The 54,303-nt window shown below is 56.4% G+C and overlaps 1 protein-coding gene across 3 annotated transcripts; it reads left to right on the top strand.

Annotated features, from left to right (window-relative positions):
• Positions 1-12,486: 12,486 nt before the first annotated feature.
• On the top strand, positions 12,487-46,097 carry TNFRSF1B (TNF receptor superfamily member 1B). 3 transcript variants are annotated; one of them, XM_046662701.1, is made up of 11 exons: positions 12,487-12,650; positions 29,454-29,553; positions 31,274-31,402; positions 31,896-32,045; positions 32,518-32,611; positions 33,032-33,270; positions 33,779-33,856; positions 34,449-34,483; positions 39,957-40,164; positions 41,731-41,901; positions 44,156-46,097. In XM_046662701.1, the coding sequence occupies exons 1-11, from the start codon at positions 12,573-12,575 to the stop codon at positions 44,488-44,490; spliced, it is 1,617 nt and encodes a 538-aa protein (XP_046518657.1). In that variant the 5' UTR covers positions 12,487-12,572; the 3' UTR covers positions 44,491-46,097. The 3 variants fall into 3 exon arrangements, with proteins under 3 accessions (XP_046518657.1, XP_046518660.1, XP_046518659.1); XM_046662704.1 differs by lacking the exon at positions 41,731-41,901; XM_046662703.1 differs by lacking the exon at positions 41,731-41,901 and having other exon boundaries at positions 44,153-46,097.
• The last annotated feature ends 8,206 nt before the right edge of the window (positions 46,098-54,303 follow it).

Below are 54,303 nucleotides of genomic sequence, written 5' to 3'. Positions count from 1 at the left end.
GAAGTTGCAACAGCGTCAGGAGCATTGGGGAACTGCAGGGGCATCGGGGCCCCCGGGGGGTTTCCTTTGAGTGTGAAGGGGAACAGGGAGGCCGAGCACTTCAGGGACTTCACGGGGAAACCTCCCCCTGGACTCCAGGCTCCATTCTGGGGAGGCAGAACGTTATGGCCACCATCAAGTTCTGAGTCTACATTTATTGAGCACTGACTGTGTGCCAGGTGCCAGGGACTCCCAAACTCTGATGCTTACAGCTTCCCTGCGAAGGGTTTCTCCCCATTCCACAGAGGAGGAAATAGAAGCTCAAGCCGATGAAGTGATTTGTCCAAGATCCAGGCCACATGCCCGTAAGTGACCTGAGCTGGGACTTGAATCCAGGTGTAGGTGGTGGCAAAGCTGATGCCTTCTTGGTGCTTGAGTTCCACCGTTCATTCTTAGGAGCTGAAGGTTCTGGGTCCTCGTTTGTGCACATGGCTGGAGAAGGGTCTTGACAGAGTGCGGGCAAAGAGGCAAAAGAACTCTGCCTGGCACACAATAGGTGCTCAATAAATATGTGTGGTGTCTGCAGGACAGACAGGACAGGCCTGAGGGGGTGAAGGGGTCTGTTCCCTGGGAGGGAGGACCTGTAGACAGGCTTCATCTGGGGGACAAACTAGAGGTGGCCCAGTCACTGCCACCTACTTGAAGAAGTCCCCAGGATTGCTCTGTCCACCCTCCAACTTCTCTGCCTGCACCTCCTGAGCTCCCGCAGGGGCTGTCCCACGCTGAGTCACCCCTGTCCAGCCTTGCCCAGCTCTGGCCGGTAGACATGTATTGGTAAACATCTGAATGAGTGAAGATCGGGAAATTGTACCAGGGGAAAAATTACTAACTTTTTCCTCTTTTTGAATCAGGGAAGGGAAAACTTGCTGGGGAAATGAAATGAGTGACTTCGGCATTGTGCGATCCTTGCCGATGAGCAGGGAGCCGGGTTTCCTGTGCAGCATTTCCCAAAGGGAGGGCCGGGTATCATGTCAGGGAAATGGGCCCCAAGACACCACCTGTCCATCCTGGCAGGGGGCTGCCCCCCAGACCCTGTCGCTCCCTCCTCACTCCCAGGCTGCTCCGCTCTGAGCCGAGGTCTCATTAATGAGAAAACAATGTGCTGGTTCGTGTTGCTGTAGGTCAGCTGGGCTGGTGGGCTCCAGGGGCGAGGCAGCATGCTGACATGGCCTGGAGAAAGCAGGCTGCACAGGAAGGGCTGATGGACACGAGGCATTGGTGACTCCCAGATCTCAGAGCCCCACACAGTCCCTCGCTCTCGGAGTACAGATGGGGAAACTGAGGCCCAGAGAGGAGAGCGATGTGCCTGAGGTCACACGGGGAATCAGGACTAGAACTCAGATTTCTGGTGCTTTAAAAATTAAAACAAAAAAGTTTATAAATAGGTAACTGTAATTTTTGAAGGAAAAAACAACTAATAAAATCAGGAAAAAAGTATAAGGAAAATAATAAAAATCGTGCATAATCCCATTATAACCCATTATAACCACTTCAAACATTTTGGTTTCTTTCCTTTCTTCTAAATGATTTTTTAAAATTATCTTCCATGATTTACTAACAAAATAAAATCTCCCAACTTACGGTTACAACTGTTACGGGCATTTGTTCATAACCCTCCTCACACTGTGAAAATCATTTCCATCCTGCAAATACGAGAGCTGGCAGAAATGGGTGACTGGGACGGTCAGCAGGACCCTCCCCTCCATGGAGCCCCCAGTGAGGGGGCTGCTTCTGGCGATTCCGAGCGACCTTCCAGGCGACTCCAGCTTTTCGTTCCTGGTCTGTTATTGTACATACAGGACCTGCTCCTTCTCAGCGTCTGTGCTGTATGAGGGCAGCGCCTTTTCCTAGTTCAGACTTTTCATTATGCGCATTCTTCTACAGAGTCTGGACCACTGATCCAGACCATGGGATTTTAGAGTTCTGAGGATGTAACTCAGGGGTGAGCCAAGTTAGTGGGGTGCAGGCCTTCCCTGGCCTCCTTTAGATAGAGTGGCACCCCTTGGATCTGTCTTACAAACTGGGTTTCCATCCTAATAGTCATCATGATTGAGTACTTACTATGTGCCAGGTGCTTCTCATGTATCATCGCAGTTACTCCTCACAACAACCTTGGGAGGCTGGTACAGTTCTTACTGCCATTCTACAGATCAAGAAACTGAGGCTCAGAGAGGTGTAGCGACTTGTCCAAGATCAAACAGCCAATGAGTGGCGGTGTTAGGATCCAGACCCAGGCAATCTGAGACAACTACGTTCTCTCTCCATCTAAGATTCCATTTGAAAAGAGTCTTACAGCCAAAAATATCTTTAAGAAGCTGGTTTAGCTCAACCCAGTGCTTATTCTCCAATGCCAGACCGCCTGTAGAGAGAGTGAGAGACTTTATGGGCTGGAGAGATCCTGGAGGGCTTCGAGAAGGTGGTGGGGTTGGAGCAGAGCCACGAAGGATGCCTGAGCATCAGGAGCAGGAAGGCATCACATTTCAGTGTGCGACTGTTTATGCCCAAACTGCGTGGGGGTCTATATGAGGCCCCTCTGGGGGGGTCCTCTGGAGGAGGCCTTGGGGGAAGGTGAGGTGAGGGCAGGTTCAGGAAGGGTGTTTTCCCTAGGAGAGGCCACAAAGAAGATGGGACAGGTATGGCCTTTGCCTCCTAACTGGGCTTGTCTGAAGAGCTGAGGCCACTGACTCCGAGTAGGTATTGGCTACTGGCGATGGACGAGATGGAGCTGATGGTTCCACCTCTCCCTGAGGGCCAGCCCTGGAGGAAGCTTCCTGTTCAGGGCACACAAAGAGCCCCACGTTCTCCATCTGTGAAATGGAACCTCTGGATGATGAGTGGTGCAACTTAACACAAGAGGCCACTGCCTTGGGGTCTGGCAGATCCTTTAGGAAACAGACTTTCCAGATTTTAATGAGATTTCCTGTAGAGAGATTGGCTCTGTGTTATGTGTCCACACTCTGCTGGCTGTGTGGACTTGAATGAGCTCCTTAAAATCACCTATAAAATAGGACTATTAGTTCCTGCCATTCAGCTCACCTGGAGTTATTGCAAACATCCAATGGGAGCCCCCATGCAGAAGTGGTGAGTTGGGGGGGGGGAGGGGCTGACACCTTTCACCCCTGTCACACCCAAATTCCCAGAGAAAAATTAAAACTGTTAAAAAGACATAGAAGCAGCTCTGAACAAATGAAGGGTATACCATGTTCGTGGATGAGAAAAGATGCATGCTGCAATCGTGTCTATTCTCCCCCAAATTCACCTGTCAATTCAGCACAATCTCAATTAAAATCACAGCTGGAATTTGGGGCACTTAAGTGTATTCTGAAATGTGTATGGAAAAATAAAGAACCATATGCAATTAAGTCAATTTTGGAAAAGAAGAGCAAGTGGTACTAATAAAAGCCACGTGGAACTAGCCTTAGGAACGAGAAGATCAATGGAACAGACGGGATCGTTCAGCGATAGACCCGTGGGATGCTGATCAATGATGAGAGGGTGGATTGTTGGGCCCATAGTGTAGGAAAGACTGGCTCATTCTGTGGAGAAAAATGAAGCTGCGTTTCTAGACCTCACACACCACCTATAATCTGGTTGTATTAAAGACCTAGATGTGAGATGTAAAATCATAAAGCCAATGAAAGAAAGTATAGGAAAATATCTTTATATCCCACAGGTAGGGGAGGACCTTTTGACTAAGATGCAAAAGGCAAAAAAATTGATGGATTTGATTACATTAAAATTAAGGATTTTTTTTTTTTTAAACAGCAAAGGACACCATAAACAAGGATACCAGGCAGATACAGAATGGGGGAAGTGTTTGCGATGTCTAAAAATGACGAGGGATTAATATCTAGAATATACAAGGAATTATTGCAAAGCTACAAGAAAAAGACAGGAAATAATAGAAATATGGTCAAAGGATATGAATAGGCAGTTCACAGAAGGGGAAACCCAAATGACTAACCAGCAATGAAGAGGTGCCACGAATCTTCAGAGAAATGCAAATGAAACAACAGCGGGTTCCACTGCACACCCAACAAGTTGGCCAAAATCGGAATGTTGGCCAACGGTGAGTTTAGGGGAGCCAGTGAGGAAATGGGAACCCTCTGACCCTGCTGGTGAGAGGGAGCGAGGCTGGTGTGGCCGCCCTGGAGAAACCGGCAGTGTTAGTGAAACAGGTCCACAAACACTCGGAGATGTGGCATCGCGCTCCAGAGAAATTCAAACACCCACAGTCTCCGCCATGCGCTCTATAAGGATGCGTGGATCGAGCTCATGGGGGGAGGGGAATGGGAGCAGAGATTGAGGGGAAAATAAAGCAAGAGAGGAGGCTTGCAGGGCCAGATCTGAGGAGTATGATTCACTGAACCCACTGTACCTGAGGTCCAAAACAAGGAGAGCGAGAGAGAAGTTATGCAAAAAAAGATTCCATTCACAGCAGCTGCGAACTGAGAAAATACCCAGGAACGACTTACAAATAAATTGGAGGAGGGGCTGGTGGAGGGGAATTGTATTCGTGCCCCAGGCCAGAGACCCCATTTGTAATGGGGTGGAGAACTTAGAGGGGACAACGGGAGACGGGGAAAATGAGGCCAGAGTCTGCTGTGTCTCAGGAGAGCCGGGAAGAAGGCAGCCACTGCTTGTCTTTGAGTCTTGAACTGGAAAGTGGGGACCAGCTGCTTCTTGGCTCCTCCAGGTCTGAAGGAGAGACCGTGGGAGGTGGGTTTGGAGAGTGGGGTGGGTGGGAGGCAGTTGGGAGGGTGGAAGGAGGCTGAGGAATGAGGGTAGGGGGTGACGGGGCTGGAGATTGGGGGCTGGGAGTTTGGGAGAGGGGACGCTCACCCTTCAAACGGGAGGAATATTGATGGGGGCCATGGTGAGGCTGAAAGGAGGTGGGAGGACTGAAAGCACTTTGAAAATAATAAAAGGCTAGAAAAGGAAACCCACTAAGATCAAAAGTCGTCGCACATGTGGGCACCCGTAGTCTCACATGCCGCTGGTGGGAGTGTAAATGGGTACAGCCCCTTGGGAGAGGAATTTGGTAGGACCTAGTGAAAATGAAAATGTGCAAACCCCACCAGCCGGCAGTTCTACTTTCTAGGTTTACGGCCCGGAGAAACTCTCAGTCCCGTGCTTCAGGAGCCAGGGGCGAGCACGTGCGTGGGAGCATGGAAGGGGGCAGAAGTGCCAGCACCTGAGTCCACCGAGGACAGCAGGTGCCCGAAGTGTGGAGCAGCCAGGCGGCCCAGTGCCCCACAGCTGCAGCAAGAATAAGCCAGGGCTGAACTCATCAACATGGAAAGTTCCCAGAAACACAGCCGAGGGGCGGGGAAAATATCAAGGGGCAGAACGGCGTGCCTGGTGTTTTACCGTTTCTATAAATGCAGAAGCGTGCATATAAAATAATGCTCTCCGTTGTTCCTTTGTATGTGAAGGCAGAGAACGGACTAGAGAGAAACATGGCTGACTCAGTGATGCTGCCTTTGGAGAGAGAGAGAAAGGGCCAGAACTGGGGGATGCAGGTCAAGAAGGACTTCAATTTTAATTATAAAATAAAAGAATTGGAAGCAAAAAAATAATTCAACAAATATTTACTGAGAACCTACTTTTTAAGAAAAATATCTAATTGATGTCTGTGCTGCTTTCTAGGTGATTGGGACCCAGAAGGGAACAAAACAGACAAGGTCCCTCAAACAAACAAACACATGACAGTAATTGCAGTGAGGAAAAGTAACACGGCTGTGTTAGCTGGAGGGGATCAGGGAAGCCTTGCGGAGGAGGTGGTGTTTGAGCAGAGACTGGACTGGGGTGAGTCATGCAGGTGTCTGGAGAAGGATGATCCAGGCAGGGAACTGGCAGTGCAAAGGTCCGGAGGTGGGACCAGGACATAGGAGGCCGGAGGGGTCAATGGTTATGATATGAGGTCGTTATAACCTCATATGAGGGCAGCCCTGGTTGTTAACTTTGGTCAATTCTGGGTACTGGGAATACATGTTTCTTATATTATGCTTTGAAAATTTTTTTAATTAAAAGAAAAAATCTAAACAAAATGTCAGGTTGAAAGACAGATGCGTGTAAGATGCAGCAGCATGGTCTGCAGTAGGATGAAAGGGAGCAATGCCCGTCAGGTGAGGCCCGGCCTGGGATCAAGGGAGTCAGTCGTGCAGGGCAGGCCCACCCACTGTGAGCTGTTAAAGGCCAGCCCCGCTCCGTCCCCATCTCCCCGCGTCTCAGGAGAGTCAGAATGCTGGAGCGTGAGGACAGGAGGGGCACTTGGTCCTAGTCCAGGGATAGCAGAGGCCAGGTGGTTGTGCTGTGGCTGCCCCTCTCCACACCCAGGGCACACATGGCTATTTGGTCACGCATCCTTTGTCTCAGAGCCCAAGTGCAGGCTCAGAATCCTGCTCAACACACAGCCATAGCAGCCACCAAGCAGAGTTGGCACTTAGGATGAAACTGGTCTGTTCCCCTGATCTAATCCAGCCCCTTGGTGTCATAGATGAGGATACTGACCCAAGGTCACACGGGGAGGGGACTAGAATGGGGTCCCCTGAGTCTTAGCTGGGCCCACTTACTGGGCTTAGAAACTGCGGGTCTTCTCCAGGTTTGGGGCTGAGTTGGGGGTTGGTCCCCGGGAGGAGGCTGTGGGTGGAGCTGGGGAGGAGGAGGCCCTGCAGGCTGTCTTGGCCCCTTTCCCCAAATTGCCCAGGGTCCTCTTTGAGGGCTGACCACTCCCCGGCCTTCCTCTTCTTTGGAAGGCGATGGGGACGGGAGCTGGTGAGTATTTCTCGGTCCAGCGTCCCCAGCGCCCAGCTCAGCCCCAGAGGTGGCCCTGGGGAAGGCGGGAGCAGGTAGGAGGGACAGATGAAGGAGGCAGTTGTAGGGCTGTGGCTAACACCAAGTGTAGCTTCCTGTTCGTGATTTTACGCCATGAGTCATCAAGGGGCTGGCCCCGAGCCTTCAGGGAGCTGAGGTAAGCAGGACCGTGGGATGACAGAGAGGGTGGCTTGCCCTGGCTGTGGGCCAAAACGGGTGGGGAAAGGGAGGGTGTCCTGCTGCCCAAGCAGCCCCTGCAAGGCAGGATGCCACTGGGCCCCCAGAGAGCAGGTCAGGGGAGCTGGCTTTGGGGCTGGTTCTGAGACCGCCCCCACGGTGTACACCGCCGCTCCCTGCAACCACAGCAGCTAACCCCTCTGTACAGGGTTTCCCAAAAGGTGTCTGTCAGTCACTCAGGGGCTCATTAAAAAGCCAGATCGTCAGGCTCTCAAAAGAAATTGAGGGGAGCCCAGGAATCTGCATGTTTAACGAGACTGCCAGATGATTCTGATGCTGGCTGAAGCTGGAGAGCCATTCCTCCCAAGAGTCCACTAGAACGCCTGGCACACAGTAGGTGTTCAATAAATACTGATGGGCAGACTGGCATTTCTGGCGCGTGATGCCTGCTGCGGCTGAGCCTTCGTCTACACCTGTTTGCAAAGCACAGTCATCAGCTTGCCGGGTGGGTGAGATGGTGGGGGGCTCTCTGAGGCCTCCGGGCTGCGCTGGGAGGTAAGGAAAGGCTCCAGGACAAGGGTACAGACACTGTGCATGCAGCCCCTGAGCTGGGGACCAGCGGGCCGCGGTCTTGCCTGCTGGATGCCTGTTTGTTACCCATCACCAAAGAGCAAGTGGGCTTTTTCTTTTCTTTTTTTCTTATGTATTTATTTGAGGTCATATTAGTTGATGACATTGTGTGATTTCAGGTGTGCATTATTCCATTTCAGTTTCTGTATAGACTGCACCGTGTTTATCACCAATAGTCTGGTTTTTATCCGTCACCATACACATGTGCCTCTTTACCTCTTTCATTCTCCCCCCACCCCCTCCCCCTCTGGGAACCACTAATCCGTTCGCCTTCTCCATGTGTTTGTTCATCTTCCCAAGTGGGCTTTTTCTGCCTCATGGGGCTGGAGTCTAAGACTGCACGGCCTGGGAGACCAGATTGAGTGGGTACGGCCTGGAAGTGATGGGGCTGGACTGGATTCGTGGGCCTCGACCTTAGCATCCACTCGTTCACTTGCTCATTCATTGATTGACTCACTCGCTTCTTCACCCCTTTGTTGCCCCCTGCACACACTGGTCCTGTCCACAGTCCTCATTCACTTCAGCTTTACTGAATCGCTCCCTCTGTGTATCACCTGGTCACCAGGGAAATAGAGGGGGCCACGATTGAGTCCTCCTGCCCTGAGGCCCACGCAGTCCAGCAGTGTGAGAGGCAGCGGCTGAGAAGAGTTCTTTGGCTGTGCAGACAGCCAAACTCGGTCTGAATTGCTTCCCCCTTACTAGCCACGTGCGCTTACTACCAAGCTTGACCCCTCTGTTGCAAGACGACGTCGGCAAGTCATCTGGCCCAGAGTACACTTCCCATAACTGTGAGTATCACAATTACTAAGAGAGGAGAGGAACATGTAAGTGACTAACCATATGGAGGTGAGTGTCATGCTAAAGGTCTGTGGAAGTGCCAACCCCTGCCTGGCTCGGTGCGTGTGGTTAAGGGCAAGTCTCACAGAGGAGAGATAGCTGGGCTTTGACTTGAAGGACAAGTAGGTGATCACCAAGCCAACAGGAGGGAAAGACATCCCAGGCAGAGGAACCTGTGTGGACGAAGGCACAGAGGACGGAACTCGGGGTTATTCAAGGAGTCCAGGGTGGCGAGGGTGAAGCTGGGGAGATCCGCGTGGCAGGCAGGCTTGGCCAGGACGTGAAGGCCTCCAGCATCTCGCCCAGGAGGCTGGGCTCAGTTCTGAAGGCTGTGGGGAGCCCTGGGCTAGGGCAGCTTTCTCAGCCTCGGCACCACCCACATTCTGGGCTGGATAATTCTCTGTTGTGGGAGCCGTCCTGTGCATTGTAGGATATTTAGCAGCATCCCTGGTCTCTACCCACGAGATGCCAGTAGCACCTCCCTATACCCCCTGCAATTGTGACAACCCAAAGTGTCTCCAGATATTGACAAATAGTCCTGGGGGGCAGGGGACAAAATTGCCCCGTGGGTGAGAACTACTGGAGTAGAAAGAATGACATGACTGCCTTATGCTGTTGAGAGCTGGCCCTGCCACACCACGGAGAACAGATTGGAAGGACAGAGCCTTCCAGTTGGGAGGCCACTGGAGCATCACAAGTGAGAAATGACCAAGGCCTAAGCCAGGGCTGGGCTGTGGGGCAGGAGGAGAGCGGCCAGGTGATCGAGACTGGGGCAGGGTGTTAAAGGGACTCCTCGTGCTGTCACTTAGTTTTACCAGATTCTCCAATGGCAGGTACAATATGGTGGGTGCCAAGATCAAACGCCACCTTGAGGAGAGAGTTCTGGGCCACCTGCGCAGGTCATGCTAAGAGACCCACTGTTAAATGGTTCACCCCGCATTTGCTGTTGCCCATCCCAGCCTAAACAAGATGCTGGGGCTGGAGAAGCCAAGAGAAAGGATTTTGGGGAGGGAGTCGCCATTGTTCTGAGTGCCCACTGTGGCCTCTGGCGGTGGGGGGCTTCCCTCTATCTCGGTCCAGCTGGAGGGGCCACAAGGGATCACTCAGAGAGCTTGAGATTGTGGGAGTTTAGGCACCACAACACTGATGGGAGGTTCTTGTCTGCTTTGTCCACTGAGTGCACAGCACCCAGGGCTGGCCCACAGCAGGGTGTTTGATAAAGGTCTGTGACGTGAGTTAGCGCCTTTGGCTAGACGGGCCTGAGGCAGCGGAACTGGGGCGGGCTGGTGCATGGGATGTGGGCCGGGCTGCTAAGGGCAGAGGGAAAGGGCAACTGCGGACTCCAGGGAAGAAGCCAGCCTTGGGCCATCTCTAACCCAAAGTGCTTCCAACGCGGGAAGGAGGCCTCAGCAGGAGAAGCCTGGAGGACCACTATTTAGGCAGGAGACAGAGAGGATGTGATAAGTCATGGCCAGCAGGAGGCTCAGGCATCCTTGGTACCAGGGAGCCGTGATCAGAGGAATCAGCGAGAAGGTCTCCAAGATGCCTGCAAAAGCGTCCCCAGAGAGAATGATCCAGAAGCTTCCTCCCAGAGGCCCTGACGTGAGGAGGGTGACAATTATAGCTGCCATGGAACACTGTGCCTCTTTCTCCCAAAGCCGTCTCCCCAACCACATCTGGCAGAGTCAAGAGAGAAGTCACTGGGTCCTCCCCATCCCAGGCAGGTTCCAAGCCTGGGTCCGGTTGGAGAAGGGAGAAGGTCCACACTGGATGAGAGATTGGAGCTCTAATGAGTTCCCAGGACAGGACTGGACTCTGCCATCTGAGACCAAAGGGTTGTTCCTTGCCTGAGAAAAGCGACAGGACCTGCCCAAGATTTCAGGAGGAGCCTGGGAAGGGACAGGTCTTCAAAGCAAGTTGAACAAGGAGCCTGACTTTCTCCTTAGACCCACGCCGGTTGTCTGCCTGTGCTCAGCCCCAGGCCCCGCCATAGCCCTGCTCTGCTCTCTATCCCAGTGGGCTGACCCTGCAAACTACATTTCCCAGGTTCCCTTGCCAAATAGCTCCTGTCTTGGGTTCGGCTTGGTGGGTGATTGCAAAGTGGGAGGAAGGGAGAGGCCAGGATATGTCCCTCCTCTCTGCTTCATGTGGTGTCACCTGCGGTGGCTCTGTACCCTCTATGGTTCTAGATTCCCCCAGATGCTCTGGCTCCTGGCTCTGATAACACCACCTCCAGCCCAGAGATGGTGGTGGCTTCTTATTGTTGCTAATCTCAGGGTCGTCTCCCCTCTCCTAACTGATTTTTTAACTTCTCCAACATCTTTACAACCAATTTATCTGTAGTAAATACCCTTTATAGAATCACTAGACAGAGGGCTTGCTTTCTGCTGACTTGGCTGTCACCCACCTCTCGGAGTCCAGCTGACGGAGTCAGAATGGGAGGCGGAACCTCAGGAAGACCCCCATGTTTCAGTGGTGACGGTGCCATTCACTGGGATGAGGACCCATGGGAGACAATGCGTTAGTGGGACCCATTGGGACTGAGGTGTGTGAGGGACATCCCAGGAGAACCATTTGCCCCTCCTTTCACCGGGTGACACCCCACTCCTGGCCTTTGGCTCTCTCTTATGGAACAGGGAGCCCTCCAAACTGCTTCCAGGTGAGACTCGTAAGGACCAGAGGAAATCTTCCTGCTGGTTTTATCGGCCGGCCCTCTCTGCAGAGTTAAGGTTGTGGACTGTGCTAGCCACACCCTCAGCATGGCCCAACTCTCAGACGTATGGGAACCAGGTGATTTCCAGTCTCCTGATCAAGAGGTGGGATTTTCCATCCCCCAAGAGTCACTTCCTAGTTTCTCAGCACCTAGAAGCACCATCCTTGCTGTCTCCAACACGGGAGTTGGTGGCCCAGAGCAGGGGTCCCTGTATCTTTTGGGGCAGCCTGCAGTGAGGGAACAGGGGAACAGAATAGGCTCCTGCCACCTTGCCCACTCCACCCCTCAGAAATGCCCTGTGTGCTGGGGACAAGGACTCCCGGGGCTGGGGGAATACGTTCTGGCACACAGGGCTGGCCCCTGCGTTAGGGTTGGCACTCAGAGAAGGGGTGCAGATGGCAGTTAGAGTGGGTGCTCAGTCACGATGGAATGTCCAAGAAAGCCATGGCCCCGGGGCCCCCACAGCTTCCCAGACAGCTTTCTGCCCCGGCCTCTGTTTGCTTCTCAGCCACCTGGACAGGGGGCTCAAGAAAGAGGGCAGGGCAGGGTCTGGCTCACTCTGAGAAGGGCCTGAAGAACGTGTAAGGATAAATGAACAAGTGAATAATAGTGACAACAGCTAATTCGCACACAGAGCTTATTAAGTTACATATATACTTTGTAAGTATACATACATATATAACATATATTATTATGTGTATTATCTATCTTTTAATCTTCGGAATAGCTCTGTGAGGTTAACGCAGAGATTCAGCCCCGTGGTCTGGCTCTGGAGTCTACATGAATGATCTAGAACCCCCGTGATCCCCTCAGAGCTAGCGTCAGCTTTGTGGGATATTTTTCCAATTAGTGCTCCACCCCCACGGGAGTGGGGGGCCTGGGGGCGGTGGGAGGGGTAGGTGGACGCAGGGCACGTCTAGAGGCAGCCACAGGCCTGGTGGGAGCCTGTCCCCAATGCGGGGCTCCTGTCCTCCCACTGGGAAGGGTGACTTGAAGGGGACGGGGCGTTAGAAGGAGATTGAGGGGTCACCGAGGGCTGGGCGTGGCGGCGCTGGAGGTACCTACCCAGCCCTGGGTTGGCAGAGCTGGGCCCAGGCTCGGCCCTGCGGGGTGCAAGTCGGGGCCCGGGCGCCCGGCAGCTCGGGGGGCGGGAGCGGGGAAGGAGGCGTGTCCGGGAGGCCGGCCAGACCCCGCCCCCGCCAGGCCCCGCCCCGGCCCGGCCCCGCCCCCGCCTCCCTTGGGCGCCGCGCTCGCCGGCTTTTGCTTTCAGTCGGAGGCGCCCGGCGCAGAGGACCCGGGAGGAGGTGGAGGCGCGAGAGCCAGGACTGCTGGCCCGCCGGCGCTCGGCAGTGCCCGCACCATGGCGCCCGCCGCTCTCTGGGCCGCGCTGGCCGTCGGACTGCAGCTCTGGGCCGCGGGGCGCGCCGTGCCGGCCCAGGTGGGTGACTCGCGCGGTCCCCGGGAGGCCTCCTCCTGCCCACCCGGCTGGGGCGCGCCATTCCCGGGGGGCCCCAACCGCGCGCTCCCGGGGCTCCGGGACAGGGGTGGGGGTTCGGAGCGCCCGCGGCACCGCGCCCCGCGCCCGGTCAGCCGCGCACTGCTCGCCGCTTGGGACCCTGGGTTTAGCAGACGTGCCCCCGGGGCCCGGAACTGTGGCCCCCGTGGCCCGGGGCGCACCCCGGTCCCTCCTCCAGCGCAGGCCGGGCTCTCGGGGCTGGCGGGCGGGCCCTGGGGGGATCCCAGCTAGACCCTGGACCCCAGCTCCGTTACCCCTCCGTTGCCGCGCCGTTACCCCGCGGCGGGGCAGGCAGGTGTCCGTCCTGGGACGCTGCCCCACTGTCGATGTCGGGCACCCTCTCCAGAAGGCTTCCTCCTCCTCTGGGCTATCGTTTTCCTCTTGCTGAGAAATACTAGGTCTGCGCGTCTGAAAGCACTGGGGCAGGTGTGCTGTGAGCGCCTAATAAGGACACAGTCAGCTTATTTCTGTGGCTGCCTCCGTGCTGTCCTTTGCTGAGATCCCTTCCTCGGGAGCCACCTGGTGTGCCTGTTCTCGGTGGGCTCTGGGCTAGTGGGGAGGAGACAGTGTCTTCAGGTGACCGTGGGCTGACCGCCCCAAAGGCCGGCGCCTGAGCTCTGGCGACAGAGGAGATGAGTGAGACCTCCTGGACTGGTTATTAAGGCAGATGTGTTATCAAGGTCTCTGAGAGGCTCCGGGAAGGTGGAGAGGGCAGAGACCCCAGAGCTGTTACTCGATATTAGGTGCACACGCCACAGTGGCAAGCTGGACTCTACAAAGAGATCGCTCCTCCTTTGCCTTTTTTTGGCTGTCTCCAGGGTCTGGTGAGATGGAGTAACCCCATTTTACAGAGAAGGAAAACTGAGGCTCAGAGAACTCCTTGTGTTTCATGGAAGGGCATGGGGGTGCTCTTCCTTCATAGGGGACATCACCCACCTTGCCCCCGTGGCTGGGGAGGAGCTGTGCCTTCGTCCCTTCCTCGTGATCTTATTCTTCCCCACGCGTGGGGTGCTGACTCGTCTGGACATCTGGACTGGGGAGGAAGGTGGGAGGTGACATTGGCTTGTTGCTAATGTGAGGTGACTCACTTGCCAAGGTTCAGGACATCTTTAGTGTCCAGTTCTTGAGAAGGGAGGATGGAGGCTGTCAGACCAGAATTGATTCACCCACTGTGGGTGCCAAGGCGGGTCCTAGGGCTGCCCCGGAGGTTGTCCTGGAAACAGGAGGCCCCCCGGTGGCCTTCTGGTCAGGAGAGTCCCAGCTCTGAGAGCCGAGTGTGGATCCCGACAGCTGTGGTCCCCAGCCTGACTGCAGGGTCCTGGCACAGACTCAGGCCTCGAGGGGCATCATCTGGCCCCAGGGAACTCTAGGGACACGTGAGCCCCTGGTGGGGAGGCGCAGGGCTTCTCTGCAGGACACCAGACCGGGTCCTGGAGTCGTTTGAGGGGTTTCCCTTGCGTCGCTCCCGTGTCAGCTCAGGTTCCTTCCTCCAGGTTTTGTCTTCACAGCCTATGAGCTGGTCTCCTGGCCCCTGCCCCCTCTCCCACTGACCTTCTTTGGTGGCGTCGCTGGGGAGGCCCTCCACAAGTTGGAGCGCCTCTCTCCCTGCCTGGGAAGCCTCCCATGGCTCCCAGTGGCCCAAGCAGAAACGCCCACACGTGTCTCAGGCCGGAGTGAGTGAGGTATCCGGGTTCTTGCTGCCACTGCTCTGCATCTGTACCCCTCACCCTGTGACACATGGTCATCGTGTATCTGTGTGCCCTGTGCTGTCCCCTCTCCGTGGCACACCCCTGACCCCCGTCCTCAGGGCCTTTGCAAATGCCACTCCCTTCAGGAAAGGCTTTCCTCCTTCTCCCACTTGGACTTGATCTTCTGTTCTTTGAACGCTCAGAGCCCTTCCTCTCGGGCAAGGACAGACTGCATTCTGCTTCTTAGTCTAGCTGCGTGTTATCCACCTTGGTAGATGGAAAGTTCCTTGGGGTCAGGGACCGCGGGGTCTTCCTCCTCATTATTAGCAGCACATTAGCTGCCGTTTTTTGCAAACCTACAAGTGCCAGGCGCTGTGCTGGGACGTCACTCCAGAATCTCACTGAAACCTTCCTTACAGCAAGTCCTGAGAGGCGGGTGGGCTGTTCCCGTTTAGAGATGTGGAAACGGAGGCTCAGGGGGCTTCGACACTTCCCAGGATTACAGAGCTAGTGGGGGGGGGATGTCAATGCAGGTCCCTCTGATTCCAAAGCTCTTTGCCCTATGCCTTCCCCTGCCTGTCTCCCTGCACCCACCCCGCCCCCAGCCAGGTCCCTCACGCCCAGCGGGCGCTCGGTAGTGTTGGCCGTGACTAGATTGACTTGCAGAAATCGCCCAGGGAGTCTGAGCTGGCTGCAGGTGTGGCTGACTCCTTCTCCATCAGGGCTTTTGTCTGCTTTAAAAGCTGTGTTTGCTGGCTGGAGTGGCGAGCATCCTTCATTCGTCTGGTCTTCGACAAGGAAATGCCAGTACAGCTGGCAGATAGGCGAGCACTTGGTGCCCTCCCGTGGGAACGGGCAGGGCACAGCAGTCTGGCTTTGCTGGGGAGGGGACAACGGGATCCCTCCCTGCTGGGTCTGGTCTGTCTGCCCCGGGAAGTCTTGAGGCTGAGGGGCTGCCGTTTGCCTCCTCATTACCCAGGGCCTGCTCGGGTTGGGGAGAGATTGCGGGCTCCCAGGCTGGCCTGGGGACGTTGGCCAGTGGAGTGGAGATAGGTGATCAGGACAGCTGCTGTCCTGAGATGTCCCTTTGCCCTCTGCCTGACAGCCCAGAGGGGAAGCTGTGTGCTCACTGAGGATGTGGCCTGGTGGTCAGGCACTGCAGGGGGCAGTGGGCAGGTGGCCAGGCACCTTGAGGCAGTGTCATTCATCCATTCATTTCCCCAACATTCGCGGACACCACCTCCAAGTCCAGCCCAGTGCTGGCCTCTGGGGACCCCAAAATGACCATGACTCGGCTCCAGACCTCCAGGAGCCACACTGCCAATGGTCACAGACCTGGCCTGTGCCCCTAACTGCACTTGTCACCTGGGCCAAGTGACTGAGCCTTGTGTTCCCCTCTGTGGACGTGGAGAGTGCTTCCCACCTTGCGCTCCTCACCGGGCCCAGTGGGTGTGAAAGACGTGGGAGCAGATAAGGCTGAGAACCTGCCTGGCCCTCTTGTGTCAGAATGGTCCTCCCTGTCATCCTGAGGCTGACCCAGTGGCTCCTGGAGCGCTGGCCCTCCCGGGGCTGGGAAACATTGGGTGGCCCTGACTATCCAAGGCTTCCTAGAGGAGTAGCCAGGAAGGTTGTGTGTGTGTGGGGGGGGGGGGGGGGGGGGAAGAGTTTTGATGCCAACCATGGTGTGTGTGTGCGTATGCGTTTTATATCCAACGCCGCACATCAGCTTAGTTCTCAGTTTTATGCCATGCTGACTGCTTCTCTGTTCTTCAAACATGCCTCCCAATGCGTGCATCAGGGCCTTTGCACTAGCTTTCCCCTTCACCTTGAAGGCTCCTCCCTCTGATATCCCCTGGTCTCATCCCCTCACTTCCTCTGCTCAAACGGACTCTTCTCAGAGAGGCCTTCTCTGACCATCCTGCCTATAAAAGCTCCCCACCAGGGCTCTCACTGCTTTGACCTGTTTTGTTTTCCTGCATAACTCTCATGACCCATTATATTCCTTTCACTTTTGTTGTGTCTTCCCACTAGAAGGTCCGCACGATGAGGGCGTGGGCTTGTCCGCTGCTAGAGGCTCAGAGCCTAGAACACGGTGTCTTCTTCTCAGCACTCTTGACCCCTGGGCCGCAGAGGTGTTGTGGGGGCCGTCCTGGGTGTTGTGGGATGTCCAGCAGCGTCCCTGGCCTCTCCCCACTAGATGCTAGGAGCATCGCCCCTTCCGTCGCGACAATTAGAAATGTCTCCAGATATTGCCAGATGTCCCCTGGGGGGGAAGTTGCCCCTGGTTGAAAACCCAGGTGTAGAACACTGCCTGGTAGGGAGTAGGTGCTGAAAAATATTGACTGTCCAAAAATACCCATCTGACCTTTATAAGCACCCGGTTTCGTGGATGATTCAGAAGGGTTTGAAAAGCCAGGGGTGGCAGGGCTGGGTTGCAGTTCGTCTCTCTCTCTCGAGCTGTCTCTCTGGGCTCGTCTGCCTGCTGCACTGGGTCTGCTGAGGATGGTGTGTTCCCCCCACCACATCCCCACCTGGCTCGTGACGGGGCCACCCACTGGCAGTGACTCAGGGCCCAGGAGGCATGTGACTTGCCCGGAAGAAGGCAGGGAGGGAAGCTTGGGGTGAGGGTGGGGAGGGGGTGCTAGCAGGGAACAGGAACAAAGTGGAGACGCTGTGGCTCCCAGTTCCGGACACTCTGCCGGGCCGCAGGGAAGCAGCACTGATGATTTAGGGGAAAGGCCCGGGGCTCAGCATCGGACAGACCCTGGCTCAAATCCTTACTTTGCTGTTTACAGGCTGTGTGACCTTGGCGAGTCTTTTAATCTCTGGAAGCCTCAGTGTTCCCGTCTATAAAATGGGAATGGTCCCCGCCATGCTGGCTGGTTGTCAGGAGTAAACGTGCTTTATAGGTTGGGCAGCCTGCTGGTGGCTATTCGAGCGTCCGTGGCTTTGTGGGGTCTGACCGGACTCTGGTCATGGGGCAATGCTCAGGCTGAGGCACGGGCCACTGTGGAGTCAGATTCTCCGTCCCCGGGCTGGGGGCCCCCATGGTGAGGGTGGCAGAACTCCAGTTGCCCAGAGCTCCTGCCCGATGTCTGTGAACAACTTCCTTCCTGCCCCTTTTCCCGGCTCTGCTTCCTGCCCCGCTGCCCCCTTGCGGGGCGTCTCACACCACCCACCCAACTACCTGACCTTAGGACCCCAGCATGTGGCGAAGTGGCCGGGTCAGGAAGTCTGCCCCTTGCTTTCAGCGAGTGCCAGGCTGTAGGTCGTTTGAGGGTGGGCGAGGAATACGTTTGGCGTGGCACAGAGGGTCTCGTGGCCTCTTTGGGAGAGGGATGCAAACGCCTCAGCTTTCCCCCTGCGAGATGGGTGTGGGCTGCTGCCAGGCTGTCTCTAAAATCTCTCCCATCTCCCACCTCTGTGATGCTGAAGCTTCTGTTTATCTGTGACCCTGAGGAGGAGAAGCCCTGTGGAGGCTCTTCTGAGGTCGTGCTGTCCGTTCCCCGGCCTCTGACAGCCCGTGAAGTGACTTCCAAGACAGCAAGGCTCCAAGGAAGGAGCAGTGCACTGGGTGTCAGGAAACCAGTGTTCCCATGCAAGCACCGTCACTGGCTCACTGTGTGACCTTGCTCAGGTTACTTAACCTCTCTAGGCCTAAGCACCCCTATCTATAAAACCTAACAGGATTGATCCCAGTGCTCTCCCGGAATGTTGAGAAATGTCAGCTTTCAGTATGCTTGACAAAGACCACAGATTGGGGGATGAGGGGGTCTACAAACTTTCCTGGGAAGGAGAGTCCAGCAGTCCCCACCATGAATATCGTCGCTTCCTAGTCTCTCTCCTTGCTGACCTCAATCCTGCTCGCTTTGGCTGGAATTATTTCTTTGACTCAGGCCCCAGTAGCATCAAAAATTCCTGGCTATCTGTCAGCTTGCATCCAAGACAAGATGCAGACCCCTCAGGCGGAGCAGCGTTCCTGGGTTCCCGCCTCCCTGCCCCTTAGTGCCTACGCAGCACCTTGTAAGATCAGAAGCCAGCCCGTCTGGGGCCCCTGACTGTGGGAGGGTCCGTGCTGTGGGCATCCACGGCAGGGCCTGCTGTCTGGGAGCCCACAGGTTCAAGGAAGCCTTGAGTGGGGAAGGATGTTTCCTTGAAGAACCGTGGCGTGCTGTGAGGTCACGGGTGAAGGAGGTGACATCACTGTGGTTTGGGGCACTCAGGGTGCACACCGGAGAGGAAGTGTCTGCTTACCGACTGGGGTTCGGAGGAGTAGATTTCCTTCTTCCCCAAGTCTGAGCCGTGCTGGGGGGAGTCTGGGGCTGGGTGGCAGCTGGCCAGGGCCCCAGACTCCAGCTCTGGTCTTGTCTCTGCCTTGCTGTCCTGTTCACTGTGACACAGCGCCCTGCCTCTCTGAGCCTCCGGATCTTTGCCAAGGAGGAGGGTGGAGCAGGCTCCATCCCAGTGTCATCTGTGGAGCTTTATGGTCACTAGCTTGTTGATGCTGTCACTAGAACAGGAGGCCCGTTAGCCAGCTCATTCACTCTACGTGTTGCATGTGAAGAGCGAGGCTGCAGACCCCGCTTCCCAGGCCCCAGGTGCCAGCTGCCCTCCCACTCTTGGTAGCAGACACGGAGTGGGCACGTGTGGGGCAGACTGGCAGCGCTGAATGACCTCGAGAGCACAGGGCCCTCGAGAGGCCAGCAAGCCACAGCTTTGTACCCAGCTTCGGAGCCTGGGCCGACCAGCCGCTCTGACCAGAGACGGGGCAGAAATCCCCAGGGGGTTTTGTTTGTTTGTGTTTGCTGTCCAGACAGTGGCCCACCTGTCTGTTTCGGTCTGAGCTTGGCCCTGCAGTAGGTATGGCTGCTGTGGCTGCAGGTTCAGGGAACTGAGTGGGTCCGAGGGGGAGTGGGCAGCGGGAAGGGGTTTGGGGCAGGCGGGCTGCGCGGGGATGTCTTCCAGCCATCAGTGGAAGGCCTTCTCCAGGAGAGATGCCAGAGGCTGTGCAAGGGACCCGAGCATGGGGCTGGGAGTCGGGGGTCTGAGGCCTGGTCCTGGCTTGGACTCCAGCTCGGGAGGGCCTGGCTGCTTCCTTCTCTTCTCTGAACCTCAGCTGCCCCAGGTGGAAGTTGAGATCCTCGAGGACCCCGCCCACACCTGCTTTAGGGTCCTTTGGCCCCAGGTGTTAGCCTGGGGGGTTGGGGAGGGGAGGTGGTGGCTGGGGGGGGGGGGGGGTGCGGAGTGCAGCTCTGGCTGCCACATGGCCCCACTCAGAGGGCCCAGGTCTGGACTTTACAGTGATTCCCCGGGGAAGGGCTCCCAGCACTGCGCTTTCGTTAGAGGGACCCCCACCAGCATCCTGGACACCCCTGCCTGCCCCTCCTCCTGCTGACCCCCGGCCTGGCTCCTGTCCGCCACTCGCAGAGGCTCCAGGTCCGGCTTGCCCCAGGTGAGCCTGCCACTGGCGGCTCCGATCGTCTGGACGGGACCAAAGAGCTCAGGTGGGGACAGAGGCTCTCAGAAGGAAGAGGGATGGGAGACCCCTCTGGCCCCTGCCTAGGCCGGGTGACCTGATTCTGGTCAGCGTCAGCCTCTGTGGTCCTGGAGCTCTCGTGGTCAGCCACAGGCTGACCTCAGCGGCCCCAGGCACTGATGGGGTGGGCCTGAGGCTGGGCAGGGCTGGCCCGCTCATCTTAGGGGGCAGATGTGAAAAGCCCGCACTGGCAGCAAGCTGGGATTCCCGGGGACCTGTCTGACTGCATCCAGAGCAGGTTGTCACTGTGCTCTGGGTTTCCTCAGTGCTGAGGTAGGGATTAAAGTGCCCGTCTCTGTCACTTCCCATGGGGACTGGGAGATGCTGGGAGAGTGCAATGAACCGAGGGCTGGGACTGACCTCCGGGGGTGCTTCGGGGGTGGCAGGCGGGAATCTAATGCGTTACACGCACCAAGTGCCTTCAGTCCTCAGAGCTCCCCTGGTGTGGGGGGCCCATTCTTGTCCCCTTTTTATAGGAGAGGCCATTGAGGACAGAGGTTAAGCTACGGTTCCGCTCTCAGCTCGCAGGAGGCAGAGCCAAGATTGCACCCCAGACGGTGGGGCGCCAAGCTCTGCACTTAAACCACCACCCAGATGTAATCGCGGTGGCCCGGAGGGCCTCTGGCCTAAGCTGCACTCAGTGTCTCCCCACTGGGGACACCTCCCCTCTCTTGATAAGCCCATTTCCTGCCCAGTTTCCTGCTGGCCCCAACTCATTTCAACTAATTGAAAATTAAAACTTGGGGCTTCAGTTAAACAGTTGAGCATCTGTTAGGCACCTGCTGTGGGCCAGGCCCTGGGCTGGGCAGAGAGGGATGAGTAATAACCTGACGAGCAACGCTCGGCTCTCGCTGCCGGCCTGGCGAACGACCCAGTATTCTACGTTCGGTGGCTCTGAATCATAACAAGCCTATGAGGTGGGCACTATTTTTGTCCCCATTTTATAGGTGACAAAACTGAGGCTGGTGAATGGCAGAACTGGGCTGAAAACCCGGGTGTCTGGCTCAGAGCTCACACTAGAGTGTGCAGAGGGAGAATACAGGGAAACAAATAATTAACTGAAAAGTGGTCTGGGCAGTACAGAGATATGTCCGGCTTGTCACTGGAGCCCCCTGGAGGGACCTCTGACCCTGTCTTGGGGTTCAGAGAAGGTTTCCTTGAGATGATAGTAGAGAAGACTCTAGATATTGAGGAGCTAGCCCTGCAAGGGGAGCCTGGGGGGCTCAGGGCATTTGGACAGAGGGAACAGCAGGGGTAAAGGCGTGGAGGAGGGTGAGGGAGCCGTGCTGCTCTGATGAGGCGGTGATGGGTGACCGTCATGTCAGGTGTGAGACGGGCAGCAGGCCCCGAGCTGAGGACATTGAGCTCAGGCCTGAGGGCATTAGAGTCAATGGAAGCTTTTAAGCAAGGCCAGACTTGGATGTAGGAAGTTGGCTTCCAGCCCATTTGGAAAGGAACATGAGGCTGGGGACCGAGAGTGAGGAGGCTGTAGCTGGCGAAAGATGCAGAGGGTGAGGGGAGCGGCTCCATGGCCGGGATTGAGGGGGCGATGTCGACAGGCTGCGGTGGGGGGATGGAAGGCTGGGGGTCTTCTCTGCAGCTAGACTAAGGGCTCCTTTGGGACAGGCACCACACCCAGGCACCTTGGCACCCTGGCACTTAGCACTTGGCCCCGAGAACCAGATAGCAGCCCGGGCTTCCTGTCTGCCCCCAGCTCACTTCTAAAGCGACATCACAGGCAGTAGGCCGGGAGTGGGATGTGTCACCCCTGGGCCACTGCCTGTGATGTGGTTGGTCCTTCCTGACGCAGATGCTGTTCCTCTCCGTGACGCCTGCCCGGTGCCGTCGCTGCATCGGCCGGGCCTGTTGTGGCTGCACCCCACCACACCCCGGGGCCCCGGAGACCTGCCATGCAAATGATGTGGTTTCTCTATTGCTTGAAGACAGTTTCCTCCTGTGAGGGGGTCCCTGGGTTGGTCCTTGGACTGACGCCCCTGCCCCTCCCCACAGCTGCGGCGTCTGCCCCTGGGACCCTGGAGTCCCTTTTGCTTGGGAGAGTCAATGAACCCACTCGCACCTTGCTCACTGTATGTTCTCAGAGGAGTGCCTCTCCCTCTCTGGGCCCCTCCTCTGTAAAGTAAGGGGGCAGGACAAGATCACAGGGTATAAAGCTGTCTGAGGACATAGAGGCAATGCAGCTGTGACTAGTTCCTGTCTGACGCTCACTGGCTGCGTGGCCTTGGATACAGTATTGAATCTTTGCAAGCCTCTGTTTCTGCATCTCGAAAATGAGGTGTTACGGACCTCATTGTAGGAGAGTGCATGTGAGCGAGCGAGTGCCCAGCACTGTGTCTGCACACACTGGGTGCTCCTCCTGGCTCTGGACAGTCTCTGTCAGTCTTTCTGGCTCTGAGAAAAGGCTTCTCCCTGTGGCCTCCTTCAGCAGAACTCCTGCCCTGGGGTGCTGGGCACTGGCATCTAAGGAGGGGGGGGTCTCCAGAAAATGAAAAAGCCTTGAAGACCCCAAAGGTGCTGTGCTCATGGGGGCAGGAAGAGCAGAGGGCTCCCCAGGCTTAGTGCTTTCCCATGTCACCGTCTTGGTGGCGGCGACTTCTTCCTCCTTCCCCCCCTGCCCCTCTTTGCCTTCCTCTCTCTCACTGTCTATTTATAAATAGGAGAAGGACCGAGGCCCCACCTTGGGGGACGTGCAGGGTCTCAGGCTGGGAGTGGAAGGCAGGAGGTCAGCTGGTGCGGGTTGCCCAGTTCCCCGAGAGCTGACCGGCGTTCCAGAAGCTGAGAGACCTGCTTGGCCGCCTGCCTCCACCCCTCGCTGGCTGATGGCCCTGGTGAGGTCCCCGTCTGAGCTCGTCTCCTTCCCCCAGCCCAGCCGCTAGCTGCGGTTTCTGATCCTGGGGGAGGGTGGGGAGAGCGCAGGGAAGGGAGGAGCAGGGGGCGGAAAGGTCATGCGTGACTCACCAGGTCAGTCCTGTCTGGCTGGCAGCCTTGCCCCTGCCAGGCCTCAAGCCTCTTTCTTTCAGGGACTCTCAGCCACGTTGCTGTCCCTTATGCTGGACACTGTGTCTTCTGGCCACTGAAGTGCCCTCTAGCCCCTAGATTTGGGCCACTCACCCAGACTCTTTATTTTGGGGTCCCATCACCCCTCCAGGTATTTCTCCTGAGTAAAGTCCCTTTGAGACCACCCAAGGCCACTCTCCTAGGAAGCTCCCATCTGGCCTGTGGGAATCTCCCCCTCCCTCTGTCCCAACAGGGCCCGCACTCCACTGTCACAGCCGCTGGCCCGCCGTGGTCTCCTGACTTTAGGCTTCTTGAGGATTGGAGCTGGGGCCAGCCTGTGGGTGACCTCGGAACACCAAGAGTCATAGGCCAGCTTCCCCACACTTGCCCCCCAGGTGGGAGGGAAGCCGCTCCTGTGCCAGCTGCACATGGCCATCCAGCGCCTCACCTGAACCCGGCAGCTTGCCACCCAGGGTCTCGTCCTCACCTTGCCTGTTCTCAGCTGAAACCCAGGCAGAAAGAGCCCAGTTCTATGGTTTGGTTCCGTCCAGTGGAGCCCGAGGAGGAGGCGGGGCAAGGCGTATGTTACCATTTACAGAGAGAGTAAGTGACGTCCCCAAGTCCCCCAGAACCAGCGTGTGTACCTGCCCTCTAACCAAAGTCTGGTGCTGCTCCTCTGATGCCAGGTGTCCGGTGGGCCTGGGAGGGCAGACCCCTCTGACCTTTCCTCCCAGAGGCCACCTGCTCAGGCTGCCCTCACCTTGGGAAAGGGGACGAGGGGCAGAGGCTAGGATGTGGAAGCCCTACCCTGTACCACCCCCCTCAGCCCTGCCTCAAGCCCCAGCCCCCATCTCCCATCTCCCAGCTCGTTCACTTTTTCCACCACACATGTGGGTGGGCCAGCCACCTACCCAGTACTTCTGAGGTCTTGGGAGAGGCTGAGCTTTTTGACACCCGTCTTTAAGAAGCCAGAGCTGGAAAGGGCTTAGAACATCAACCAGGCCCATGCTGTCATTTTACAGATGAGGAAACTGAGGCACAGAGAAGTCGTTACGGCCCACAGTAGAGGGGGTGCCTGAGTGGGGGAGGGAAGACATTCGGGTGGGCCCAGGCGTTGAAATCCAGTCTTCCTGGGGTGACGGAGACACAGGCCTCAGCTTGATGCTAGGGAAGAAACAGGGCTGGAGGTGAGACCTCTCTGAGTCTCAGGCTTCTCCTCTGTGACTTGGGGTTAATGACGGTACCACCTCGCCATGCAGGGACGAGGGCTCAGAGAGACAGTGACGCGTGTTGACAGCTCTGCGCGATGCTTGGCTTGGAGAAGCTTTGAGGAGAAGGTGCTGCTGCTGTTTTGGTCTCCAGGACCCTCCCCCTCGCCCACGGTGGCCCAGCTGCCCTGGCCTCCTGGCTGCGCGCAGGCACACTGAGCATGTTCTCCCTGTGGTCCAGGCCCCACCCTGCGTTTCCTTTTTCCTCCTCTCTACTAGCATCTCGCACTTTCTCCTGTGCATGTCTGTGTCTCCTGCCCTAGAGCTCAGCCCCCCGAGGCAGGGACTTGGATGTGTTCCATGCGGTATGCCCGGTACCCACAACAGCAGGTGCTCAGTATGTTTGTTGAATGAATGAATGAACGTTTCCACTTTTGCCCCTGACTTTCCACCACTAAATGGAAGGTCGTCTGAGATGATGTCTGAGGTTCCTGCCCGCCCTGAGCTGCTGTGCCTCAATCCTGCCCCCAGTGCTGGGCCTTGTCACGGTCTTCATTGGCTGCCACACATGCTTCCAGCACTCGGCACAGCTGCCAATCAGCTTCCCTACTCGCAGACTCCTCCTTTGAGCCTGTGCTGCCCCTGCCCCTGCCTGCTGAGGGGCTGCCAGCCAAGGATGGGCCTCTCAGGAGCCCGGTGACTCATGCAGTTCTGGGCAGAGCCAGGGCCCAGGTACTGAGTGTCCCCGGCTGCTGCAGAAGACGGGTTCGTTCTAAGGCTCCTGGGTGGCCACCTGGTGAACCAGGTCAGAGCTGAGGTCAGAGCATCATGGCCTGAGGCCAAGAGGGTTCCCTGCATTGGGGTGTGTGTGTGTGTGTGTGTGTGTGTGTGTGTAAGAGAGAGCATGTGTGCCCATGTGAGTCAGTACTCCGGTCACTGCTCGGTGTGGAGGTGGCTGGAGGGGGCTGGTGGCATGGCAGTGACTCAAGGACGAAGGCAGATGGTGGATCCCTGCATCTGGCTCCTTCAGCTGTCCCGAGTAGGGGACCAAAGATCCCCCAGTGGGATCAGGGCAAGAGTCACATCCAAGGGCCACCTCCTCCTTCCTGGATGACCTCAGACAAGTGCCTTGATCTCCTTGCGCTGTGAAATGGGCACACGCCCACCAGCTTTTTCAGGGGAAGTGGGCTTCTATAAGGTGCCTGGCCTGGCACATAGTAGGTGCTTAACGAATATCCCATTGTTTTCCTTCCTCCCTGAAGGGCCAAAGCTGAGAACCTGGAGCAGGATGGAGACCCCCTGGTGGACAGGGGTGCTGGGTCTGTGTCGAGGGGAAAGGGAAGCTTGGGCCCCAAAGAGAAGGGCGGCAGGACGGGGATGGCAAGGCCTACAGCTGGTCCAGTGTGGCCTTGGGCACGTCGCTTCGCGTCTCTGAGCATCTGTGAAGTGGGGGGAGACCGTCCCAGACGGTGCGTCTAGCACACAGCCGCTCCTGGGAGACAGTAGGTGCTAGCTCCTCCGGACTGCGGGTTCCTCCTGTCCTGGGAGGGGGGAGCCCAGTGCTGAGGAGAGGAAATGGGGCTGTGAGGCAGCTCCAAGGCCTGCGGTGGGTGAGAGCTGGGCCCCCATGGCCTCCTTGAGCACAGTCCTCCGTTAGCCTGCCGCCAGCCAGCCCTGGAATGGCCCAGAGCCTTTGGAGACCCCGGGAGGTGGCTTTGCCTCTTTCCATCTCCACCTCCTCATCTGTGAAATGGGCACAGTCAGACCTGCCTCACACATTGGATGTCAGATGGGTCCTCCCTCCCTCCCTCCTTTCATCTCTCCTCCTCTCCTCCTCTCTTACCTACCTACCTCTCTCTCTCTCTCTCTGACTTGCTGTCTATCTCTCATCTGTCCATCCATCATCTATCTCCTCCTCCCGCCCCCCCCGCCCCGCCTCGCACGGCGTCACAGATTTCCCACCTGTTAGATGGGTGACCGACGCTCATCAGTGATTTCCAGATTTTCACCTGGGGCCCCTGTGTTTTGAAACCTTGAGTCTGCTAAACATGCTGGGTGAATCGAGTACTGTCCGATTTATTTCCTCATTTCAGAATGTCAGAGCTCCCTGTGGGTGGGAGGTGCATAGATAGATCTGAGCCTCCCCAAGGCCAGCCAAAGGGACTGGAAGCTGCCATAGCCCCACGTTTCCCGGAGGCTGCTCGCCACATTCTGGGGGCCTTCAGGGACCCCGGCCCTCGCGGCCCCTGCGCTGGCCTGAGGCCAGCGCCCAGGGCTGGGGTCCGGGCCACCCTTCTCGAGGAGCGCTGCCATGGAGGGAGTGACCTTTTGTCCCGTTCTGCGCAGGGGCTTTCTGTTCCTCATTGTTTAGCCATGACAGGGCCGTGGGTTTTTTTCTTTTTCTGTCCAAGAGGATAAACAGGCCTCGAGATTGCTCAAGGGAGGGCTGACCCCTCGCCAGCTGCCAGCGGCTCAGGGCTGGAGCCTCACAGGGCAGCAGGAGGAAGTGGAGGGGAGGGTATTTGTGGCCAGATCCAGACAGGAAGAGACCCTGGAGGCCGGCTGCTGGGCAGTGGCCTGGGGGCCGTGGGGGTCCAGCTGCCTGCCTTTGTCCAGGAATCCCTGGCCTGTGGGTAGAGCGAGAGCCCCCACTTGGCCATGGCAGGGCCCTTTCCCATCAGGCCCTTTGGGCCTGACAGGAAATCCTCCCCCAGCCAGGGCAGGTCCCGCTGGGCTAAAGGAGGCTGCCCTGGGGCCGGTGGGGGGATTTCTCTCCCCTGCCACAGCTGCCCCGGCTTTGTGGTTCTCAGGCCCCACATGAGTGAGGGGCTCCCCTAGGTACTGGTGGGGGACACAGGGTCCTGTGCCAGCTGCCCTGTGGGGCAGGGGGTAGCAGGGAAGGAGGTGCGCCCCCCCCCCCCCTCCGGGATGCTCTCTGAGGGGAGGGCAGCTGCCTCTTGGGGCGCGTAGGCAGAGCAGGCAAGCCACACGGCAGCAGCCTGCAGGGAAGGCCTGTTTGGGGCCTGTGGGGGGACAGTTAATGCGCAGTTGAATGGTGCATGTGAAGGGAACAGCAGAAGGTATGGTCTCTCTGGTTAGGGGGCCCCCAGCCTTTGATCGCTGGGTCTCCTCCGTGTGCCCCCACCCGGCCGTCTGCCTCCGTCCATGGGTGCCAGATGCTCAGCGAGGTTCAGCAGCGAGGCACCAGAAGCACTTCAGGAGGTTTTCTTTTTCTTTTTCTTTTTTTAACAGCACAGCTTCCTGGCCCACCCCCTGAGCTGCTGCCCCGTTTGTTGGGGTGGGAGTCAGCATTAATAACAGGCCCCTAGGGTGCTTTGGACACGGGCTATGAGTCCCAAGCCATCTGTGAGGACCCCTGCTGCTGTCCAGGCGCCTGGCTCCAGGACCCAACAGGGGTGCAGGAGGACTGGGATCGTGTGTGTGTGTGTGTGTGCATGCACACGTGTGCCCAGCCATGGGCATGCAAGCTTATGGTCCAGATGGGAATGGAACTGACATTTTTAGGCTCTGTGCTATGCAGAATGGTTCCCACTTCCCGAGCCACCTGCATCTCTCCCAACCTCTCTAGAGCTAACTTCCTGGGGTCTGGCTCTGAGCCTGTGCCTGGGCTTGGGGTGGGGGCAGGGCTCCAGGGGCAGGCCGCCACGGTGGGGACACCTGTACTTGGGCTTCATGGCCCTGGTGCTGAGGTCAGGCCCCTCGAGGAAATGACATTGTAGAGAAGCCACTGCTTAGATTAGCGACCCCTGACACCTGCTACATGCTAGGCTCTGGAGTCATAGCAAGAAGTCACCCCCAGCGCACAACCTCATAGGGCGCCCAGCTGGTGGGGGTCCAGCCCCGTGTGCCAGGAACCCTGATGGAGGAAGGTTGGGATTCTGGGTCCGAGTGATTATTGAGGGAGGGGTGCGGGCAGGGCAGCCTTCAGGGGGAAGCTGCTGTCAGAAGGGACAAATGAAATTTTGTGAAAGGAAGCATCAGTCTGTTCCCGGTGGAGGAGGCAGCTCAGGCAAGTGCGTGGGGCAAGAAGTCACAGATTGCTCCGCAGAAGGAAACCCCAGCCCCTTGGGGTCATCCCCTGATGGCTTCCAGCTATTAGCACTGAGCTGCATGCAGCTCGGGTGGGTCTGGGGCTGCCTGCCAGGCTGAGCGGGAAGGCAGCTGGGTTTCCAGGTCCGCTTTCCTCGATGCAGGGGCCAGCCAAGGGCCCCGCTGCCTCAGGCTTTGGCAGGCATGGCTCCCGACACCCGGGCTACTCCCGGGCGGGCGAGCAGGCTGGGGGTGCTGTGGAGTGGGAGGGGAAGGCAACTTGAGCCTCCCTCCCTGCAGCCTGAGCCTCGGGGGTTCTGGAACCTGGAGGCTGGGAGCCACTATCAGGCAACATCCCCGGCAGCGGGAGAGGAGTGCCCTGCCGGTAAAGGGGGTCAGAGTGGGGAGCAACGGCCTCCACTGACTGGAGTACCTGGGGCCCTCAGAACGGTGCCTGGCACCCTGTAAGTGCTCAAGAAATGGTGACTGTCATCATCACGGCCGTCAACAAATAGCCTTCTACGGGCCCCAACTCTGCTGTGGGCCCTGCGTTGGAGGCTGAGGGTCTAGAGATGACGAGGCCGTCATTTCTGCCCTCTCCATTACAGATGTGTGGTGTGTGTGTGTGTGTGTGTGTGTGCATGTGTGCATGTGCACACACGTGCACCCACGGGGAGAGAAGGACAAATAGGCACCCCATTTCAGCATGATGAGATGATCATAAGAAGGGACCATATCCAGTGTTCAGAGAGAGCCCAGAGGAAGAGGAACCTGAATCAGCCTGGGGGAGTGAGGGAGGGCTTCCCAGAGGAGGCAGCACTCAGCTGGAAGGACGAAGGGGCAATTCCCAGGTGCAAGAGGGAAGGGAAGGCATCCTACCTAGAGGGCGGCTTTGTGCTGAGCACTGTGGTTCTCTGTGACCGAGACCCCTGCCTTCTGGGCAGCTTCAGGGCCCCACATCCGCCCCGTGGATTGTGAGGAGCCAGCTTGCTCAGTGCCCGCACCTGCAGACAGGCATGTGCCACAGATGGGGGAGGAGGCGGGGGTGGAGGGAGCCAGGGCCTCTCCCTTCTACTCCTACCTGCTCCACGTGGAGAAGTCCCCAATCAGTAGGGCCTCAGCAGGGAGAGGGCCACACATTCACAGGACAGGGGACGGGGATCTTGGCGTCAGGCGTGGCGGACTCCGCCAGTTGCCATGCTGATGGCGTCCTTCCTTCCCACTCCAGGTGGTGTTTCCCCGCTCTGTCCCGGAGCCCAGCAACTTGTGCCAGCCAAGAGAATACTACGACGAGAGGGCCCAGAGGCGGTGCAGCCAGTGTCCACCCGGTGAGGGGCAGCGGCTGGGACCCAACCCTCGGACTGGCTGGGTTGCTAGGGGCTGGTGCCTTGGAGGGGGCGTGTGCACAGAGGTTGGGGGAGCAGCTTACTGAACTCCTTCTGGTTCCATGAATTGGCCCCATGCTCCCTCTTGCTTTTGGGGCTTTGCACATGCTGTCCCCTCTTCCTGGTGCACTTCCAAACTCTTTCCCCTGGATGACTCCTATTTATCCTTTCAACCTCAGCTTAGATGTCCTCCTCCTTCAGGAAGCCTGCCTACACTGCCTGGCCAGGTCTCGTTCCTCCTCTGAGCTCCCGTGCGCCTGGCTTCCCCCATGGCAGCAGCCCTTGTCACGCTGCAATCATGGCCTGACTCCTCTTTTGTTGCCACCACTGTGGGCTTGCTCTCCACTGAATCCCCATGCCTGGCACATAGTGGGTGCTCAGTACATATTTGACTGAGTCAATGAATGCTTACCTATTTCACAGATGGTGGACCTGAGGCCTGGCCCCAGTTGGGACAGCCAGGTGGCCCGACTCCCGCTGCCATCCATCTATTCATTCATTTAACCATTCATTCCTATATTATTTATAAAGCATCTGCTGTGTGCCAGACGCTGTTCTAAGTGCTAGGAATACAACAGAGAGCAGGGCAGACAAAATCCTCACCCTCGTGGATTTTACGTTCTAATAGAGGGACCGACAGATAAACCAGCAGAGGAAATAGATGAGCCGAGAGGTCAGAGAGTAAGTGCAGTGAAGAAAATGAGGCAGAGTAAGACAGGTGGAGACAGATGGAGTAGGACACGCTGCTTTATGCAGCGTGGTCAGGAAGGCCTATCTGAGTTGCTGACACTTGGGCAGAGACATGCAAGAGGTGAGGCAGTGAGTCATGCACATATATAGGGAACAGCACGCCAGGTGGGAACAACAGCAGATGCAAAGGCCCTGAGGTGGGGGCCTATTTGGTGAACTTGGGAAACAGTGAGGCTAGTGTGTGGCCCAGAGTGAGTAAGTAAGTAAGCGAGCAGGGACCATGGTGAGGAGCTTGACTTTTATTCTGCAGGATCCAGATCCACTGGAGGGCTCTGAGCATTAGTCTGAGATGTGTGCAGGCCCATGTGTACCTCTCACCTCCCACAGCCATTGTAAGGGACCCCAGGGGAAGGGACTCTTCTTTCTTCTGGTAACTGGCAGAGTCTCTAAGAAGTTACTAGATTAACAGAGCAGTGACTTTGGCAGTTTAGGAATGGGGGCAGGGCTCAGAAGGGAAACTTCCTAAAGATATGCCGTGGGCATTCTCCCACTCCCTGGCGTGCCTTCTCTCCAGGCCTTCAGGAGTCCCCCAGGGACTACATTCCTACTACCTTTTTCTCCTTGAGTTCATACCCCCAGGTGGAGAATTTTACCCAACTCTAAAGAAGAAAAGAACTGGCAAACTAGTTCTCACTAAAGTATTATTGACTAGTAATAGGCAAAGTCCAATAGTGGAATTCCAGGCATCTGGAAAGAGCAGAGGGGAAGATGTTTTATGAGCACTGGGGGTTCAGAAATGGAATGGCAGCTGGCTCATGTTAGATATGAGATGAGTCGATGGAGGACTTGCACCTCCATCAATGGGCCTTCCCACCTAGGCTTCAGAACTCTGGGGCTCTGGGGAACAGTGGATGAGCCCAGGGTCCTGGCAGAAGCCCCACCTCACTGAGACTTCTGGCCTTTGTTTTCTCAGGCTGCCGCGCAAAAAGTTTCTGCAACGAGACCTCAGATACGGTGTGTGTCCCCTGCGAGGACAGCACATACACCCAGCTCTGGAACTGGCTCCCCGAGTGCCTGAGCTGTGGCTCCCGCTGCAGCACCGGTGAGTAGGCCCAGAGAGGGGGTGGTCCCCAGCATCCGCCCCTGGCCACCAGGCGCTTCAGGCCATTTGGCTGAAAGCTGGCTGGGATCACTCCAGACCAGTTGTTATGCCCAGAGCATGAGGTTCATGGGTACAGCCCTTTACTGTTTATCCATGGCTCTTCCATCCTCTGTCTCACTGAATCCTTGCACATGGCCCATGGGACAGGCAGGCCCAGGGCCGCAGCACGAAGACTGCCCACTTTAGAGTCCAGGAAGTCGTGCCTCAGAGAGTAGGCCTGCTCGCTCATGCTGGGATGGAGCTGGAGCAGGACCGCAGGCCTTGGGACTCCCTGGCCAGTGTTCTTTTTGCCCCCTGCAGAGGGGATCCGCCAGCCTGAGGGAGATCAGAGCTCTCTGTGGGCGGTGGGTGGCTGGGAGGGCAGAGTAGGGGTGGCCATGGGCAGGGCCGGTGAAGGCACGAATGACCCTGGGCCACCCTCTCACTCCTCTAGGCCAAGTGGAAACTCAAACCTGTACTTTGAAGCAGAATCGCATCTGCACCTGCGAGCCGGGCAGGTACTGCATACTTCCAAGGCAGGAGGGGTGCCAGGTCTGCGGGCTGCTGCGCAAGTGCCCGCCCGGCTTCGGCGTGGCCAAGCCAGGTATGTGTGGGGCGAGGGCCAGAGGTCCTTGGGGACCCCCTTGGGCCTTTCCTTTGCAGTATCAACCCATCAGCCCAGCCTGGAAACGTGGTAGCCATCCATCTGTGCCCACTTCCCTCATTCGTTCTTTCCTTCAGGCTCCTAGTTAGGCACCTGCTGTGTGCTAGGCCCTGGGGGTCCAGAGATGGATCAGATTAAGCCCTAAGCTACTGGAACATCAGGTCATGCCACAGGAAGATGAACCCATGTGACCCTGGAGACCAGGAAGTCACTCGAATTGGTTAAAGACAAACACCGCCCAGCTCTGTGTGTGTGTGTGTGTGTGCGCGCGTGCGTGCGTGTGTGTATTTAGGGGTAGAGGTGCAGACAGAGGTCTGTGGGCCCCTCAGATGTCCCCCGGGGCTCCAGTGTCAAGGCCTACCTGGTCCACAGAGTGTTTGAGCTGGTGACAGCTTCCAATTTTTCCTTGAAGGAACTGCGACATCAAACGTGGTGTGTGCTGCCTGTGCCCCAGGGACGTTCTCCGACAGGACGTCGTCCACAGATACTTGCAGGCCCCACCGGAAGTGAGTGGCTGGGTCCCCTGGTTCTAGGGGAGCAGGGAGGGGCTGTCCCTGAGTGACTCTGGGGTCTGGAGCACAGAGCGGCTGGGCCATGGGGCCTGGAGGCCCCCGTTTGCTCCCTTGGGTGGAGGCATTGCTGAGCCCGGTTCAACGCCAGGGCCGGTTTATCTGCCGGTGGCCCCCAGGACAGACAGCACGGTGAACAGTAGCCTTGCCCTGGAAGTCAAGACTGGGTGGGGAGCTTGGGGAGAGCGGGAGTGGGAACAGGAAGGAGTGGTCCTGAGAAAGGGTATGGCACACATACTCATTCCTCCATCCCGCTGGCTGGGGCCCTTGCCCACTGGCCTGGCTCCTGCCGGTGAGCCCAGCCACCCTGAGCCCTTGAGCCCTCTGCTGCCCCCAACCGAGCCTCCTCGTCCGCAGCTGTAGCTCGGTGGCCGTCCCCGGCAATGCCAGCATGGATGCCATCTGCAAGTCTGTGCTTCCCACCCCGAGAGTGGCCTCGGAGCCAGCCTCTGTGCCCCAGCCAGGGTCCACGAGATCCCATCACGCGGAGCTGACCCGCGGGCCCAGCACAGCTCCTGGCACCTCCCCCCTCCCCCCGATGGTTCCAAGCCCCCCAGCTGAAGGGCTCATCACTGGCAACTTCTCCCTTCCAATTGGTAAGTCACAAGAGGGCCCCTCCCTCCTCCCTCCTGTCTCAGAGGCTTACTCAGAGCCTGCTGTGGGCTGGACGCTGTACTCTGCTGTGATGCAGGTGCTGGGGGGACTTGTCTTCTCCCGAGACGCAGTGCTGTCAGTGAGAGCCCCTGGTGGGGAGAGGAGGGGTCGGGGAGCTGGTCTCCTGGTTGTCGTTTCTGATGAACCCATCAGGCTATGAAGACGCTGGGCTGGGCCAGGTCATCTTGGGGGCTTCCCTTCTGGGGTTAGGACTGCATCAGGCCAAGGTCTCAAACCGGTGGCCCTGAGGTTGTATGCAGCCCACAGACGTGTTTTGTTTGGCACACGGTTTTCGGGTTGTTCTTTAATTGAATTTGAGAGCCTCTGACCCTGGCTTGCCCCTCGCCTGTGACAACGCCAGCCACCTTTGGTCATTAACTGACCTGCTTGCCACCTGGGACATCCGAGTTTGCTTTTTGCAGCTGTTTTGAGCTTCTCTTTTCCTTCTAGGGCTGATCGTGGGAGTGACAGCCTTGGGTCTGCTAGTAATTGGGCTGGTGAACTGTGTCATCATGACCCAGAAGAAAAGTAAGATTCCGTTCCTTCCTTCCTTCCTTCCTCCATCCTCTTTCCTCCATTGGCTCGGGAAGCTTTTCTGGGCCATCTACCGTGAGTCCAGCCCTGGGCACAGCCTGTGGGTCGGCCGGAGCTGCGTGCTGCAGTCCCTGTTCTGTAGGAGCTTAGGGCCTGGGGTGGAAGGCGCTTCCACTCGCTCATCTACTGAGAGGCCAGATGCCGTCAGGGCCGTGCGAGGGGGAGGCCAGGATTCTTCCCTAGGACTCCCGGGGCTTCAGGCTTTCTGGAGCAGTTGGCCTCTGAGCTGTGTGAGATTTTGATGGGTGGGGTGTGTGCAGGAAAGAAAGGGCGTGCTAGCCAAGGGCCTGGCATGAGCAAAGGTGGGAGGTGGCAGAATGGTTGGGGGTGGTGGAGGGGACTGGCACAGCGTTGGGCCAGCTGGAGCATTGGATATAGAGGCTTCTGTGTGCCTTGTCATTGCCCCCCGCAGGGCTGGGCCTACTCTGGCTGCTGCTGCTTGGGCCCCACGTTGCCCTCCCCATTAGAGCACACGGGCCCTGAGGAAGTCACTCTCCCTGACTTGTCCCCTCTCTCCTCTTTGCAGAGAAGTCCTTCTGCCTGCAAGGAGAAGCCAAGGTGGTGAGTCCCCTCTGCCCCCCTGCCCCCCACTCTCCTGCCTGGTGGGCTTGGTTGTTCCGCAGGAAGCAGCGACTTCCATCGGTTGATCTGTCCAGTGTCAGGTGGGGTGCTGAGCCCTGGGAGGCTGAGGAAGGGGCAGCCCGGGTCTGTCCTCAGGGGTAGGCAGCTCTCTGTGTCCTGGCAAAGGAGACTGTGAGTATGAAAGGCCACATCAGGGAGCAGGGTGTTGGTGGTGCCCGTGGCAAGCATGTGGCCACAGACCCAGGGTGTGGCCTTGGGCAGAGGTGACGTTGCTCGCAGCTCTGTCTTCTCAGCATTAAATGGGGATCGCGTCGCTGAGCCCGCTTGCAGGGCTGTGCCTCTCCCTCAGCTGGCAGCACTTCTCAGCCTCTCCCTGGTGCTTAGCACATCCTCGTGGGGCAGTGGTTTGCAAACTGAGTGCTGGGGTACCCCAGCGTCCCACAGAAGGCCCCAGGGGGTCATCTCTGGGGTCGAGGTGGAGGCTACGGGGCAGGGCCCTGGGTCCTCCTCCCGCTTCAACCAAAGCAGCTCACCTCTGATCTTTTTATGAAGTAGGGTCCGTGAAGGACTTTTGCTAGAAACATTCTGGTCTTCCATCACTTCTCCATCAGGAAGGCATTCGGCTGCAACTAGCTGCAAGCTGAAGGGTGGCTTAAAGCAACGGGGCTTTATTTTTCACACCTACCAAGACGTCGAGGGGTTGACCGCTGCTGGAGCGGTTCACGTGCATCCCCTGTGAGGCCAGCGGGACCCCAGGCTCTGCCATCTTTTTAGTGTGTTGGCTTTTGTTCTCTTGCTGCTGGCCTTAGGTCATAAGATGGTGATCACCACTTCAGATGTGACCTCTGGGTCTGAGGCAGGAAAAAGAGGGGGAAATGGCCAGCCAGCCACAGTGCCTTTCACCAGGAAACCAGCCGCTCTCCCAGAAGCCCTGGGTAGACTCCTCCTTTCGTCTCCCTGGCCAGAATGGTGTCACGTGACCATCCCTAGCTGCAAGGGAGGCAGGAAGGGGGCGCTTTGCCATCCAGCCTCTGTGGTGGAGGATGGCAGGGAAGAGGGTTTGGAGACAGGTATGGGCTGAGCCGGCACAGTGTCTGCCGCAACCCCGTACCTGGTGGGCAGGGCACTGTTACAGGCGAGGGAGCAGAGTCTGAGGAGCTCCCTCCATGCCCCCGTCCTGCTGGGGTGGCGTTTCTCAGCCTCAGCAACGCTGACATTTGGGGCCTGAAAATGCTTTGTTCTGGGGGGCTGTCCTGTGCATTATAGGCTGTTCCCCAATATCCCTGGCCTCTCCCCACTAGAGGTAGCAGCATTGCCTTCCAGGAGTGACAACCGAAAATGCCTCCAGACATTGCCAGATGTCCCCGAGAGGACAGAGTCACCTCTGCTCGGAAGTCACTGTGCTAGAGAAGAGCTCAGCCCGGGGCGGCCCAGTGCCTGAGGTCTCCCCACGGCTCTGGATGTGGCAGGGACCAGAGACTGGTTTCATGTCCTGGTTTTGCTGACCAGGACAGAGGTGCAGAGAGGGGAAGTGACTTGCCCACAATCACACACGCTTGGCCGAGGGCTTGTCTCTGGACTCCTGGCGCAGTGCTCCTTGACCTGCCCTCCAGTATTTTAGCAGACATCAGCACTGGTTTGGGAGTTCAAACCGTTTCTCATTCTCCCAGGGTGCGAGTGCCACCCCTTCCTTTCTCTGGTTTCGGTTCAGGGATGCTGACAGCTGCTGCCTGGTGGCTGGGGAGCCAGTGTGCCCTGCAAGCTCCACCTCAGCGGCCCAGCCACCGTGCTCCTTCCCGGCCTAGCGGGTTTCCCAACACGCAGTGCAGCAAAGATGTCCTGGGTGGGGCCCTGCAGCCTCCGCTTCCTCTTTCCCTCCACTCGGTCTTGTGGTTACTAAGTGTGAGCAACTCAGCTGCTATTTGTTTAGCACTGTTGTGTGTAGAGCCCAGTGGTGTGCTGGTAACTGGCCCCCCCAGTGGGGAAAAAAAAACCCAAACCCAGATTTATGATGTTTGCTCATTTCTGTGTTATAAACGCTCCCACCATGGCCGAGTTCAAGCTCCCAGGCCTTACTGAGCGTGGGGTTGGGAAGAAACAGTACAGGTCCGAGCTGGTTCCAGCACAGCCCTGGCTGAGCCCCGTGCCAGGCTCCCTGCCTGCACCATGGCACTGCATCCCCACACTCCCGCGAGGATGCAGCATCCTCATCCCCATTTTACTGGTGAGGAAACTGAGGCTCAGGGAGGTCCAGGTACCCGCGTAAGCTTAGACCCCTAGGGAAGGGGCCTAGCCCAGGTCTGAGACAGTCTGAGGCCACAGGCTGCGCCTTCACCCACCATCGCTTCTGCTGGGGCAGACACTCACGGCTGCTCCAAGCACCCCCAGCCCTGGCAGGGCCTGCCCTCAGCTTGGTCGCTTCCCAAGGGCCCTTCAGTCCCTGGGCACCCTCCTCTGACCCCTTGCTTGGTCTGTGACCCTCTCTTCCTCCCCCTGGCTGCCAGTGGTCCCTGCCTGGTAACGCTGGAGTCCAGAGCGTGGTGAGTCAGCAGCCCCACCCTGTCCCTCCAGGCATGGCAGGACCAGTAGCTTCTCTGTTTAGAAAAGGCCAGCCTAGCCATATGCGTGAGCTCACCCACAGCCGCCCCCACAGACACGTGCACAGGCTCGTGTTTAATAACGAGAGTGAGCATTTATGAAGAGCGGAACGTATGCCAGTCACAGTACGGAGCATTGTCTTGTCTCACAGCCGTGCTACGACACAGGCAATATGATTGTTGCCCCACTTTTACGGCCTAGGAACTTGGGCTCAGAGAAGTTGAGAAACTTTCCCAAGGTCACACAGCTAATGAGAGTGGCCTGGGACACAAACCTTGGAGTTCCTCTCTTCACCACCCCCAGCACTCACGTTAACTGCACTGCTCACAGATGTGCACACATGCGCCCACACACATAGACACACATGTGTGCACACTTCACATACCTGCACACCTGTGCATATAGGTGTGTGGGCCTCATGCACACACACTTGCACACACAGACACGGCCCCTGTGGGCCTCTGGAGGACCCAGCTGCTGGCTCTGCCAGGGTCTCTGCTTCTGCTCACAGCAGGGCTGGGCCAGGCCGGGACTGGCTGGGATCCTGTTTTTCGAACAAGCCCTCTCGGTACTCCCCCTTACTGGGTCCCAGTCTGAGGAAAGGACTCAGGATGCGTCTGCCCCACTCAGAGCCTGCCTGAACTTTGTAACTTGTGGCTTTGGAGGAGGGAGGTGGGCTGTGACCTTTGGGAGTTTCTGTTCTGCCTGGCCCTTCCTACCCGCAGAGCAGTGGGACACGGGCCGAAAAGCCCCTTCTCCGGGGTTGTGAGGAATGACATTTGGATGCGCCTCCCCCTGTCCCCCATCTCTCCAAGCTCAGAGAGTGCTGGGGGCAGGGGCCAGTGGCCAAGGTGAGACCACCTGGGCAAAGGCTCAGCCGGAATTTGGAATGCCCTCCATCCCTCCAAAGCTGGGGGTGTAAACCAGGGAGGCAGGCTGCGGTGGGAGGGGGGCAGCTCTGGTACCCTGGTCTGGGCTCATCCTGCCCCTACCACGGACCAGCTCTGTGATGCTGAGCCCCAGACTCACCCTCTCTGGGCCTCCGTGGCCTCATGGGACAGCTGGCAAGGGATCCTTCCATGCTGGAGTCCGAGGATGTGGGCTGGCCTCGGAGAACCGAGGGCTGGGGCGGGCTTAGGGGTCTGGAGGCCACAGCCATGGTGGGCGGGGGGCCGGGGTCTGCATTGATGGCCCAGAGTGAGCAGCTGCTGCTCGGAGCTCCTGGAATTGTAGCTCCCTCTGAAGCGAGCCCAGGGGTCTCAGCCCTTCCCGGGGAGGGGGGCTAACATGCCCGCAACCCCATAGCAAACACCCGCCCTGTGACCCTCACTTCCCCCTACCATGTTAGGCCGTGTCCCGCCAGCTCGTAACTCACCTCAGTTCTCATTCTGCCCCGGACCCTCTCGTCCTGCTCAGGGCAGCAGACGAGCTCCTTTCTGGGATCCAGCAATCACCGGAATCCCAAGGCAAGGGCTTGTGTGCCTGCTCAGTTAGTGTGCACAGGCACCAGTCTCGGGGTGGAATTTCCAGGTGCCTCCCAGCACTGGGCGCTGGAAACGGGCACCTTGTCTTGAGCCCCTAGAGCTGAATCCCCAGAGACCCAGGAAAGGCCTTGTGGGTTTTAGCCTAGCTGTACCATGTTCTAACTGTGTGACCTTGGGCAAGTCACTCAACCTCTCTGGGCCTTGGTTTTCACGTCTGCAAAGCAAGGATAACACTGGGCTGTTGGAAGGATCAATATACTGTCTTGGCGGGACTTCAGCACACTGCTTGGCACCGGCTGGCGCTCAAACGTTGACTAATGTTTTGTTTTTGTTGTTGATGATGATGATGATGTTCTGTGAAAAGAAGACATGAGGAGTCACCGAGCAGCGGGGGGAATGGAGTCTGGGAAGGGCTGTGGAGACAGCCTGGCTGAGGGTCCTAGATAAAGGGCTGTCTGCACGGGATGGATTGATGGATCACGAGGGCCAGATAGTAAATATCTTAGGCTTTTGGGGTCGTATCGTCACCGTCACAGCTACTTACCCTGCCGTTGCTGCAGGAAAGCAGCTGCAGATGCTGCGTAAACAATGAGAGTGGCTGTGTTTACCGACACTGAAACTGGAACTTCACGTAATTTCACGTCAGGAAATTAATTATTCTTTAAAAGCTTTTTTTCAACCATTTAAAAATGTAAAAACCATTCTTAGCTCGCAGCCTGTACAAAAACAGTAGCGGCTGGATTTGGCTTGTGGCAGGGGTTTGCCTACCCCGGATCTAGCAAACCCTTGTGTGGAGCTCACCATGTAACAGAATTGTTCTGGGCACTTACAGATACCCAGCCATTTAATCTTCATGACAGTCCTAGGATGTAAGTTTCTATTTTCCCTTTATAGATGAGAAAATGGAGGCACAGAGAGGTTAAGTTGTCCGAGGTCACACGGCTAGTGAGTGATGGAGTCACGAATTGTACCCACATTGTTTAGTTCTGGAGTCCATGCTCTTGGCTGCTAGGCTGGGCCACATCACCCTGTGCTGATGGAGTGACCTTCGGAAAGTCACTCTCCTGCTCTGAGCCTCTGTTTCCTTAGGCAAAATGAGGATGAATGTCCTGCCCCACCTCTGAGACTATTTGGCGAGCAGGGCCGCATGGCCCCTGACCTCATAGGGGGCAGACAGCTTCCAGTCACAGAAACCACGGAGAATCACAGGTCCCGAAAGTGCTGTGTGTGGAAAGAGCGTGCAGGTGTGGGCAGAAGTGCCGTGTAAACTGTGAAGTGCGGTGACATGGGGTGCGGATGGTGGCGAGAAGAGGGGAAGAGTTGTTGGCTGATGGGCTGACCACTCTCCCTCCTCTCTCCTCTCCATCCAGCCTCACCTGCCTGCTGATAAGGCCGGAGGGGCTCCGGGCCAGGAGCAGCAGCACCTGCTGACCACGGCGCAAAGCTCCAGCAGCAGCTCCCTGGAGAGCTCAGCCAGCACCGCGGACAAGAGGGCGCCCACGGGGGACCAGCTGCATGCCCCAGGCACGGGGAAGGCCAGCGGGCCTGGGGAGGTGCGGGCCAGCTCCAGCAGCTCAGGTGAGAGGCGGGAGCGCACCCGGCACGTCCCCCTCTTCGTGTTCCCTCCTGCTTTCTGTCTTAGTCGTCTCCTCCTGGCCGCCCCCGCTGGGCGAGGCCGAGCTTCCAGCAGGGCAGTCGAAGCCCTGGGTGACCAGCCTCGGCTCACCATCCAGCCCCATCTCCTGCTCCCCGTCAGGGCCGCCCTGAGCCACAGGATTCCTTCAGTCCTCCAGACTCACCCAGACCCTCCTGCTTTGCCCCCGCGGCTTCTTTCACCAGGAACACCCTCCTTCCAGACAATCCAGCTTGTCCTTTGAGTCCTCCACACCCAGGCAGGGGGTTTTCCTGTGTGTTATAATACATATGGATATAACACACAATAATGTTATATTATTACACAATTACCATATGCTTACATAATTATTATGTATTATTATATTATATTAATACCTATTATATTTTACAGATGGGGAAACTGAGGCCCAGAGAGGTTACACAGCTTGTTCAAGGGCTCACAGCTAGTAAATGGAAGAGCCAGGAATCACCCCTGGGCTCTCAGGCTCCAGAGCCCTGGGGCAGAAAGCTGAATGACTACATTGTGTCCCCAGGGCTCCACTCCCTGTGGCTTGTGGCCCAGTCCCTTTGGGACTGAGGCTCCAGGCTTGTGGGGACCGTGTGGGCTCTGGGGAAGCCCCTGCTGCCTTGACACAGTCTGCGTTTTGCCCTGGAGCTGGTCTGTGCCAGGCGCCAGCCCTGGCAGGCAGCGCCGATATCCACACTTGGCTGTGTTTTGTGGTGAGAGGTCGGGTCTGCTGGCCCGAGGCCCGCTCACCTGGCGGCACTGGCTGGCGGGAGGTCAGGAATGACCATGGACTCGGGTCAGTCCCAGATGCTGTCCCGGCCGCTCTGCTGCCATGAGAATCTGCACAGGCTCCTTAACCCTGCCAGGCCTCAGTTTCCTTGTCCAGAGATGAGCATGCCGCCTCCGTGGCAGGGCTGCAACAGCCCTTCCTGCCTGTCCCCTGACTCAAGGATGTCCCTTCTCTGACTGAGGTGGCCCACTTCTGTCTTCTCTACATAGCCCGTCCTCATCAGTGTGAGGTCTTGTCAGTGACCCCCATCCTGAGAACTCCCCAGGAAGGGACTGGGCCAGTACCTGGAACACAGCAGGTGGCCCTACACGTTTGTCGAATGAATGAATGAGCTCCAGATAGCAATTCTTGGTCTTTGTCCAACTCTCATTCATCCATCTTTCCGATTTCGTAGTGACACTTCTTTCACAGCCGACCAGGTGTGGCTTCGTCCCTGGCCCCGTGTGTACCCCTGACCGTGTCTGCCCACCCTTTCTCCCCTCTGCCCCTTCTCTTTGCTCCCCACCTGTCTGTCTGGCCTCTGCTCTCCCCTTCTCTCCCTCCCACCTGACACCTTTCTCTGCTGTGGCAACGGGTAAACCCAGGGTCTGTGGTCCCCCATCCGCCCCTGCAGTGTCTGATTCATGATGTGCAACAGCTGTGGTGACTTTGGGTGACATTTGGGGGCTGTGGAGGCTCAGGGTGGAAATTTCCTTCCGTCTCATGATTTCAGCCCTCCGTCTCCCCTGCCTGCTTGGGGCTCTTCTAAGCAGAGCAGCTACCCGGCCCCGTCCTCCTCCCAGGCCGCTCTGGAGTCTGGACGACAAGCGGCCAGCGCTCCCCACACCCCGGCCACCACGTTCGTTGGCCCCAGCAGGTCCCACAGACCCGGGAGCAGCAGCAGGTCTGGCTTTCTGAGGGGCCCCTGTGTGTCCAGCCCCTTCCATGCGTCTCCTGGCTTGGCCATCGTGTGTCCCTCACCAACTGGTTAGGAAACTCAGGTGCTCGCAGGCCCTGGGCGGGAAGGGGACCTGCTGCCCGGAAGCCCTTCCTGCCCGTGGCCTTCAGGAATTGGGCCCTCCATGATGGCCTCTCCCTCATCTGGCTCCCAAGGAAGGCTATAAATGCAGATTTTTAAAATGTAAACTCCTGAATTTTGTGTTGGCAGCCAGTTCACTTAAATACACTACCACCAAGGATAAAACACACCTGTGGGCTGGCTTTATTCCTTCCCACGTGTCCCTGTCATAGGCACTAGAGACAGAGTGGGGAACAGTCAGAAGGGCCACACTCCCCTGGACTCAGGGCCTGGGGGAGGAGACAGAAGTGAGCACCCAGGAAATTGATTACCCTGGAAGGAGCTTGGGTCCCACGCTGGAGATCACAGCAGAGGAGGGATGGAGGGACATAGGGAGTGATAGATTTAGAGAGGACAATCAGGGAGGCTTCTCAGAGGAAGTGGCCTTTGAGCTGAGGCCTGAGAGAAAGGAAGGAGTGAGCCGTTGAAATAGGGAAGAGATTTCCAGCTGAGGGAGCAGCACATGCAAAGGCCCTGAGGCTTGGAGGGCTCAAGGAGCTGCAAGGAGGTGAGTGTGGCTGGAAGGAATCCAGCCACGATTGCAGAGCAGGAGGAGATGGGGCAGGGGATGACAAACACCGGGTTGTGCAGGACCCCGTAGGCCTGGCAAGGACTGTGGTGTTTTGAGCAGCCAGGTTCTAAAGGGCTGGCTCTGGCTGCTAGTGGGGGACAGGGTGCATGCGGGGGAGCGTGGTAGAAGCCAGGAGACAGGTGGAGATCGTTCACACTGGTCCAGGGGCGAGTGGAGGGAGGTTGCATGGGCAGTAGCAGGAGGTGGTGAGCCTGAAGTATCTTTTGAAGGTGGACCAGGCAGCAATTGCTGAGTGATCGGGTATGGGATATGAGAGAAAAGTGAATCCCAGCCTTTGAGGCCTGGGCAGCGGGGTGGATGGTGGCACTGCAACCTGAGACGAGGAGGAGCAGGTTGGACAGGGTGGAATCAAGAGTTCAGGCTGAGGTGCAGAACAGGTGGTTGGATATTTGGGGCCAATGTTCAGCCCCAGCGTCACTGAGAGCGTCACCCATCTCCAGGAGCCGTGCAGGATCCGGAGATATGGCAGGGAGCAAGCCAGAGTTCTCCTCGCCTGTAAGGAGATGGATGCGGTCATTACACCCAATTTACAGCTGGGCAGACGGAAGCTCCACTAGGCTGTGATTGGCCAGGTTTATGGAGGCAGAGCTGGGATTCGAACCCAGGATTGTCGGGCTGCAAAGCTCCAGGCGTCCCAGCCTCAGTGATGAGGACAAACTGCCGCCATCCTGGAATCCCCAGATTTATGAAATCGGGGAGGCAGCTCTGCATGGAGGAAAGAGATTGGCTCCTGGGGGTGGATTTGACGCTGCGTCTGGCTCGATGTTTAGTCTCCGTAAGGGAACAATTTCCAAGCCCTTTGATGCTGATTCTCCCGCATACAGAGAAGGGGCGACATGCACATAACCCGGGGACAGAGGCTTCTCTCCGTTTCGTAGTTGTGGCCGGGACTGCTGGTGCCTCCTGCGGTTATGGGAGAGTAATTCATCTTGGTTGCTTGACCGGTATCCTGTCGTGTGTTCTTCCCGTCCCTGCTCACTTCTCTGATTTTTTGTGGCGGTTTGTTTTGTTCCTGGAGCAAATCGTCTCCTCCCTTCTATGGAGTGAGTTGGGCTAGGTATTCTTATTTGACAGATGAGGAAACTGAGGCGCATGAAGGTTAAGTGACTAGCTTGCCCAAGGTTACACAGCAGAGCTGGGCTAGAATGTGGCCTCTAGGCTCCTGGCCTGGTGCTTTTTTTTTTTTTTTCCTTGAGGAAGATTCACCTTGAGCTAATATCCACTGCCAGCCCTCATCTTTTTTTTTTTTTTTGGTATGTGGGCCACCACCACAGCGTGGTCACTGACAGACAAGTGGTGTAGGTCTGTGCCCAAGAACTGAACCTGGGCCACCAAAGTGGAGTGTGCTGAACTTAACCACTAGATCACCATGGCCGGCCCCAGGGCCCAGTGCTCTTAATCTGCCTCTGTGGCAGAAGACAGGCTGTGGAGACGTCCCCCACTCCAAGACCCCCCGACTGACCGCCCTCTCCCTCCTGTGTCCAGCAGAGCCTTCCTCTGGCAGCCACGGGACCCAGGTCAACGTCACATGCATCGTGAATGTTTGCAGCAGCTCCGGCCACGGCTCGCAGTGCCCCTCCCAGACCAGCTCCACTGCGGGGGACACGGATGCCAGCCCCTCAGACTCCCTGAAGGACGAGCAGGTCCCCTTCTCCAAGGAGGAATGCCCTTGTCAGTCCCAGTCGGGGGCTTCAGAGACTCTGCTGCAGAACCCAGAGGAGAAGCCCCTGCCCCTTGGCGTGCCCGAGGGAGGGGTGAAGTCGTTAACCAGGCCAGCAAGGGATGCGTCACAGCCGAGAGGCGCTGATCTCTGGGCCTTCTAGGCCCCCAGCCCCAGGACTCTGGCTCTTTCTGGGCCAAATTCCTTTAGCGGCCTCCAGCCTCAGCCTTCCTCTCCCCTGCAGGCAGAGGGACGAGGCAGGGAGAGTCGTGGAAAGCTCTCCCGTCATGGTGCGCGTCCCTCCCAGAAGGCTAGCTGGGCATGGACCTGCTGGGCAGCCCGGGGCGAGCCCTGCCTCTCTGAGAGCTGCCCCCAGCCTGTCCTGCGAGCTTGGCTTCTGCAGCCCTTGTTGAGATCTTCCTCCCTGGGCCTGCTGGGGCGGAGGGGTGCCGTGTGTGCCATCTGTGGAGCAGGGCAGTGGAGGAAGGGCAGCGCCTTAGCCTGGATGCTGGGACTGCGGGCCGGTCCCAGCGGGGGTGGGGGTGTCATCCACCAGATGGTTCTGTGCCGGGCGGGGCTGGCAGTCCCTGTAGGGCGGTCCCCCAGGTTCCTCAGGACCCTTGAAAAGCACCACCTCCAATCCGTTCCTGCCAGCTCCACCTCTTGTACAGTGGTGTGAAAACCAGCTGCGCAGAGGCCCAGGCAGGCAAGCGGAATGAGGGCCCCGGCCGGGGCAAGATGGCAAACCACTAACCGATAGTCTTCCACTTTTAACATGTGGCAATTAAAAAGAAAAAGGAAGCCCCATGAAGGCAACCAAGCCAACCACATAACAAAGCCAAACTCAAGAGTTTGTGTCCTCTGCCTTTGACCTTCGTTTCAGGTCCCCCCAGCTCCGGCCCCTGCTCCCTGCTGTGTGGGGTGGGTTCTCCCATCAGGGAGTTTCAGGAACTGGAGATGACTGAGGCCCGCAGCCATCTCTCTCCTCCTACCTCAGCCTGGAACTTTCTCCTTTGCCTCCCGAGAGGCTGCTCCTGTTTTCCCTGACCCCCTCCTGCTGTTCCTGGAGGCCCAGCCCCAGGGGAGCCATGGGGCCGTGTTGGTACTGTGTCCGCTGCGATCCCAAGTGGATGTGAGATGCCGAGAGCCTGTCTTGTGTGTGTGTGTCTGTGTCACGTTGTGGGTCTGTGTAGCCATGTTGTCGGGTTGAATAGCCTGCCTGAAGCAGCTGAAGCTGACAATTCTGCCAAAGGATTCCTTCATTAAAGAGGCACCCCTCTCCCCCAACACACACCCCCGAGACCCTGCAGAGGGTGGACAAATGTGACCTTGACCAGATTCTGAAGGAAGGTGGGTGGGGACTCCTTGAGAAGGCAGTTGGGTCCCAAGCACTTGGATCCCTTGTTGAAAAATTCCACTGGACTTGAACTTGGCAGCTGAACCTTTGGAGGGTGGGAGAGTCCAGCCATTACAACGGAGGTGGGAACGGCTTCCACCCTGGAATGGGGATATCAGCTGCCTGGACTGGCTGGGGTCTCGGCCCACGTTCGACCCTGCAGGGCGATGGGGCATGTCTGCCCCCTGGTGGACAGTCCTGGGAGGACCTCGGCCACACTGTGATCTCCCTGCAGAGCCAGGAAACTGGAGATCGGAAGGAGACCCTTTCTGGGTGTGGCCTCAGTTGCCCAGCTGGTGTTGATGCCCAGACAATGAGTTTGCACTGTTGCTGGACAGCATCCTTGCTTATCAATAAACCTTTTGTTTGTTGTACACATTGACCCCTGGCTCTGGCTTTGGGTCTGACCTGGGGTTTGTCCATGGTCCTGCTTGCCTGCCACCAATGTGTAGGGGGACATGGAGTCATGGCCAGTGGAGTCTGACAAGACCGTGCTGTGGCTGGATCCCAGAAGCACCCCCACTACAGTTGCCCTTGCTGAGAGCCCGGCTGCTCCCTCAGATCTGAACAGTAAGATGGCAGCTTCCTGCCCACAACCACCCAGCTGGCCTCAAATATGCCCTCGTCACAGGCCCTGCCACCTCGGTCTCCTCAGCCTGCTCTTGGGGTTGGGGTCGGGGCCTGCAGATCTGCTTGTTCACCTGCAGCCCCCTTCCTCACTCCGGGGAGTAAGGCTCTGGCCTCCGGGACGCCCCAATCTTGGGGACACCTATGAGGCCCACCATTGGGTGCTCAGATGAGCCTGGGGACTCTGGGAGGACAGAGAAGGGCCCCAGGCACAGCCAGGGGGTCAGGAGAGGGGTCTGGAGATGACCTCTGACCTGTCCCTGAGGCATGAGCAGGAGCTTTCCAGAATAAAGGAATGGGAGGAGGTTGCAGGCAAAGGGAGTTCCTCATGTAATGGCCTGGAGGGGAGAGAGGCCCTGACCTGTGGATTCATTCAGCTGACCTCTTCCCGGCTCACTGTCACTGCCTCAGTACCACTGTCTTCATTCTTGGTCATTTCCTGGGCCTCCTCTCCTCCTGTGGTCCGGTCCTCTACCCTGTCTCAGCCACTCATAGCCTAGATCAGGGCTCATCCAACTTTTCCTGTAAAGAGCCATGTGGTAAATATTTTAGTCTTGGGGGGGGGGGTCTTTTGGTTTCTGTCACAGCTACTCAACTCTGGGGGTGAAGCGTGAAAGCAGTCACAGACCATTCACTAAAGAGTCGGTGTCTGGAGTGCATTCCACACCGCCAAGCAATTCCCGATTCTCAACAGACACCCACGAGGCGACCTACAAATTGAACTCAATTCTGACACGCCCTGGAGGAGGCGTCAGACCCCACAGGTTAAGGGCTCAGTCCCACAAGAAGCCCCCACCTCCGATGCAAGTCCAAGTTGTCACCTGTGCTTCTGTCTGACAGGCTGTAAATCAGAAGTTTCCATGACGTCTCCCTTGGGTTCAGTCATTTGTTAGGATGGCTCACAAAGCTCAGGGAAGCATCTATGACGTTGACTAGTTTATGATAAAGGATGTGATAAAGGATGCGGATGAATAGCCGGATGAAGAGGTCTGCAGGGCGAGGTCTGGGAGGGTCCTGGCTGCAGGAGCTTCTGTCTCTGTGGAACTGGGAATGCACCACCCTCCTGGTGTGTTTACCAACCTGGAAGCTCGTGAAATGGCCTTGTTCAGGAGTTTTTATGGAATTTAATCTGTAGCCCCTCCTCCTTCTTCCCACGGATCAGTGGGTGGGGCTGAAAGTACCAGGCCTCTAACTACTTGGTCTTTCCGGTGCCCAGCCCATCCTGAGACTATCTAGAGGCCTCACCGTGAGTCACTTATTAGCATAAACTCAGGTGTGCTCAAAAAAGGATCCTTACGACAGCAGCCACTCCCATCATTATGGAGAGCCGCGACCATAATCTAATTTCAAGCATCCACTCCCCCTATCCTCCACCCCTAAACCCAACACTATCCTGTCTTTCTCCTCACTGGGACCTGCAGTCTGTTGATCCCACCATCCCTCATGCTCTCCTGTCTTTTTTTTTTTTTTTTTTTAAAGATTTTATGTTTCCTTTTTTTCTCCCCAAAGACCCCCGGTACATAGTTGTGTATTTTTAGTTGTGGGTCCTCCTAGCTGTGGCATATGAGACGCCGCCCCAGCATGGCCTGACGAGTGGTGCCATGTCCGTGCCCAGGATCCGAACTGGCGAAACTCTGGGCCGCCGAAGCGGAGCGCGAGAACTTAACCACTGGTCATGGGGCTGGCCCCCATCCTCTCCTGTCTTATCAGTCATAAACACTATGGTCAATCACTTTGTCTCTTGCATGCAATCTCAACTTCCTGGTCTTTCTCCCGCTTTATTGTTCTCATTCTGGTTAAATCTAGCTCTCTGTGCATGCCACACCTGCACCTGCACACCTGTATGGGGCAGGATTGAAAACAGTCAACCAGGGGTGGGAATCACTTAATTTCATGATCATTAAACACTAAGGGGGTCCATGGTGCCGCCGAGCAGTCACAGCATGCCCCCTCCCCCCGCCTTCCTGGTGTACTAGTTTCCAATTGCTGCTGTAACAAACCAGACAAACTTAGGGCCTTAAAACAACACAAATCTCTTGCAGTTCTGGAGATCAGAAGTCTAAAAATCAAGGTGTCACCAGGCTGCTAGGCTATAGAGAGAAGTCTGTTTCTGGAGGCCCTAGGAGAGAACTAATTTCCTTGCCTTCAACTTCTAGAGGCACCCTCATTCCTTGGCTTGTGGTCCCTTCCTCCATCTTCAAAGCCAGCAGTGTAGTAGCTTCTGTAGTCATATCTCCCGCTGCCTCTCAATAAGGATACATGTGATTACGTTGGGCCCATCACGTGATGCAGGGTAATCTCCCCATCTCCAGATCCTGCCAGGTGACATATTCGCAGATCTCAGGGATTCAGATGTTGTTGTCTTTCTGGGGGCCATTGTCTAGCCTCCTGACCCCCACCATCCACACACTCTCCCGCCCTCCTAGCCGGCTTCTTCTCTCCTCAAGCCTCTGACCTCACCCCACCCTTACCTTCAGCTGGCTTCTGGCTGCCTATTTCACTGAGGAGATAAAATAAACACAAGAGAACATCCTCGGCTCCCCCATCATATGTGCCCTCCTGCCTGCATCCGTGCCCAGATCCTCAGCCTTCTGCCCCGTGGCTGTGGATACATACACACCCCGGCTGCTGGCGAAGGGCATCCGCCTCTCTGCACAGGATCTTAGTTTCTCTCCCAACTCAGGGACGTTGCTCCAGTATCTCTTCTCTCTCTCCTTTAGTATCAGCTTCCCTGCCTCCTGGATCTTTCCTGTCTGCATGCAAACACACTGATGTTTCTCCCATTTAGAAAGCAACGTACAGTCACGCAGCTCATAACGACCTTTCAGTCAAGGACAGATCACAGATATGACGGAGCTCCCGTAAGATTAGTATATAGCTTAGGTGTGGACTAGGCTATACCATCCAGGTTTGTGTGAGTACTATAGGCGAGGAAGAAATTGTCCTCCACCCTTCTAGGTTCTTCTGGCTGGTCTAAGAGTTAAATTGATATAAGATTAACAGGAGAAAAACAAACAAAAGTTTAATCACATGCACACATGGGAGAAACCCAGGAAAACCGAGTAACTCCCCAAAATGGCAGAAGCCCTCCCCTTAAATACCACCCTCAGCTAAAGACAAAAGAAGTCGGGAGTGCGGAGGGTCAGGGACTTCAAAGGGAAGGAAGGCAATTCACAGGTAGGTGAAAAGGAGCAAACATTTGAGACACAAGTGTTTTGGCCACAGAAAAACAGAAGAACACAGAGGGAAGCTCAACAAACAGGCTTTTCCAGATTCCTTAGCCTAGTCCATGGTGATAGCTCACTTCCTAAGACAGGTTTTTTTTTAGGAAGATTGGCCCCGAGCTAACTGCTGCCAATCCTCCTCTTTTTGCTGAGGAAGACTGGCTCTGAGCTCCCATCCGTGCCCATCTTCCTCTACTTTATATGTGGGATGCCTGCCACAGCATGGCTTGACAAGCGGTGCCATGTCCGCAGCACCCAGGATCCGAACCAGCAAACCTGGGCCGCCGAAGCGGAACGTGTGCACTTAACCACTGCGCCACTGGGCCAGCCTCAGACAGGTTTTTTTTAACCTGAATTCTTTTAGGCAGTTGAAAGGGAGGTAACAAGAAAAACTTTCTGAGTCTTTTGTTTCTTATAAATAATCAGCCTAAAATAATCCTCATGTTAAAAAGACACATTTTGGGGCCGGCCTGGTGGTGCAGCTAAGTTTGGATATTCCACTTCGGCGGCCTAGGGTTTGCCGGTTCAGATCCCGGGTGCCGACATGGCACCGCTTGTCCAGCCATGCTGTGGTAGGCGTCCGACATATAGAGTAGAGGAAGATGGACACAGATGTTAGCTCAGGGCCTGTCTTCCTCAGCAAAAAGAGGCGGATCGGCAGCAGATGTTAGCTCAGGGCTAATCTTCCTCAAAAAAAAAAAAAAAAGACACATTTTGGGGTGGCAAATTTTGTTCCCCTTCAGTACGCTCTATGATGTTCGAACAAGGAAGAACTAGCCTAATGATGCGTTTCTCACGATGTATCGTTGTTAAGTGATGCATGACTGTGCAACCTCACAGCTATTAGAATGGCTACTATCAAAAAATAAGACGAGGGGCTGGCCCCGTGGCCGAGTGGTTAAGTTCGCGTGCTCCACTGCGAGCGGCCCAGTGTTTCGTCGGTTCAAATCCTGGGCGCGGACATGGCACTGCTCATCGGACCACGCTGAGGTGGCGTCCCACATGCCACAACTAAAAGGACCCACAACAAAGAATACACAACTATGTACTGGGGGGCTTTGGGGAGAAAAAGGGAAAAAAAATAAAATCTTTAAAAAAAAAGAGAAAAAAATAAGATGAAACAAAACAAACAGAAAATAACAAGTATGAATGAAGACATGGAGAAATTGAAGGCTTTGTGCACTGTTGATGGGAAGGTCAAATGGTGCAACTGCTATGGAGTACGGTACAGATGCTTGTACGCCAATGTTCATGGCAGCATTATTCACAATAGCCAAAAGGTGGAAGCAAGCCATGTGTCCATCAGTGGACAAATGGACAAACAAAAGATGGTATATTCATACAATGACATATTATTCAGCCTTAAAAAGGAAAGAAATTCTAACACATGCTACAACAAGGATGAAACTTGAAGACATTATTCTAAGTGAAAGAAGCCAGTCACAGAAAGACAAATACCGTATGATTCCACTTATATAAGGTACCGAGAATAGTCCAATTCATAGAGACAGAGTAGAAGGGTGATTGTCAGGGGCTGCGGGAGAGGAGGATGAGGAGTTAGTGTTTACTGGGTACAGAGTTTTCAGTTTTGCAAGATGAAAAGAGTTAGGGAGGTGGATGGTGGTGACGGCTGCACAACAACGTGAACGTACCTAATGCCACTGAACTGTCCACTCAGGAATGGTTAAGATGGTAAAGTTTGTGTTATACGTATTTCACTGCAATTAAAAACAACAACAACTACCCTCTGGAAAACAATCCTCCTTCCAATTACTGTCAGATTTCCCACTATTCATGGCAAAAGCACCTAGAAAATGTGGTCCATGTATATTCTCTGTCTCCAATTTATCTTCTCCCATTTTCTCTTGCTCTCACCCTAGTAAGACTGTGTTGACCTCTCCACTGAAACTATTGTCCAGGTCACCGCTGGCGGCCATGCTGCTAAATTCAATGGTGAATCCCGGGCCTCCTCTCACTTCCCTACAGGCAGCATTTGACCCAACTGACCAGCCCCCTCCCTGGAACATGTTCCTCACCTGGCTCCAGGGCCCAGAACCCGCTGGCTTACCTGCCGTCTCAGGGCCCCTTCTGCAGCCTTTGCTGATTAATTCTTACCTCACTCCTGGTACCTCTCCTCCATCTCCCACTCACTTGCCTGCGGGAACCCATCCGGCCTCATGGCTTTAAGTGGCACACATGTATCCTGCCAGCTCCCAGTGTTTGAATGGACAAGTCTTTCCTGTGCCCTTCCTTCATGTCAGGCTCTGGGTGCTGGGATGCAGCAGCTGCTGAAACAAAGTGAGTGGGAAGAGAGACAGTAGGAAAGTACACAGTCGGAGCCAGCCCTGATGGCCTAGTGGTTAAGTTCAGTGCACTCCACTTTGGCGGCCCACGTTTAGTTCCTGGGTGCAGAACCACACTGCTCATCTGTCAGCAGCCATGCTGTGGTGGTGGCTCACATAGAAGAGCTACAAAGACCTAGAACTAGATATACAACCATGCAGTGGGGCTTTGGGGAGGGGAAAAAAAGGAGAGAGGAAGATAGGCAACAGATATTAGCTCAAGGTGAATCTTTCCCAGCCAAAAAAAAAAAGATCCTACTCATCAATGTGGCCAGATGATGGGTCATTAGAAAAGAAAAGAAAAGAAAATACACAGTCAGATAATAGCAGACATTGATGAAGAAAATGAAGTCAGACCCAGAGAACTTTCTGGATCGGAGGTCAGGGAAGGAACCAGAGAGATGACGTGGAGCAGAGGGCTGGGGAACAGAGGGAGGAGCCGAGCATTCCCTGGGACCAGGGCAGGGCACAGTGTGGGGGAAGGAGAGTGGCCAGGTCCAAAGGGCTTCCACTGCCCTGTTCAGCTGGGCAGTGGGAAAAGGGACTCACTGTAAAGTTGTAACCAGTGGAGAGACACAGCCAGTTTATCTTTTGGAAAGCTGTCTGCAGATACTGGGGGGAGAGTATGTGGGTATTACTGAACCAGGTTAGTTTTGCCCACCGTGCAATTATGACAATCCCTGAAATGACGAGTTTGCAGCAGAGAAAGTTTTATTCACAAGGCAGCCAAGCGAGGAGATGGGAGAACAAATCTTAAATCTGGCTCCCTGAAAAATGGGGATTAGAGGGGCTGGCCCCGTGGCCGAGTGGTTAGGTTCACGCACTCCGCTGCAGGCAGCCCAGTGTTTCGTTAGTTCGAGTCCTGGGCATGGACATGGCACTACTCATCAAACCACACTGAGGCAGCATCCCACATGCCACAACTAGAAGGACCCACAACGAAGAATATACAACTATGTACTGGGGGGCTTTGGGGAGAAAAAGGAAAAAAAATAAAATCTTCAAAAAAAAAAATGGGGATTAGAGGGGGCCGCCCCGTGGCTAAGTGGTTAAGTTTGCTTGCTCTGCTTCGGTGGCCCAGGGTTTCGCCAGTTCGGAGCCTGGGTTCGGACATGTCACTGCTCATCAGGCCACGCTGAGGTGGTGTCCCACATGCCACAACTAGAAGGACCCACAACTAAGAATATACAACTAGGTACTGAGGAGATTTGGGGAGAAAAAGCAGGGAAAAAAAAAAAGATTGGCAACAGTTGTTAGCTCAGAAGCCAATCTTAAAAAAAAAATGGGGATTAGGGATATTTATGGGATAGAAGGGCGGGGAGGTCTGAATTGTGGGAATAGACGATGGGAGGTGAGGGGAAGGGAGGTAATCGATGATCTTCACAAGCACGGTGGAGCTTCACGGCTCTTCATAGGATGCATGTTCACAAGATGGTGGTGTTGGCATGATCCGAGGGTGGAGTTTTTAGTTCCCTGACATCAGGAGTTCACCTATCGGACAACTGTGCATGGCCAGTTGGTGGGTTGGTGGTCTTGATTGGCCTGAACCAGACAGGGGTTGACTCTTAGTTCCTGAAAAACTTAAGCACCCGTTACCATGGTGACCCGAGCGTCAGAGATGTTACCTATAGGGTGGGTTTTAGTAATGCATTATCTAACTACTTTTGCAAACAGACAACTGACTGAGTATAGTTAAAGCAAACTGGTCCCAGGATTCATTGGGGAGTGGGGCTGTGAGGACAGGAATGCTAATCTTGTCTTTGGCTCTCATGCCCTCTCATTACCAGGAGGCAGGGCGGCCCCTCCTGAAGGCCCCTTGCTCTGGCTACATTGGGGTGATGCTGGGGAAGTGTAGACTGGATGTAAAGAGACCAGTGATGTGCTGGTTGTTCCCCGCCCACCTCTCCAGTTCCTCTCTCCCCTCAGCTCTGTACGCTGGGAGACTGCCATCTGCAGACCCTTGCCCTCAGGCTGCCAGCAGTTTGCCCGAGGGAAGGCACTAGCGGGAGACAGGACGCTGGGAGGAAAGCAAGGCCAGGCACGTGTTCCCTCCTCCCCAACCCCCTTCCAGTGGCTTCTTCCTGTGACCCTGCTCCTGCCATGCTCTGTTGCCACCGCTCCCTCTCTTGCCCCAGCTATCTCCGGTTCAGTTTCCGCCTCTACACAATGGGGATAACAGGTGATTCAGAACGAGGGGGCACAGAGGAAAACTCTTCTGTGCGTCTCCTCTACTCTCAGTCCTCTACTTCTGACACTTCTGGCCACCAAAGGTGTACATTTTTTCCTCGTGAAACCACGGAGTTAGCAATTGATGATTAAGTACCTAGGAACTAAAGGTTTTTTTCCTCTTTGCAATTACTGATTATAGCTTTTAGCTGTTTAACCCA

This window comes from Equus quagga, chromosome 5 (genome assembly GCF_021613505.1).
Source record: "Equus quagga isolate Etosha38 chromosome 5, UCLA_HA_Equagga_1.0, whole genome shotgun sequence".
Lineage (NCBI taxonomy): Eukaryota > Metazoa > Chordata > Mammalia > Perissodactyla > Equidae > Equus > Equus quagga.
Note: the sequence above shows the minus strand (reverse complement) of the source record. Positions and strands in the feature narration are given on the sequence as shown.

Excerpts from the sequence above, each read along its gene's own strand:
- TNFRSF1B (XM_046662701.1), top strand. The coding sequence starts at position 12,573 with ATGGCGCCCGCCGCTCTCTGGGCCGCGCTGGCCGTCGGACTGCAGCTC. Across the intron at positions 12,651-29,453 it reads GGCGCGCCGTGCCGGCCCAG|GTGGTGTTTCCCCGCTCTGT; the intron begins GTGGGTGACTCG and ends TTCCCACTCCAG. Across the intron at positions 33,271-33,778 it reads CAACTTCTCCCTTCCAATTG|GGCTGATCGTGGGAGTGACA; the intron begins GTAAGTCACAAG and ends TTTTCCTTCTAG.